The sequence below is a fragment of the Mytilus californianus genome, unplaced genomic scaffold (assembly GCF_021869535.1).
Source record: "Mytilus californianus isolate M0D057914Y unplaced genomic scaffold, xbMytCali1.0.p SCAF_1, whole genome shotgun sequence".
NCBI lineage: Eukaryota > Metazoa > Mollusca > Bivalvia > Mytilida > Mytilidae > Mytilus > Mytilus californianus.
The window spans coordinates 73,140,311-73,212,399 of record NW_026262581.1 but is presented as its reverse complement, the minus strand read 5'-3'; the positions used below and the strand labels follow the sequence as shown (position 1 = coordinate 73,212,399).

General features: G+C 32.4%; 1 protein-coding gene and 1 pseudogene across 1 annotated transcript; both read left to right on the top strand.

Annotated features, from left to right (window-relative positions):
• Positions 1 to 43,055: 43,055 nt before the first annotated feature.
• On the top strand, positions 43,056 to 52,104 carry LOC127737912 (NXPE family member 1-like; annotated as a pseudogene).
• Positions 52,105 to 62,587: 10,483 nt separating this feature from the next.
• On the top strand, positions 62,588 to 68,389 carry LOC127737902 (uncharacterized). The gene is made up of 6 exons (XM_052248873.1): positions 62,588 to 62,592; positions 63,142 to 63,271; positions 63,805 to 63,960; positions 65,520 to 65,642; positions 66,200 to 66,520; positions 68,060 to 68,389. The coding sequence occupies exons 1-6, from the start codon at positions 62,588 to 62,590 to the stop codon at positions 68,387 to 68,389; spliced, it is 1,065 nt and encodes a 354-aa protein (XP_052104833.1).
• Positions 68,390 to 72,089: the final 3,700 nt, after the last annotated feature.

The following is a 72,089-nucleotide window of genomic DNA, read 5'->3' as shown; positions in this document are numbered from 1 at the left end:
AATCAGTATGAAGAAACCTATGATTGGACGCCAATAGTAGCTTTGAGTAAACCAGAATTAGCTTCTCATCAATTATTTAGAAAATTGATGTGGAAAGACCTTCAATTGTTCTTTGAACAATTGGTTTTTAATTGTAGCTAGATTTTGTTTTGCTTTCTGTTTTATCTAAACTTAAATTGTCATTTATATAGGACAAAAAAAAGATAATTTCATTTTTGCCTTTCCTTAGTTAGAGGAGTTTGTTATTTCATAAGAGGGAAAATAGTTTTATTACTTTACAAGGATTTCATATTCATATTACCTGCCCAAAAGCTGACTGTCAAAGTTAATAAAAGATTATTGTACAATAAACCAGTGGTGAGAGGAAATTTTAAAAGATTACTATTAGAAAAGCAATTATGACCAGTCAAAAGAGAAATAATTTTTTTCACAACATAACATTTTGTGTTTGGAACATAGGTGGGCTTATTTCAAAGCACCATAATAAAATAATAGATCCCCTTGTTCTTCAAGAGATAAGAAAATATGATGTTATACTATTAACTGAGACCCATGTAGGTTTATATAACACTACAGTCAATATTGAGGGTTTTAACTTTTACCCTGTTTGTAGACCACAATCAGCTAACTCTAGATACTATGGGGGCTTAGGTATTTTGATCAGATATGAAGTTCGCAAGGGCATCAAGATTTTGATAAATACATGTAAAGATTATCAATGGTTGCAATTTGATAAACATTATTTTAATCTAAGTACAGATATATTCCCATGTTTGGCATATATTATACCAGCTACTTAATTTTATGCTGATCAATCAGAAGATGACACACTAGAAAATATAGAAAAAGATATTATAAATTTTAGTCATCAAGGTAGTATTATATTGTGTGGGGACTTAAATGCAAGGACAGGGTCAGAGCCAGATTTTATAATAAATGATGTTAATGATACACATATACCAATGTATGATAATTATAGTTGTGATATTATTCAAGAAAAGAGATGTAGTTATGATATGAAAGTAGATTCAAGAGGTAAACAGCTTCTGGACTTGTGTATTGCGTCCAAATTACGTATTTTAAATAGGAGAATGTGGGGCGATTCTTATGGTAAATACACTTGTATAAAAGCAGTAGGTAGTAGTGTAGTTGACTATGTTATCATGTCGGAAGACTTGATTGAAGATACTTTATTTTTTCATGTTGCTGATTTTTTATCAACTCTGTCAGACTGTCACTGTAAACTGACATTTGGCTTGTTAGCTTGTTACTCACATAAAGCTAAGGAGCAAGACAATACTATTTTATTTCCAGGAAAATATATATGGTCAGAAACCTCTACACAAAAACTTCAAGATACTTTAATCCAGCCAATTATTAGAAACAGTATTAAAAAATATTTAGACACAAAATGTAATCTTTCAGAAGACTATATTGAAAAGGCAGCTAATGAATGTTTTGATAAAATAGATAATGCTGCCAGTAAATATTTAATATTCCGTAAAACCAAGAGAAAAGTTGTACGTAAATACAAAAACAAAAAATGGTTTGACAAAGACCTGGTACAAAAACGTAAAAGCCTTATTTCTAAAGGTGAGCTATTATCAAAATTCCCCTGGGACCCAATTATAAAAGGGTCTTTTTATAAATGTTATAGGGAGTATAATAAGCTACGTAAATATAAACAACGGAAACTTAAACAAAACATTCTTGACAGTCTAGATAATCTAAGGGATAATAATCCAAAGAGTTATTGGAATCTCATCAAAGAATTAAAAGAAGACAATTTGGATGGTCCAGAACATTCTATTCAAACTAACGTCTGGTTTTCATATTTTCAATCTTTAAATCTCAACTCTGACAAATTTAAAGACAGATTAGAGGAAATTACCAAGAAAGTAAAAAATTTAGAAAAAAATCCAATTTTTTGTGAACTGGATTACAAAATAACCCTAAAAGAAATTTTGGATGCTACAAATAAACTAAAGAATAATAAAGCTGCAGGACTAGATGGTATCCCAAACGAGATACTGAAATCAGGGGGTAGTATATTTGCACCTGTTTTGCAGAAACTTTTTAACTTGATATTCTGCTCTGGAACATACCCTCGCAAATGGTCATTATCTTATTTATGTTCAATTTTTAAAGCAGGGAGTCCTAGTAAACCTGAAAATTACAGAGGCATAGAAATTAATTCATGCATTGGAAAATTATTTAACAGTATTCTTAATAAAAAACTTGATGGAGAGTTGTCTCATTGGCACTCAAGACACATCTTCTTATATCTATTGACATTCACCTTGATAAAAATAATATAATTCATCCATGTCAGGTTGGTTTTTCAAAAAAGAGTAGAACATGTGACCATATGTTTGTTTTAAAAACCATATTAGATAAATATACTAACAGAAAAGGGGAAAAAATTTATGATTGCTTTGTGGACTTTAAAAAGGTTTTTCATAGGGTCATACACTGTGGTATTAGATACAAATTATCGGCTCTAACTCAAAATATGGACAATTTTATGTTAAGGGGGTCTTGAAATCTTTTGACAGCTTCCGAAGTGCTAATTTTTAACCTTTTTCAGCTGGATCAAATCACTACTTTACTTTAAAATTCATGATCCAATTTTTTTTACAGTGTAATTTCATCCCCCTACTTGCTATTTGAGGCATAAAACATGAAGAAATACATTTGGAAGAGGTATAAAAAAAAATTGGCAAGTAACACACTGTCCAAACTAGGGACTAAAATCAAAGGACGATAACTGTGTACTCGGACCAAATTCTAAATTTACGCGTAGAATACTTTCAACAAAAAATAATACTGACACATTCTTTCTAGACAGAAGCACTGCTTTGCTATTGTATTCAAGTGAAAATGTATAAATAGACATGACCCGGCCTTTCCCTGTAGGTCTATAAACTTTTTGTGTCGATGTTTAGATAGTAGTGAATGACACATCCTTGGATATTTGTATTTATGTGAACAATGTCAGAATAAAAATCAAATGTTGTTTTCTTGAAATTATATAAGACTTGGTTTTTCTTAAATTTGATATGTTATTCATGAAATTATGTTTAATTGAGAAATTACTCAATTTGAAAAAAAAACCAACCATTCGAAAATTAATCACAGAGACATGTAGGTTGTTTTTAAATTGATGTGAACTTAACTTTCTGATAATTATTATATTTAAATATAGATTATACCAATGCATCGAGTACGACATGTCTCCTCTCGAGACGTTTCTATTTTCAAATCTGTATGCGAGGTTTGTCGAGTGTTTTAAATAATCATACTTATCTTTCAAGAGTGGAGAAATGTCGTACGTATCGCATGATCTAGATGCTGTGGTGCTCTGATAATGTAAATATCATTGACATATTTAAGCAAAATTTGTTTCTTAGAAATTGATCCAATATTCACCCATTTTGGTGCGATTCATATCTCTCTATATATATGTAGGACTCTAAAGTGCGATGGGGACGCTAAAACGCGATGGTCGCGCTAAAGTGCAATGGCCTACGCTAAAGTGCGATGGTTTGATAAGCTAAAGTGCGATGGTTTGTGCTATTTAATGGAACACGCTAAAGTCCGATGCCGCGATACGCTAAAGTGCGTTTGCAACGTTAAATAGCATTATGACGCTACAAACCGTGTGTACAAACAAAAATATGCCGGTAAACAAGAATGTTTGTACAGATGAAGGTTTTTGAAAAAAAGGAAAACAAATGATCCCAATCCGGAATATTTTTGGTCGGTGCTAGAAGAGTTTGTATGCGGAGGAGTTATTTCCCAAAAAATCATCCACAGTAACAGGAATGCAAACCTTTGATCCCGCTGTGTCGGCGAGGACAACATGTTTCTGTCAGGATACTGAAAAAAATACTTCTCACAAACATAGAAACTGACGATAGTAAGGGGAAGGTGTATACCGTAAAATAGAGCGAAAACGGCAAAATACACCAAATGTCAAAGAATTTAATTCGTCCAAATTTAATTTAGAAACTCCTTCTATGTTTTTAATCCCATGTCATTTACTTGCATGAAATAAAAGCTACATTTAACCTTTCAAATTCAATTATTTTATAAAACATTTTTTTACAATATGGTTCTTCATGTCTGTAAAAAGGAGGATACTCGTTAACAAGACAGTAACACAACGACCAGAGGTGTAGTATCATAGTTTATTATACTTCACGTTAAAATGCCATATTTTGTTTGGCTAATACGAAGGTGTTAATTTACTCTATTACCCTTCATGGAGACGCTTGATCAAGTGTGTTTTTTATTAAATACGACTCTATCCTATGGTAAATACTCTATAACCCTTCACGGAGACGCTTGATCAAGTGTGCGCTTTATTAAATATATCCTGGTTCCCGGTACTACGTTCCAGGTATTAGCTGATAGCCATACGCTGTCACGAGGTCCCGGTACGGGGTTATTTTTAAAATTTCAAAATGGACCGGAAGTCGGCATCTGGGAGTCCGCCTCAGGTAAACAAAAGCTCTAAATTTTGGACTTAGAAGACAGAAAATAAGAAAATGACTTTGCACATTTCTGCAAAAAAGTATTTCCTTTAATTTAAGGTATTAAGTAATAGTAAAAGTTCAATGATAAGTTAATATTGATATTAAAAGACCTCCGAACAAAAAGGGATGTTCAGATCCCCGAGCCCGAAGTGCGAGGGGATTTGAACAGCCCTTTTTGTGAGGAGGTCTTTTAATGTCAATATTAACTTAATCATTGAACTTTTACTGACTTACAAACCGTCAAAAACATAAGAAAAGTACACAAAAAGCACTTGCAGAAACCTAATTCCCCTGAATTGGACGAGTCTAAAGATGTTCAACTTAATTGATAGTTAAACAGTACTCAGACTGATATGTACAATTAACAGTTACAAAATTGCAATGGAAACGGACCGATTAAATGGCAGTACATCATTTAATTATGTATTTATTATAAATTTGTTAGCATTGAAATAACACCAAATGATAGTTTTACAAACTTAGGGGGTAAATTCATATTTTTGAATCCAACTTTTCGAAATAATGATTTCTTATTTAATAAATGAGGCAATCAAAACCCTATACAGACCTCATTTATAACTGACCAATGAATATTCTGCACAACAACGTCTTGTTATATATAATTGATGTTTTTAATCTGTCAGTAATCATGAAATAGATTCGTAAAGACCAGATCTTAGAAAACAGTAAGTAAATTCTTCCGACAATTAACCTTTAAACTGCTTGTTTCAGAACTTCTAATCGAACAGACCTAGATGTATAAGGCCCTGCACAATATTCATCCGGTAAATGTTCATTTTGTGTTTGATTCTGTAATTTAATTAGTGTTGTCTGTTCAGTCCAATTAATTAATAGATCTTAGTTTTTTTGGTTTTTTTTATTAAATAAAAACTATGCATGCAAACTTCAATGAATAAAATCGTATTAAAAAACCTAATTGTAACACATATAGCATCAACTAGGTTTCACTGGTCAGATCAAAACGTGTTGAGTTGAGATATTTTCCCAAGATCAATGTATTATATGAAAACAAACTCTTTTATTCTAGTCATCTGTTATTCCCTTTTCTTGTCTAAATGAAGCAAAAACACCTGAAAAAATTGTACATTTCTTAGTTTGATCCTTATCATATTGTATAAATCGTATTAAAACATTAGATAAGAAGCATAGTAAAAAAGTATTTAAAACTTTTTTATAAGCAGTCAGTAATGTAATAAATTAAAGAAAAAAAAAACCCAAAAACCCATAAAAATTTCAATGGAAATTGTACATTATAGCATTTTACAAGATCTTGTCTTTGTGTGCTAAGTACATGGAACAATTTATGAAGTTGACTGGTTTTTGTTTGCTTTACGTCCAGTGGCAAATATTTCATGCATGTTCATCACTATAACAAATAGATTTAAATACAATGGGTAGGTCGTGCAATAGGAGGTCAACAGTGAGGTTGGACGTGAAACTTTAAAATGCCACTGGAAAATGAGGGTATATTGAATAAGGACAAAAATTTAGACTTGCAACAGCTGGCCACATTCGGACCACTCAAATAATTGGTGCAAGAGTTTTTATTTTGCCGAGAGTGTTGATCCATGAAATCTTCTCTGAAGTCGATCATCGATGTTTACGTGTAGTTTGATATATCATTTCACGCATCCAATTTAGGTTAGATACTTTTAGCTCGCTTTAGTAACTGTGAGAATTCAGAAGATGTGGTATGAGTGTGTAACTGTTTTATTTATTGTACTTGATTGTTTTGGTATGATATTCTGTACTATCGCTCTCCTGGTTGGTCTCGTGTGAGGGTGTTCGCCTCGAGAGCGGGAAGTCGTTTGTCCGAATCCCGACAAGGGCCAAACAAAGACGTTAAAATAGGTATTTGCTATTTCAACGCTAAACACCTGGCATCATAGAGTAAGAGCACAGACTGGTCGGCTCAAAGTCGGAAATGTGTCCGGGTCGGGTGACTTTTCTTACTGCGAACTAATATCTTGTAAAATTACACGTTAAAAAAAAACGACTCAGCGTGTCAGTCTAGTAAAAAGCGGGGTTAATACTCATATCATATTTACATGTTATCGTACTGAATATTCATTTCATTTGCCGCTGGTCGTCATCCATTATCATCATTCATTTACTTTCATATTATACAGTGAAGTGTTTTACTTCTACTGGTTTATAGTACAACTTTTTTTACATTTTCACCGATCAAAATTAAAATTGGGCAGGTGAAATTTTACAACCAAACACTTCTTGTGATTGTTTGCATATCCTTGACGGTATTTAATATTAAAATTAAAATCAAATGTGCCTTTTGGGATATATAATATTTGACGGTAAATATTATTGAATTAACTCCGTATAACTATTATTTAGTCATGGGGCGGCTTTGAGCTTTTTATTATGTATACGCATCTTTCTATAAAAACTGAATGTTGAATCTTAATGTTTTGATCTGTCTGTGTCTTTGGGTTGCTGTCGCATTAATGTATACCTTTATATCCTTTTATTCAAAACACAAAATGATTCACTTGGGTATAGAGATATTGACATGTCTGGACCTCTACCGTCCCATAGTATACTCTTGCCTTGGGTGCGTTCGTTTGGCTTTTCGGATATATAAATGCGCAGCTTTGTCTGATCGAAATAGGAATGTATTTCCGATGACTGGTTTAGTAGGAAATTTCACGCTATCTATACGTGAAAAACAGTAGAGGGAAATACGATCTACGCACGAGTTGAATGATTGAAATGTGTAAACAACAAGAAAGATCGGCTAAATCTTTTCAAATAAGTCGCATGGCTGATTTTAACACATTTTTTGCCACTTTTGCCAGGACAATTGTAGATGAAAAAATTTAACAAAACCGATTAGCAAGACAATAACTAAAAAAAAAATGAAACGCTCAAAATAAGTTGAATCCTTATATAAATTAATGTCAACATTTTTTTTATCCATTTTTGCTTTTATGTCAACTATTATACCAGTCTGAGATATAAATGAACATTAAACAGCAAATGTTGTCACCTAGACGAGACAGTCGTCATTGTACGCTTCAATATAAGAGTTATTGCCACTCAATGAAGATTGTTTTTCTGTTCTAATCCCCTCTCCTATTAGTTTTGCTGGAAAGGATACAATGTAACCCCTGATGTGTACTACGACAACGTTTTTTAATGTTAAAAAAAAAGATTAAATGCAAAGAGAAAAATGATGGAAGAAATGCTAAGATTTACGCTTAAAAATGCAAATGTAAATAAAATTGAAATATATAAAATTAGGAAAACTGTTAGAGACAATTATCAACTGAAGACAAATAATTATACATCACTAAATGAAGCTGATAAATTAATTGTTCCATTAATGTCCAGTGGCAAATATGTCATGCATATTCACGACGAGTGGATCAACCTGAAGCAAATGATTACAATTTTAGAGTGGCACTTTTTACAATAAGGCAGAGCGTTCGATTTAGGTAAAACGTATGCCGTAATAGAATACAGTTGAACCATGGTCGAAGTCGTAAGTTAAGCTATTAGCCCTCCTTCCCTTTTTTTCTTCCACGGTAGACGAATGTCATAAACAAAACGTCATGAATTTACAATCAATAACGGCCACTATAAGTAAATGAGATACATGTATATGAACTTTTTTGTAAATAAATTCCTATTGCAGCCAACATCTCCCGGTTCGAGACAGGTTAGTATTTCCACTAAAATACCGTTTGATTATTGACCGGAGATATTAAAGCAACCAAAAGCACGTTGAATCAAAAACAATCTAAAATTGTAAATTATGGTATTTTACTGGGTGTTTTCCCGATCCTTATTCGGACCCCCTGATTTTAAGAGGGCGTATCTAATTAGTCATGCCCGATTAACTTTTAGTAAATTGAACCTCAACTGGGACCGGAAGTCGGCATCTTGGAGTCCGCCTCAGGTAAACAAAAGCTCTAAATTTTGGACTTAGAAGACAGAAAATAAGAAAATAAGAAAATGACTTTGCACATTTCTGCAAAAAAGTATTTCCTTTAATTTAAGGTATTAAGTAATAGTAAAAGTTCAATGATAAGTTAATATTGATATTAAAAGAACTCCGAACAAAAAGGAATGTTCAGATCCCCGAGCCCGAAGTGCGAGGGGATTTGAACAGCCCTTTTTGTGAGGAGGTCTTTTAATGTCAATATTAACTTAATCATTGAACTTTTACTGACTTACAAACCGTCAAAAACATAAGAAAAGTACACAAAAAGCACTTGCAGAAACCTAATTCCCCTGAATTGGACGAGTCTAAAGATGTTCAACTTAATTGATAGTTAAACAGTACTCAGACTGATATGTACAATTAACAGTTACAAAATTGCAATGGAAACGGACCGATTAAATGGCAGTACATCATTTAATTATGTATTTATTATAAATTTGTTAGCATTAAAATAACACCAAATGATAGTTTTACAAACTCAGGGGGTAAATTCATATTTTTGAATCCAACTTTTCGAAATAATGATTTCTTATTTAATAAATGAGGCAATCAAAACCCTATACAGACCTCATTTATAACTGACCAATGAATATTCTGCACAACAACGTCTTGTTATATATAATTGATGTTTTCAATCTGTCAGTAATCATGAAATAGATTCGTAAAGACCAGATCTTAGAAAACAGTAAGTAAATTCTTCCGACAATTAACCTTTAAACTGCTTGTTTCAGAACTTCTAATCGAACAGACCTAGATGTATAAGGCCCTGCACAATATTCATCCGGTAAATGTTCATTTTGTGTTTGATTCTGTAATTTTCCAACACTACGTAACATGCGAATGCAAAATAATTAGTGTTGTCTGTTCAGTCCAATTAATTAATAGATCTTAGTTTTTTTGGTTTTTTTTATTAAATAAAAACTATGCATGCAAACTTCAATGAATAAAATCGTATTAAAAAACCTAATTGTAACACATATAGCATCAACTAGGTTTCACTGGTCAGATCAAAACGTGTTGAGTTGAGATATTTTCCCAAGTTCAATGTATTATATGAAAACAAACTCTTTTATTCTAGTCGTCTGTTATTCCCTTTTCTTGTCTAAATGAAGCAAAAACACCTGAAAAAATTGTACATTTCTTAGTTTGATCCTTATCATATTGTATAAATCGTATTAAAACATTAGATAAGAAGCATAATAAAAAAATATTTAAAACTTTTTTATAAGCAGTCAGTAATGTAATAAATTGAAGAAAAAAAAAACCCAAAAACCCATAAAAATTTCAATGGAAATTGTACATTATAGCATTTTACAAGATCTTGTCTTTGTGTGCTAAGTACATGGAACAATTTATGAAGTTGACTGGTTTTTGTTTGCTTTACGTCCAGTGGCAAATATTTCATGCATGTTCATCACTATAACAAATAGATTTAAATACAATGGGTAGGTCGTGCAATAGGAGGTCAACAGTGAGGTTGGACGTGAAACTTTAAAATGCCACTGGAAAATGAGGGTATATTGAATAAGGACAAAAATTTAGACTTGCAACAGCTGGCCACATTCGGACCACTCAAATAATTGGTGCAAGAGTTTTTATTTTGCCGAGAGTGTTGATCCATGAAATCTTCTCTGAAGTCGATCATCGATGTTTACGTGTAGTTTGATATATCATTTCACGCATCCAATTTAGGTTAGATACTTTTAGCTCGCTTTAGTAACTGTGAGAATTCAGAAGATGTGGTATGAGTGTGTAACTGTTTTATTTATTGTACTTGATTGTTTTGGTATGATATTCTGTACTATCGCTCTCCTGGTTGGTCTCGTGTGAGGGTGTTCGCCTCGAGAGCGGGAAGTCGTTTGTCCGAATCCCGACAAGGGCCAAACAAAGACGTTAAAATAGGTATTTGCTATTTCAACGCTAAACACCTGGCATCATAGAGTAAGAGCACAGACTGGTCGGCTCAAAGTCGGAAATGTGTCCGGGTCGGGTGACTTTTCTTACTGCGAACTAATATCTTGTAAAATTACACGTTAAAAAAAAACGACTCAGCGTGTCAGTCTAGTAAAAAGCGGGGTTAATACTCATATCATATTTACATGTTATCGTACTGAATATTCATTTCATTTGCCGCTGGTCGTCATCCATTATCATCATTCATTTACTTTCATATTATACAGTGAAGTGTTTTACTTCTACTGGTTTATAGTACAACTTTTTTTACATTTTCACCGATCAAAATTAAAATTGGGCAGGTGAAATTTTACAACCAAACACTTCTTGTGATTGTTTGCATATCCTTGACGGTATTTAATATTAAATCAAATGTGCCTTTTGGGATATATAATATTTGACGGTAAATATTATTGAATTAACTCCGTATAACTATTATTTAGTCATGGGGCGGCTTTGAGCTTTTTATTATGTATACGCATCTTTCTATAAAAACTGAATGTTGAATCTTAATGTTTTGATCTGTCTGTGTCTTTGGGTTGCTGTCGCATTAATGTATACCTTTATATCCTTTTATTCAAAACACAAAATGATTCACTTGGGTATAGAGATATTGACATGTCTGGACCTCTACCGTCCCATAGTATACCCTTGCCTTGGGTGCGTTCGTTTGGCTTTTCGGATATATAAATGCGCAGCTTTGTCTGATCGAAATAGGAATGTATTTCCGATGACTGGTTTAGTAGGAAATTTCACGCTATCTATACGTGAAAAACAGTAGAGGGAAATACGATCTACGCACGAGTTGAATGATTGAAATGTGTAAACAACAAGAAAGATCGGCTAAATCTTTTCAAATAAGTCGCATGGCTGATTTTAACACATTTTTTGCCACTTTTGCCATGACAATTGTAGAAAAAAATTTAACAAAACCGATTAGCAAGACAATAACTAAAAAAAAAAAATGAAGCGCTCAAAATAAGTTGAATCCTTATATAAATTAATGTCAACATTTTTTTTATCCATTTTTGCTTTTATGTCAACTATTATACCAGTCTGAGATATAAATGAACTTTAAACAGCAAATATTGTCACCTAGACGAGACAGTCCTCATTGTACGCTTCAATATAAGAGTTATTGCCACTCAATGAAGATTGTTTTTCTGTTCTAATCCCCTCTCCTATTAGTTTTGCTGGAAAGGATACTATGTAACCCCTGATGTGTACTACGACAACGTTTTTTAATGTTAAAAAAAAAGATTAAATGCAAAGAGAAAAATGATGGAAGAAATGCTAAGATTTACGCTTAAAAATGCAAATGTAAATAAAATTGAAATATATAAAATTAGGAAAACTGTTAGAGACAATTATCAACTGAAGACAAATAATTATACATCACTAAATGAAGCTGATAAATTAATTGTTCCATTAATGTCCAGTGGCAAATATATCATGCATATTCACGACGAGTGGATCAACCTGAAGCAAATGATTACAATTTTAGAGTGGCACTTTTTACAATAAGGCAGAGCGTTCGATTTAGGTAAAACGTATGCCGTAATAGAATACAGTTGAACCATGGTCGAAGTCGTAAGTTAAGCTATTAGCCCTCCTTCCCTTTTTTTCTTCCACGGTAGACGAATGTCAAAAACAAAACGTCATGAATTTACAATCAATAACGGCCACTATAAGTAAATGAGATACATGTATATGAACTTTTTTGTAAATAAATTCCTATTGCAGCCAACATCTCCCGGTTCGAGACAGGTTAGTATTTCCACTAAAATACCGTTTGATTATTGAACGGAGATATTAAAGCAACCAAAAGCACGTTGAATCAAAAAAAATCTAAAATTGTAAATTATGGTATTTTACTGGGTGTTTTCCCGATCCTTATTCGGACCCCCTGATTTTAAGAGGGCGTATCTAATTAGTCATGCCCGATTAACTTTTAGTAAATTGAACCTCAACTTTTCACCTGAAAATTTACTATGGGTGTAGACAAACTGGTGCATACATAAAACTGAAAGATTTAAGGCATGACATGCCCATATAGGAAAAAGTTGTATATCAGTTAGGTTAAATAATGTAAAAAAAAATTGACATTTGATGTGCATTTTATTCCCCAATATGCAGAAAAATACAAAATAAACAAACACACGAGTTTCATTTGATATGGTCCACTCTATATCATGTTATATGTTCCCAGATAAGTGTGTTTGCAGTCTTCATAAATGAGTTAAATGCAAATGTAGTGAACGGTTAATATTTTATTTTTATCTGATCCCCAATTATTTTGAATGATGAAAACAAATTCATCTGGTCATCTGATGCCATTGAGATCCTTCAGCAGCTGCTTACAGAACTATTTAAAACAAAACAAGAACTGATTAATAATATTCAATAATACAATAATAATAATGATAATAATATTATAATTCAGAACACCGGGGTTCATGACTAATTTGGATTAGGTTGAAGTGTGTTACTTACAAAATTTTGACAATTTTATCATTACATTATTATCCATGAATTATATTTTACTACATTCAATTTGTATTAAACCTTTAATATAACAAACCTTAAGAATTTGTCTTGACTGAAAAAACACCCTTTCTGGACCCTTCCAAGGTACATGTATATATAGACCCTTGACATGTGTCTATTGTTGAAGACTGCATGCTGACCACTAGATGTCTTTTGGTTGTTTGTGGCATGGGGCTGCTGTCTCATTGACATGATTGATGTACATGTATTCATTTTTGTCGAGCCTGCGACTTTTGTCGCAAAAGCGAGACATAGCGATCCTACATTCCGTTGGCGGCGTCGGCGTCCACAAATATTCACTCTGTGGTTAAAGTTTTTTAAATTTTAATAACTTTCTTAAACTATCCTGCATTTCAACCAAACTTGGACAGAAGCTTTTTTATGATCACAAGATAGTATCCAGAAGTAAATTTTGTAAAAAAAAATCCTGTTTATCTGTATTTTACTCATCATGACTCATAAATGGACTTAGTTTTTCTGCCAGTTAACTTTACATTCACTCTGTGGTTAAAGTTTTTCAAATTTTAATAACTTTCTTAAACTATCCTGGATTTGTACCACACTTAGACAGAAGCTTGTTTATGATCAAAAGCTAGTATCTAGAAGGAAATTTTGTAAAAATTTATTTCCTGTTTTTCCGTATATTACTTATAAATGGACTTTTTAAAACATTTATTAGATTCATAAACCTTCTTAGATTTTTACTAATAATAATTTAAACAAAGAATTAAACTTCATGTAGAGTAACCAGAAGCTTTCTAGTTTTACAACCCAATTATTACTTAAGCAACCTCGTTAAAGTCTAGATGTCAGCAGTGTATTTCAAATCCGGTGTGGATCCAGGATAGTAAAAGCCGGATCTAGCAAACCAACATTTATCATTGTTTATAGTAATACAATGAAAGACTATGCATTTACCATATATGGAGCTTCTTAAAAGGGGCGTGACTCCTCACCCACAAAAAAATATGCTTCGGCAAATTTAAATCTATTTATGTAGCTGCACGGTTGAGCTTATGTAATACAATCCAAGTTATATACATCTCAATAACTGAAAATTAACTTATATTTTCCACTAAAATACGGTATATTTGTAAGAATATAATTCTTAATGAACACATTTATATATTTTTTTATACTTTATTTGTTTGGTTGTTTGTTCTAGGAGCAAATTTTTGTTCATTTAAAAATATAGGACAACAGAGTTGGTGTACGTGGGTTCGATTCCAACCCTAGGCATTCATTTATATCAGCTGGTGCAAAGCGGGCAGTTTAGCTTAGTGGCCCCACACTGACTCTGTTGTAAAAAAAAAACAGGCAACCAGGTCTCGCTATTTTTCTTATCGAGGACAACAAAACCATGGTATAACTGTGAAAATTATATATATCAAAGATAGCTATGGTATAATTTTAGGTTAGTGAGGTTTATACTCGGGTTGCATTCCCATAGGTTCCATTATACAGCTATAGGAAGTTATGATCATGATGATAACCCATGTAAATGCAATTGACTTTTGATAGGTATATATATACATGATATACAAGGCATGTTACTTGGAAGTATGTGGGCTAAGTCCAGTGAAATTGAAGCTGCTGCCACATTATTTGGATGCAATATAAATATTTGGCTCCCACAGGCCCCTGTATATTTTATGCATCAGTTTTAATCTGATCAAAACCTTTTCAATGATATACTTTTATCAGGTGCACATTTCAACCATTTAGATAAATCAACACCTATGGCTATACCAACTTTTCCACTGCAAATTAATTTTCATGGCCAAAAGAAAAAACACTTACATGAACTTGACGTAAAAAAACACAAACAGAAGATAATCATGAAATAAGAATACATTTATACTACTGAACAGTGTCCTCCCCACACAATTCAAATAGCATCCCAGAGAATAGCAAAATCTTTATATCATCAACTAAACAATCCTATTTATGGTTCCTTGGGCTTAGATGAAAATGAAAAACCTGATCTAACAATATTTCAAAACATGCTCACTATAAATTCAAACTCTTCTATTAACAATCAGTATGATGTTCTTGCTGGTCAAATACATATATGAGATGCAGGATACAATATGAATACCCAACTAATTTAGAGAGATTAAATAATTATTTAACCAACAGGAAGCATTGTTTCACTTTGCAATACAAAATTAAAAAAACAGCTACAACTTTTAAATATTAATGAAAAAGACATCCCAAATCCTCCACCTCTTCATGAAAATCAACAATTTAATAAAGTTATGGATTGTAATCATAGTTTTTAAAGTGAAAAATGTCTTGAAGTTATTGTTTTAAATTATGTAACATTTGCAAAGAAAGAAAAATTGATATGAAAATGGCACAAGATAATGAATGTAAGCATCATTTAGATAAATCACCAATAAAATTATTTTCAGCAGAAAACAATATGGACCCTTATGTACAGCTATTTACAAGAACCAGGCAGAGTGTGATATATGATGCCTGGTAGAAGCAGTAAATGAATAATGCTCAAAAATTAAATTTGAGTGGGAAAATATGAGTGGTTGCAATGGTAACAGACACTCTATTTTTTGGTAGTTAAGCGTGGTAAAATCTTTTAAAAATCAGCTAAATCACTACAATTCAGAGCCTGATTATGAATAGAATCAAACTTTTTTCATAAATTTTCATATATACTATTGATATAACTTGGTTTAAGCTTCATTTAAGTTAAAATTGCATGTCAACCAAATTTGTAAAAAAAAATTAAAAATTTAACAAAAAATGCATATTTTCAACTTTTCTGAACTGTGGATTTTATGTGAAATTATCAAATTTTGTTGTGTGTTTTTCAGAAAAGTGCAAATGTGTACAGCATAGTTAGCATTGTAGTAATTAAGTTTGAATACTTCTTTACCGATTTAAATAGAAAAATGCATAGGACTCTCTTTAATTTTATCACCATAGCAACCCATTTTTTCCTTGGAAACGAAGTTATTATGTGAAGAATATTGCAGTTTCAGAACTAAAATGTCCTTAATTGCTTCATAACCGATTAGAAAATACATAAAAGCATATGTTAACTTTATAAAAAACATTGTTAAGTGTTACTGACCTCAATAGTTACCATGGAAACAAATATAATCCATAGCAACATCCATTTAAAAGATGTATAAATGGAAATTTATGTAAAAAAATACATTTATAGAGAGTGTTTGTTTTCGAATTGGAATATGACTGCATGCTTTGCTTCACTCACAGTGTTGTCTGTTCTTTTTCAGAAGGTTCAACAAATGTAATATACATGTATAATGTCACATTAGGGTTGGAGGGTTGGGGGAAAAGGGGGGAGGGTATGTTTAATTTTTTAATTTTTCATACATGTAGATCCTTGAAAAGATAATTGCTGTAACGTTTGGTCGGATTTTGTTCAGAGTTCTTCATCTGATAAACAATTTATGAAAGTTTAACAAATGAAGAACTTCATGGGATTGCAATAGCCCAACCTGGCTTATAGTAAGGCAAGATAAATATTGTCCTTTACCATTTGTAAGAATATTCTTAATTTCTCAGGGCACACACAAGCCTGAGATGTTATCCCACCAGAAAAAATCACAAACTTGACCTGTATCATAATAATAAGCTTAAAAACAAAAAATAGAATCATTTGGTCAAAGCATTTCCAAACTGAAACTGAAGTGTGATGGACGGACGGATAGACGGACAGACCAATTGAACATATATTAAGTCAGTGGGGACTTAAAAAAATGAATAGTCAATTGGAGATCTTTGATATAAGAAGTCCAGTAATTGAATTCTGTTAATATGTAGCTATTAACATATCATTAATAACTCGTGTTGTACTACTATTCCGCAATTGGATTTCTGAATTGAGATAGACGAATAGATGCATCTGCTAAGTTGGAATTGTGCTAATCCCGGTAAAAAATTATGCTATTAACGGCAAAAATATATCAAAACAAAGTGATTGTACAAAATAATTGTATAAATTATGCATCATTCTTAACTATGCACCGTACTACATATATCTCATAATTTCATGATTACGGTAACATTAGATCTTTTTTAGCGGGGGAGGAGGGGATTTAGCTGAAGCACAAATTTAATCCCTCTTAAATCCCCCTCCTCTACTTTTTGATAGTAAACATGTAATAAACAGCGAACATGAGCGCATGATACGCCCGTCGCATTTTCAAAGAATAAAGTTCAATTACTTCTCTATATCATATCAGAAATTTATAAAAATCGAAAGGGAGCTTACGTCATAAGATATAAACAATTCATCAAAGTTTCATGAGAACTGCTGAAAGCATTTTTGGGCCATTGTCCGAATTCTGGAAAAAAAAACCTTTTCTAATGAATAAAACCCCATAACTCGGAAACGTAAAACCTAAAATTTATAAAAATTGAAATGAGGCTTACGTCAATAGATATAAACTATTCACCAAAGTTCCATTAGACCTGCTGAAAGCATTTTTGAGTTCTTGTCTGAAAACTGGAAAATCCCCCATTTTTAATGAATAAAACCCCGTAACTTGGAAACGTTAAATCTAAAATTTATAAATTTGGAAAGGGAGCTCATGTCAATAAATATAAACAATTCACCAAAATATCTTGCAAATTGGTGAAAGCATTTTTGAGTTATTGTCCGAAAACTTGAAAATCCCCCTTTTTTAATGAAAAAAATACCATAATTTGGCAACGTAAAATCTAAATTCATAAAAAACGAAAGGGAGCTCATGTCAATAGATATAAACAATTCCCCAAAGTTTTATGCAAATTGGTTAAAGCGTTTTTGAGTTGTCCGACATGTTGACGACGGACGGACAGACGTACAACGGTATACCATAATACATTTTTTAGGTTGAATCTGCAAAAAAATCGTTTTGCTACTCTCAACGATTTTTTTAACCTTTTAATGAATTACGCCCCCTATTTCCTCGGACCGTACGTGTTTCCGTCTCTGTAACCTTTATAAAAGACTGTGAATTAATCTTGAGATTTGGAATCAAACCATTAAGCTGAGAAGGTATGCATAAATACAAGATTAACAGTTAATTCGAAGACAAATTACAAACATGGTCTTATTTCTTAACTGCAACACTAGAAACAGCGCAGTACATACCAGAGACATTAAGTCTCTGTACATACCAATCTTATTTTGATTTGTAATTGTCAATGCTTTCTAGTCCCATTAAGCTGTAATCGTTCATGAAAACAAGACTTCAGTGTCCCATGTGAAATAAGGAATAAATTTCAAATGTCCCCCGCGTTGCACATATTTTATCTATCCAAGGTACAAGGGCAATAACTAAAATAAACACTTTTTATGCTCGCGCCGCAATGAGGGGGGTAAGTTTTACCCTTGTCAGTCTGTATGTTATAACGTCCCAAAGTTGGTTTCCATTTTCTAACTTTAGTTTGCCTCAACCAAATGTTATGAAACATATACACAATGCTTATTACCACAAAACAGAGATCAAGTTTGAATTTTGGTGGCGTCACTTTAACCGTTCCCGAGTTATGTCCGTTTTGCTTTAATTTGCTTTGTTTGATACTTTAGAAATGTTTAAAACCGAGAACCAGATCAGTTTAGAACTGTATAGTTTGCCTAAAATAACCTGGTTACTGAAGAAATTTCTGAAAGTGACCATTTGATCTTAGGAGAACCCTTCTGGAGCCCTTTCTTTTCCTCAAATACATACCATATAATATGTTCGACTTTTCATGTTCTACTTTATTTTTTAAACTAACGCAGCAAAAGCAAATATCTCATCTTTTCTCCTATAATGTCAATTACTGTCCCATTTTGTCAATCACTCTGTATCACTTTCCAATCTTTAATTCCCATGTACCCCCAATTTTTTTTCTACTGTATCAATTTTTGAAGACATGTCCATCTAAACGAAGTCTGATTAATCTGCAACTAATCCGCCGCCCCTGTTTTGACACACACTTGGATATGATCTTCATTAAATTCGATCCCGAAATAGTCACTAAATAGGAATAAATATTCAACAAGTCGTAATAAATTCCATTGAGCACAAAAACTACCTGGTAATCCAAATCAGATTTCATTTATTTGGATATTCAAAAATGCATTTCTTTTTTGGCAGAAATAAATAAAATAGTTATTATCTGGTTTGACTTTGAAGCACTTATTTAAGATTTACACTGTACACAAAATGAAATATTTTTTGTCCTAGTTTAAGGAATGAGAAACACTTTCTATTTCATATTTTGACACTAAAATCATCAAAATTTGTATTTAGTCTCGCTACACTCGGTGATAATTTTTTTTTAATTTTATGGAATTACACCCCTTTCAAAATCCAGGATCCGCCCCTAAAGGTAAGAGTACTTTTGAACTGTGCAGTATATCTGAGGTAGTTAATGCACACCTTAGATGTGCATTATCCAGATTGTAGCACAATAAGAACAAAGAGATTTTACCTATGTTATGTGTTAAGTGTTCTTAAAAACACCATGACTTTATATGTTTTCTTTTGGTCTGTCCGTCCATCTGTCTATCCTTGTCACTTCAGTTTCAGTTTGAGATGTTTCTATTTTTGGTTTGTAAGCTTATATTTACAAGTGGTAAAGGACGTTATATTGCCAGAGCACTACTTTCAATAATAATATGGACCTTGACAAAATTAAGCTAGAATGGGCTATTCCAAACCCCATGAAGTCCATCATCTGTTTGTAACTTTTCACGAATAATTATTGTTTACCAGATTGAAAACTCTGAACAAAACCTGACCAAATGTTGTAGCAAAAGTAAAATAAAATTCAGCGGGTATTTTAATTTCCCGTTAAGGTCCGAGTTTTGACAACAATATTTTTCATAATTTCTTTTTGAACATTATTTATATATAGAATTAATTTTTTCGTTTCACAAAATCTAGAGTTGAAGGAAATCCATTGAAAAATAAAACAGTGATTGAAGTTTGAATAAGTATGATAGTAGAAGCTCAGGTCCGTTCAGGTCTTCTTCTTCTTCTTTAGTTTTTCAGTAGTCCTTCATTGATCTGAAGATTATTTACTGTTTTGCGCAGTGTGGCCTATATATTTCATTTCTCTGTTCAGGTCCTAGTTTTGGCATCAAACAATTGTTTTTTATTTAAAACATTTTTTTTTTATATTCTTATTTGTTCCTGTTTATCTTTTAAATTATAATATTTAAATGACATCTCCGAGAGATTGATATCGGAATTCATCCTGTGAAGGGGCGTTTCCAGGGACGCCATTATTCAAAAGTTCGCCAAATGACGGCGTTTGGTTTAAGAAATACCTCCGATTTTGAAGAACGTTGTAAACAAGTTCAAGGTTACGTAAAGTCCGTCCCGGTCGTTATATTGGTATATGTGTAACATACTGAATAGGTTGGTCCCCTCCGTAAAATATTCAGTATGCCTTCGGAATATACAAATATTAACGGTCGGTATGAGCTAATGATGACCTTGAACTTGAACGTTTCGGTTCCTGGTTTGTTAACGTCGATAAACGGTACCAGTTAAAAATGTCGTCTGCGTCTGTAGACGACGTTTCTGTGATTTTAAATAGAATGAACTCAGTAATGACAACTAAATATTTATTTTTAAAAGATAAACAAACCTCAGCAATAGCAGAATGCCAAAAGAAGAAGGATGTACTTGTAGTTTTGCCAACAGGATACGGCAAAACCGTTATTATACAGGCAAATGCCGATACTCTCATATGCTGTCAAACTTTTAGTTTATTAATTCTTAAATAAGTAAACAATCCGAATATTTTTTGTTCAAGTTCTATCATTTTAATTTTCAATAGGGAATCGACATGTTCTAATAATAAATATTTCACAATTGATAGCTTCAACGCTCAGAAGTTTTTTTAATTGATTTCTTTTTTTTTTTCATTCATTGACATTGTTTTATGACAGCAATATGTCAGAAGACAACGGTATTAATAGTATTAAGAGTTTTGTTATTTGTGTGTTCAGTTAAATACTGAAAAAATCTTATCCCCAAATTGACCATGAGTGTTATTTTATCTTTCAAGATTTGAGTGCATTCTTACATGAAAACTTGTGTTTACAGGCTCTTCCATTTCTGACAGTTGAAAATGCTTGTGTTGTCATTATTAATGGACTCACAAGCATAATTCAAGAACAAAAAACAAGATTTGGAGACAAAGCCATTGTAATTGACGACGAAATAATTAAATATTTAGAGGACCTACCAACTCCAAAATGTAAAAACCAACAGGTATTGAAAAAATAATGTTCAATTTTTCAAAAAATGTATTATTGTTTTCATGTTTAAGTTGTGTTTAGCCTAGTGTCATTGTAAAAACTTTCAAAGGTAAAAGAAATAAAGAAGTAAGGTTTTCATTGCCTGCATGAAGTTAATGTAATTATTACAGTAGATTGCACATTTGGCATTTTCAGTTATTTGATATACATGATTGGGGACTGGGTATTAAGCTAACATTGACCTTGGTGAATGTTACACCCAGAAGATGTCCTGATACTCTTGGCATTGACAATAACTGTTCATGCAAATATGTGCTTTGAACTGTTGCATTAACTGTTGTTGCAATGATAATCACAGATTGATGATTTGGAGGAAAATGAAAAATTTGTTTAATTGACAAGTGATGGTAGTCACAGCCTTTTTCATTCTGTTGGTTTTTAATTCTTTAACTTAACTTTAGAAGTGATAATAAATTCTTGAAAAATTTCCACTGTTCTAAAACTTTTCTGAGATTTTTAGAGTGTCAGACATACAGAATGTAGAGTAATGTTATAATATATATACATAATAACATTCATATACAATTTTGATTGAAAGTCTTTAAAAACAATCCTGTCTCATTGACGCTCCTATAAAATCTTCTTATTTATATTGTCTGCTCTACCATATTGGGCAGTAATGCCTGTGAACAGATAAGTTACAGACACGATCAGGCTATTTTTAGTTTGTGAACATATTGATTGTTGAAGTTATCTGTAATGCATGAACAACTTGTTAAACTTAAAAAATAGCTTTTCAGAATGAAATTGATTACCTATGGGTCATATTGGGTTTCCTTCAATCTTTATATCATAAATCTCACCATTCTTTTCTATTCTGTTTTTTCATGTGTTGCCCACTTATAGTTAACTTTGCTCATTGCTGAATACCAAATGGTGACATATAGTTGCTTTCAACAATGCCATTTAATTGATGATTGATAGTTTCTCATCTGCAACCATACCACATTTCCTTATTGTTATACATAAAATATTTTTGGGGAAAATTGCACATACTTTGGCATGTTCATATCTTACTATTGTCAAGAATTTCAATAACGGCCGGGTACCAGTCTACATAATCTCATAAACATGTTTAACCCCGCCGCATTTTTGCGCCTGTCCCAAGTCAGGAGCCTCTAGCCTTTGTTAGTCTTGTATTATTTTTAATTTTAGTTTCTTGTGTACAATTTGGAGTTTAGTATGGCGTTCATTATCACTGAACTAGTATATATATTTGTTTAGGGGCCAGCTGAAGGACGCCTCCGGGTGCGGGAATTTCTCGCTGCATTGAAGACCTGTTGGTGACCTTCTGCTGTTGTCTGTTCTATGGTCGGGTTGTTGTCTCTTTGACACATTCCCCATTTCCATTCTCAATTTTAATTTTACATACTGAATATTGCGATCGGGAACCAGTCTATATTAAATACGACTCTATCCTATGGCAAATACTCTATTACCCTTCACGGAGACGCTTGATCAAGTGTGCGCTTTATTGAATATGGATGGTTGTTATGTACAAGACGTCATAGTTTATTACTTTGAATTTGAAATTTAATCGACAGTAATAACAGAACATTCAGTATAATAAATTAAATAACACATATCTGAGAGGGTGATAGAGCAGATTGTTACCCCTCGAAAAGACATTGTCAACCTTGGCTTCGCCTCAGTTGACAATGTTTTCTCGGGGTAACAATCTGCTCTATCACCCTCTCAGCTATGTGTTATTTATATAATGATTGCCAATGAGACAAGTCTCTATCCAAGACTAAATGTCATTAATGTAATTGTCGAGCCTGCGACTTTTGTCGCAGAAAGCTCGACATAGGGATAGGGATCCGGCGGCGGCGGCTACGGCGGCGGCGGCGTTAGCTAACTTCTTAAAAGCTTTATATTTTAGAAGGTGGAAGAGCTGGATGCTTCATACTTTGTATATGGATGCCTCATGTTACGAAGTTTCAGTCAGTCACATGTCCAATGTCCTTGACCTCATTTTCATGGTTCAGTGACTACTTGAAAAAAAAGTTAAGATTTTTTGTAATGTTAAATTCTCTCTTATTATAAGTAATAGGATAACTATATTTAGTATGTGCGTACCTAACAAGGTCCTGATGACCGTCATACAGATTTCATTTGACCTCGACCTCATTTCATGGATCAGTGAACAAGGTTAAGTTTTCGTGGTCAAGTCCATATCTCATATACTATAAGTAATAGGTCTCGTATATTCGGTGTATGGAAGGACTGTAAGGTGTACATGTCCAACTGGCAGGTGTCATCTGACTTTGACCTCATTTTCATGGTTCAGTGGTTATAGTTAAGTTTTTGTGTTTTGGTCTGTTTTTCTTATACTGTATGCAATAGGTCTACTATATTTGGTGTATGGAATGATTGTAAGGTGTACATGTCTAGCTGGCAGGTGTCATCTGACCTTGACCTCATTTTCATGGTTCAGTGGTTATAGTTAAGTTTTTGTGTTTTGGTCTGTTTTTCCTGTATTGTATGCAATAGGTCTACTATATTTGGTGTATGGAATGATTGTAAGGTGTACATGTCTAGCTGGCAGGTGTCATCTGACCTTGACCTCATTTTCATGGTTCAGTGGTCAAAGTTAAGTTTTTGTGTTTTGGTCTGTTTTTCTAATACTATATGCAATAGTTCAGCTATATTTGGTGTATGAAAATATTTTATGATCTAAATGTCAGTCACGCAGGTTTTATGTGACCTTGACCTCATTTTCAAGGTTCATTGCTTAGTGTTAAGTTTTTGTGTTTTGGTCTGTTTTTCTTAAACTATAAGCAATAGGTCAGCTAAATTTGTAGTATGGAAGAATTGTTAGCTGTACATGCCTGCCTAGCATGGTTCATCTGACCTTGACCTCATTTTCATGGTTCATTGGTCAATGTTTAGTTTACTTGGTTAATGTTAAGTTTATGTGACAGTTGTAATAAAGCTTTATATTTAGGACTATCAACATAATATCAATGATTAGTAAAGAAGGCGAGACATTTCAGCGTGTGCACTCTTGTTAACTATAGGTTACCGTATGGGTAACCCCGCAGATAGTATTCTATAAAGACCAAAGGGTATCAAAACGAGAAAAATAAATTACTGATTTATATACAAAACAATAAACAAAGAAACCAAATGAGAAGATGCAGTGTAACGGGTAATTGTCAATAAAACAACTATCCACCAAAGACCAAATGTCGCTAATGTATGCACCAATAACATTATTACCTCCAACGTGGAGCCTTGGCTTACGTCGCATGGCAAGCTATATAGGACCACGAAATGAATAGTGTAAAATAATTCAAAAGAGAACGACAACGGCATGATTTATAAACAATACAATAGACAAAAAATTAATATGAACACAGCGAAAAACAAAAACGATTGCCTGAACCCCATTCCCGTTACACCACCGCAGTTTAGAGTGTTCAACCAACGCACTTTAGCGTGTCATATACCATCGTATTTTAGCGTGTCATACCATCGCACTTTAGCGTGTCATCTGATCGCACTTAAAAATACAAACAACCATCGCACTTTAGCGTCTGACACCATCGCACTTTAGCGTAGACCATCGCACTTTAGCGTGACCATCGCACTTTAGAGTACCATCGCACTTTAGAGTCCTACATATATATACAAACAGATTGTGCTTTACTATTTGAAGTCATTAGGCTTGATCAGTCGACTTTTTTTATGAAGCCACAAAAATGAAAAAAACTCTCATGATCAAAAGTTAGAAAAATGTATAAAATTTTGGGAACGTAACAACCAAATTCAACTTTCCGAAGTTTCAACTACATATTTAGGTCTGGAAATTTACAACGAATTCAAATGTAATATGATCATTCGAATCATGCCAATACCGAAGTACTAGAACACAACAAGTTGAAAAAGCAACTTTCGAGCAGAACTATATGTGAGTGTTCGGTGATGGAGATTATAAAATGCGATCAGTCAAATTAATGAAGTCAAGGGATATTTAGATAGGCGGATTTAGGATGGGGTCCAAGGGGGTGGGCATCCCTCTCCCCTTTTATGGAGCTACATTTATGGTTAATGTCCCACTCTAAATTTTGTCTTGTATCGTGACCCGCCTCCCCATTTATTCAAAATTCAGGATCCGCATCTGATTTAAAAATAAAACGGAATATTTTTCATTTACTATACGGATATCATTCGTCGGGAAAGAATCAAGATTTTATTTGAACTTTCAGACACAGATAAGGTCATAATTAATAGCAATACATAAACATGACGAAGTAAATATGTAGTATCAATAATATACATATAACATGACGAAATAACAATGATATATAAATATATATTTCAACATGTTAAAACATATTGGCAAATACAGAAAGTCGTGTATACAGTTGTACATTACATATTGAAAAAGACCTTCCAATTTTTGTTTGTAGTAGTAACTTTTCCCTTAAATCAGCAGTATTTGATTCGTACATTTAAATAACAAATGAAATTCATCACCAATATTACTCCTACACAAAGTAAATAGTTTATTATTTCTCGGAATATTTTTATATCTTTGTGTTTCGATAGGGAGACGAAATTTGTACACCTGAAATATGTGATCCAATTTTAAAGCCTGATATATTCACAAAGTTTTAGAAGGTATTTTTCTAACGTATTTTTTTTTAAATATCGAATAAAAATGTTCTCGTGATGAATTTTTAATATAACTATAGACCAATGTTGTACAAACTGTCCAAAGGTATTTGTGTTAAGTAAATTTTATCATAGTAGCCCGTTTAGTGGAGTGATCAAGCCAACACATTTTCAACTTAATGGACCACCCTAACTGCAGGCTGAATCATGAATTTTCATTTAGGGAAATGTTTATACTTCAAATTTTGCCTGGTCGTAGTATCGTAAAATGGTGCAAATTTGTAAAATTTGAGGTCAAAGTTCGGAAGTTGAGTTTTTTTATTAGTGTAAAAAAAATCACAAGGGCTTATAAAAAGTCAGGAAATAATATCTGAATTGTGAAATAGGCATGACACTACTCCTTTGACGAAAGAATAAACAAAAGCAGCTCACTTTCGAGTCAATTTGAAAAAAAAATGTAATCACCAAATGCGCATTTTTAGGGAAATTTCAATTGATATTTTGTACATTACATGTACATTTAAAGATATATTTCTGGTTTTCACACGGTTTCTTAAGAAAGAATCGAAGTTTATTTTGTTTTTGTTTAATTATATACCGGTTGCAAGCGGCAAATATTTCACTAAGTAACCGAATAAAATGGTTTAAATGAAGTACTAATAGGTAAACATATATGTTTCTATTGTGAACATTGATATTGTATGGGCAGGAGTTTTACATCAGCAGCATACTATAGACCTCTCAGAAAGAGTTGCAGCAAGGGTCATTTAAATGCAAAGTGCACAACATTTTCAGAAAACTGGCCTTACTTCTCATTGTTTTTCCCTGGGTTTAACATTAAACATAGTCAAAGATGTAACCACCATCCATGAGTTCTACTGTGATATATGTATACGAAATAATTTTCCCATATTTCTGACTTTACATAATTTGTTAAGATATCGTTTTCATCGTCGTTTTCTTCAGAATTTGCTTCGTGAGGAAGATGATTCCTACATCCCTCAGACCATCCACACGATCAAATACTTGGACAAGCTGAACTCTGTGTGTTGCGTACACAACTTTTATTTTAAGCTCTTTACCCTTGCATGTAAAAACAAGGTCTTGATCTTGAAGGAAATATGATGGCATAGGTCTCACGCAGAAAATCGGTATGTGTTCTTAATTCTTCAGGCAAATGTGTGATCTTTATAAAGAAATCGTCAATGTCTTTAGTGCTTTTAGACAAGACAAAACATGAACTTCGACAGTCAAGGAACGCCGTCCATACTTTTGGTTCAATGCTTTTTATACAGTTTATGTTTCTCTATCAATTTAAAAAATGCTTTAAATAAAGGAGCCATGAGTGCATCATAGGGCAGTATTAATTCTGGGACACCACGATTAAACTGTTTGCAAATAAGAATACGCCTAATGTATTTCGCGCATAAACTTTAGTTAACACATATGTCATTTAGCCTAGCTGAAGTTAATAACTTACTAATTGTTGCTTTAAAAGAAAGACGAAAGCCCATGATATTCTCATATTATTATAAACGTCTGCCGTAGGAAATATTTCTTATTGGGCATCAGCATGCAATTGCTGGTCAAACGTTTGCACAGCATTTTGCTGAACATATCCAAACATTATTTCATACGGGTATATATAATAAACTGTTGCTATGTTTGGTGTATATGACTGAAGCATAAGGTAGAAACGTATATACAAATTTGAATTCTAATAGACTTTTGTAAAAGCTGGTCCGAATTGGGGAAAATTTTGTCAGTGTTTTCTGCAGAAATAGGTACTAGTATTGGATCTAAGTTTTGTTTGAAATAAGTTGGATAAATATCCAAGACTTGTCCGAAGTATCGATTTTTTCCTTAAAACTAAACCGAATCTCTACATAAGCATAGGAAAAACAAGGTCAATAAGTTTTTTTTAGCTTGTCCATTGGTAATAATGTCATAAGTTTGTTATTAGAATTATCAAACGTCAAAGATCTGTCTTGTTCAAGCTAAATTTTAAAGGGACTTATGATAGCGTTTGAAGTGTCTGTTTTCTACTGAAAGACAGCCATAAGTTTGGAGTGAAAAGTATTTCTATCATCAATTGCCTCAGCATTGAAGTCAATACAATAAGCTCCCGCTTATATTATACGAACACCTTCTTCAAGTGCAGCAGAACCATAAGGTAAATATGACATGTTTGGATTTTGCCTATTTCCTTATTTTCTAAGCTAGTGAGATATTTTCATACTTCCGAGTATCATGCACGAAAGCCATGGGAATTTAGATTGACATATATATTATTTTTATCCAAACTCATGGTGTAGTTGTAATGCCAGTTTTAGATGAAATGGTATAAAAAGAATAGTTGTTTAATGTAACTACACATTCTGCTATTGCTAAGACTTTAGACATCTTGTCATCGGGAAGTTTAGAAATTACTGTAAAGACCCTCACCATTGTAAGCTTAAGCATCAACTATCCACAGCAAGAACTTCGTATGTAAGCAAGGAGTGTTGTATGGAATATGAAATAGATATTTCAGATGTTGTTGGGTAAGTCCCATTTGTTGTTTCTAAGGACTACATTTTAGTAGGAACTATTGAAGCTCCTGCATGTAATGTTTTGTCTTCTTTGCTAGTTAGTGTCTTAATTTCAGTTTCAATTTCTGTCAGCATTTATGCATATTTTACATGGTTAGCTGCTTGAAAGGCTTCCGAAATCAGTGAAATACTGAACCCAAAAGGAGAAGGTCCAGTAAGGGCTAGTTTTGGCCTAAAATTCGAAGTACATCTGAAGAAATATTTTTGACATTTTTTAAACGCTTTAGTGTCTACTTCATTCCATTCAATTAGTTTATGTAGAATATTTGAAGTGATTTGGTCATTTAAAACGCTCAAATTCAAGCTTAAATATGAAAAATCTATCAAATATGCCATAAAACGTCACTTTTCAGATGGTTTTGGTCTAGCATGAAAGTGGCCGCATTAGTGTTCAGTTTCAACCTTTATATATGTTATGTATTATCATCAAATACAACATATTTTTAAATATAAAGACTGAACACAAATGCGGCCACTTCTATTTTAGACAAAAACCGTCTTAAAATTAGCACAAATGCTAAAAATGTGAAGATTTCAGTAATTTTGCATGAATTTATGGTGCTAGTACCTGATGCATGTGCATTGTGTTGTCGAAAACTGCTCATATTTATGGAACATAAGTATTCTACTTTCCAATGAATAGCTAAAAGTTTACATTTCAACAAATTTGTAAAAATGCTATATTTTGGGGTCAAAAAGGGGTCTTACCGGGCCTACTGCTTTGATTCTCCCAGCCTTTTTTGTCTCCGTATTACTATTGATTTTGCATAATGTTTTTAAAACTTGCACTATAGTTTGGCGGAATCGTACTCTGTTTTCAATTCATGAAGTAGGAAGCAGCAGTATTGATCAGTATTTTACAAAACGAAAAGACATGACAAAGGTTTTTGTGCACCATCATGAAGCATATGTTATTGAAACTTGTTATCGTCCAGGTTGTTTCTTCAAAAGAATGACCTATCGTTCTAAAAGAAAATAACTTCAAATAAGTATATAACAATAGATTAAAAATGAATGAAAACATTAGATTAAAAACGAATGAGGTGTTTAAACAACTTTTAAACTTTTAAGGGGTAAAAAAATTATTCTCATTCTTGGTTATAAAATTTAATCAATTAAAAGAATTTGAACTGGGAATAGTATACTAGCCAATATATATATTATGGGTATATTATGTCTCAGGTTTGAATCTATTCGGTGTTAATTAATTTGACAGCTAATGTCCTATTAATGCCATAAAAATAACATCAGTGGCGTAAGTGATAAATTATTAAAACGGTAATTGGCGCAAATTGATTTCGGCCCCATATTAGAAATATCCCGCGGTCTATAAACTAGACAAGTTCACTGTTAATTCAGTCTGATAACTCTGTAAAGCCACATGGGAAATTCAAGTTCAACGACTTGCTCCAGATGCCATGGGAGTAATACATTTTCATTCATAAAGTGGACATATAGAGGTACCTCGATTTATCACTAGCTACTCGTTATAAGATACAGTAGGTATGTACATCAATTCATTATTTTCTTATTTAGTTGTGCCAACTATATAAGTAGACTCAATGCAGTGGTAAAATTTTATTCAATTGTTCTATTTGGATAATGTCTTTATGTTTCATATTGTCATTTCAATTAATGATTTGGAATATATTTATTATTTCTCTGATTAATTGAAATAGAACTATATTTTCATTTTCTTAATATATTATATATTTTTTATACTACTACAAGTGACAACTCTACTACAGATCCATCCTTTGGATCACCAGTAAAGGTGATACACGGCTGAAAACACATATTATATTCATAATTACTATAAATATTTTATTAATATCAGCACAACAATTGTTCTTCCCTCGCCGGGATTCGAACACATGCTAATGAGATATCGAAACAACAGCGCTCTATACCACTCGGCCACCTAGACTGAACACAATTATTTCTGTATATACGTAATTTGATATATGTATATACGGAATTGTTTCTGTATAAAGTTAGTATAAACATAATTCGATTTACGTATATCATGTATATATGTAAATCGAATTATGGTTATACGTAAATAAGTATTTTTGACCTAAATTCTGCGCCATACTCGTAGAATGGGTCAGACGCTGGCAGATAACATTCCATCCAGCAAAATGTTTGATCCTTAGGGTGACCAGAAAACGCAACCCTGTTGTTCACAACTATAATATGATGGGGCATTACCTGGAAACTGCACAGCACTACCCATACCTCGGTTTAGAACTGTCAGAGGAAATGAATTGGGACCACCATATTTCCAAAGCAACACCAAAAGCTAACCGAACACTTGGATTTTTAAGTAGGAATTTAAACAAGTGTCCACAAGATATAAAACAGAGAGCGCATACAAAACATTAGTTCGACCTCACCTTGAGTATGCATCTGCAGTATGGAACTAATACAAAAAGTGCCACATTAACCAAATCGAAATGGTTCAAAGAAGAGCTGCCCGATTTGTAACAACAACTTATTCTCGGGAATCAGGAACTGTTACCAACATCCTACAGACACTTGGCTGGCCAACCCTAGCAACACGCAGAAAAGGAACCAGGTTCATACTCCTGTATAAGACCTTACATGGAGAAGCATCAGTCATCATTCCAGATTACAACAAGAGACATCCAGACAGTATCACAGGGACAGGTTTTCCAGAGTCAGCACTTCAACAGATGCCTATAAATACAGCTTTATCCCTAGAACAATTGTTGACTGGAACCAACTTCCTGAAGGTGCCATCCAAGCCCCCACAACCGACGCCTTCCGGGTCTGTGTGTGGGAGTTCCTGACGTAACTATGGATACCTGATTATAACCCTGTACAGTTGTTGCAAACATCACATAATTTTATTTGTTTTCTTTCCTGTAAATACACGATAGTTTTTGTTTATTTTTAACATGGCGTGTACTGGTTGACACACGCGCACAGTATATCTGAGTAATTTCGACTGCAGATAAACCACATAAAAGTAGAAGTAGAAGTAGAAGATATTAAGACTACAATTTACTTCATTTTTGCATGATAAGTTTGGGTGACATCTGTAACACAATTGCCTTGCTTTTCGACAGACATACATATTTTGTTAACATCTGTTCTTTCCAGAACATTCACATTTTAAAAAACCTTGACCATCACAAATGGAAGACAGTTTAACTGCTTGTCACTGAAAAGGTCACTGCATCTTTAGAAGTTTGACATTTTTTATGTTTGTGATTAATGCGAAAACGCTGGAAAGAGGTTAATTTCTCAATCACCTGCAATTTTACTTTTTCCATATTTCGGTAATTTGAAAGACTTGTAGGTGTTCTGGTTATTGTATGGATTTTTTTCAGCAGATATTTAATTTATTTACTTTGGTTGTATGTGCATATACTTGTGTTGCCTGGAATAAGTATCGTTATTTTATTTTGTTATTTTGTATTATGTCTCATTCATAGAGTCTATATCGGAAAGTTGATGGAAATTGAACAAAAAAAAATTCAAATTATATATTTCAACTTTAACAGATATCCATAAATACAATGTATATAATGAATGAATGTGTTTCTCTTTCAAGAATACTTTTTGTTTTATTGTGTAGTTTCCTTTTTTTTCAATTTTGAGAAAAAAACCTACCCTGGGAATGGAGATCTAGAAGGTATGGTAGTGTCCACTTTTGAAATGCTGAATTTTAGTGGCAATTTGTTATTCAACAGATTAAACGGGGGAAATTTAAAGAACAAGTAGTTCAAGTACCCCAAAATGATGCTAGTATACTAGTACCTGTGCTAAAAAAATGTCAAGAAACTTTTCTGTGATTTTCCTTTGTCATATCTTAATGTTAAAGTAATTTGTGGTAACGAAATTCCTGACTTAATAATTTACCAGTAATACATAGATTGCGTTCATTGAAATCAAAAACGTCACTACAAACGCGGGCATAGCGAATGTGTTGTGAAATATAAACACCGTAAGATGGTGCCAAAGGAACATCACCATCCAAAAAAGGAAAATTAACAATAGGGAATGAAAAATCGTCCATTTTATCGTACATTTTAGTGTAGAAATTATCGTGTAAAACTGAAATAGCTAAATCTGGAAAGGACAAGTATTACCGTTTATATTTGATTTATTTAAAGTAATCTCCTTTGGGGAAATGACAAAACTGCCAGACGACTTCTGATAGGAGTTATAGCCCTTAAATGTCAAATTTTATCAATTGTTTTCATTTTTGTCTATTATTTAGAAAACCATAATAGATAAAGAGAAATTTTCTTATGAAAAATGATTAACAAGACAATATCTTCAAATAAGTCAACAAGGCTGAAATCATCAGACGACTCCTTATTAGAGTTATTGCTCTTTAATGACGGTTTTTCATCTTCTTATTTTTTTTTTGCGTTTTTGCCTTAAATCTCAAAACAGCGAAAATGATCACCAAGTCAAGATCTACAAATGAATCAAAGTAGCTCGAAATCGTCAGTTGACTCCTTATTGAAGTTATTTCCCTTTACATTATAATGACGATTTTTTTCTTCATTTTTTTCTTTTATTTTCAAAACAATAACAGGTAGATAAAAACTTTAAATAGCAAACCACTACCAGCAAGACAAGATCTACAAATATGTCAACATGGTTGAAATTGCCTGTTAACTCTTCATTGCTGATTATTATCAAAAACATGGCTATTGAAGAAGATGCAGATGAGCAACACTGGGCCTCTAGATTAAAATAGTTAACAACCATTAGAAAATAATTCTTAAAAATAATATCTCGTCATATTCTGTCAGATGTTTTGCTTATTACTTTTTCACCAATTGCCACACAACACAATCAGAAAATTCAAGTCTATTAAGATTTATTTGTATGCTGCTCATCCTTTACTTTGTTATTTATATTTTTTCCTAAGTTAATCATCTGCGTTTATATTATTGTGATCTAATCTATAATTTTTCTGGTAAATTCCATTTCCGTAATTGTTAATGCCATTCATTTATAAGGTATGTTACATTTTTTTTTCAGTTTGAAATGCAGATGGAAAACTACAAAGGGAGGTAAGCTAAACAATCTTTCCTAAATAGTAATAATACTTGAATGTCACGCATTATGAAGTTCTAGAGGGGACTCTAAATTCTGTATTCATAATTTTTAAGGCCATTACCTCTGTTATTATTTTTTGTCCATTATTCTCTTTCCTTTATATTTTTAAGGCAACCCATTTGTCTCTATTCATTATTATTTCCCCATTATTCTCTATTGGCTAAAACTTATCCAAAACTCCATTATATATCGTTTATCTCCGAACAGTCATGCAAATGAAAGGAAAAGTAAAGACTAAATGGATCACAACGGAGTCTAACTTTTAAAAAAAAGAAGGTATTAACAAAAATACCAAACTCCGAATTTAATTCAAATAGAGGAAAGTCCATAAAAGATTAGAGTGCGCATACGTCGGGCGCCTTAGACGAACTTCAATTTGCTCCTGATATTTTCTGAGTTTAAAGGCTTTAAGTTACAAAGATACCATCTTTTTGACACGAAAAACATTTGATAACTATATAGTAGTGAACTAATTCTAAATGTAGAAAACAAAACTCTTTAAATACCTTTCTTGCATATCAGCTGTGAGTACTCGTGAAAACTTGTCACGTACACCACTTCCGGTTAATAAAAAGGTAAACATTCAACAAATCGCATACTAACTTGCTTTAGTTCTGCTTTACTTTTCATGTACTAATATTGCTCATTTGTCAAGTTCATTGTCCTCGTGGGTAGCAACACGAGTCCAGTATAACAAATCATTATTTACTAACGCTTATATTCAATTATTGTCTCACTATCTATGTTCGAGCACATCATATTAATAAACAGTTATAAACAGTTTACCAATAAAATGTCTTTATTTAGTACAGTACTCACACTGATTACGATCTATTGTGTGTGTCATGAAGTAGATCAACAGTTTGTGTCATTGCATAATGGCAAAACTACAGGAAGGTCACCCTTTATCAAATCTTACCCAAAAGACAGTGAAGATCATCATGCTTTGTTATTTGCTCCAAAAATTACCATTACAGAGAACAAATTTGTATCCATGTATTTTTGGTTATATCATTCATGCAAAATACATTGCTGCAATAAAGCATTACACGCAACTTTGAAAAACCACCACATGCTGCTAAAAATTTTATTAAGCGGCCAAATTGAACTCAACCCAGGCCCTAGAATGCCACGCTGGCCATGTGGTTCATGTGGAAAAAATGTCACTTGGAAATGTAAAGCTTTAGAGTGCGACTCTTGTAAAACTTGGTATCACGTAGACTGTCAAGGAGGTATGCAAACTACAATGTATAACATAATGGACAACAGTAACCTGTCCTGGAATTGTATTAAATGTGGACTACCAAACTTTAGCAGTTCATTTTTTAACCATACTGACCTATCATCATCTGTCACAAACAATTCTTTTTCGTTGTTAAGTGACATTGGTAGTCCTGGACAGCCACATGCTTGTTCATCACCAATATCACAAAAGGACACCAGAAAACAAAACAAAAAAGGTACAAATACCCAAAATAAGTTACTCAGACCTTTAAAAATAGTAAATATTAACTTCCAGTCTATTAAGAACAAAAAACCAGAAGTAGATATTCTGATCGATACCACACAGCCTGATATAATAATAGGTACTGAAACCTGGTTAGATCCTAAAACATCATCTTATGAATATTTTTCAAAAGATCAATACACGGTATTTAGAAAAGATAGACCACCAAATAAAAAAGGCCAATGTCATGGAGGCGTACTCATAGCTATATCAAATAATTTTTTATGTACAGAAATCAAAGAACTAGACACAGGATGTGAAATGATATGGGTAGAACTTTTAATATCAAATGCACGTAAATGTTATATATGTGCTTATTATCGACCTCAGTCAGATGATGATACATCTTTAGATTTGCTAAATGAATCAATAAGTAGAATAAACGCCAGCTCAAAGTCAGCCATAATTATTGGTGGGGACTTTAATTTAGGGAACATCAATTGGGAAACAACAAGTGTCATCCCTGGAAAAACAAATCAAAAACAACATCAGCAATTTTTAGACATAATAAATGACTATTCTTTAGCACAAGTTGTAAACATACCAACTCGAAATGATAAAATATTAGATCTTGTGTTAACAAATTATCCAGCCATCATTGAAAAAACTGAAACCATACCACCATTAGGAGAGGCAGACCATGATATTGTATATATAGAATGTTTATTATCATTAAAAAGATGCCAAACCAAGCCACGTAAAATCTATAAATATAAAAATGCAAACTGGCAAAAAATAAAAGAGGATATAGATCAAACATATCAAAAGATCATGCATAAAAAGGATAGTGAAGATACAAATACACTTTGGCTAATATTTAAAAACTCATTACAAAACACTATCTCTGAGAACATACCACAGAAAATGATGAGAAACAGCAAAAATCTACCTTGGATAACAGACAGTCTTAGAAGACAAACGAAAAAGTACAAGAAAAAATATCAAAAGTACAAATTGAAAGGCAAAGGGAAACAAGACCAACTCAAAAAATTAAAACATGAAATACAAAAACAACAAAGAACATCTTATTGGAATTATATTGAAAATATGATATGTGGTATACCAGTTGATGACAACCCTACTACTATATCAAAGAGCTTCCCCAAAAATCTGTTCAGTTATATAAAAACACAAAAGTCTGAAAGCTCTAACATACCACCACTCCGAAAAGAGGGCTCACTTACATCTGATTCAAAAGCAAAAGCTAATATTTTAAATGAGCAGTTCAAAAAAGCATTCACACCTGTAACAGATGATCCAATACCAGATAAGGGCGTCAGTAAACATCCACAGATGCCTGATATTAAAATACAAAAACAGGGCATAGAAAAACTTCTAAATAACATCAATATCAACAAAGCAGCTGGGCCTGATCTCATCCATGGAAAAATTTTAAAAGAGTGTAAGACATCTATCACTCCCATCTTGTCAATCATATTCCAAACATCACTGAACTCTGGAAAGATCCCAGATGACTGGCGTCACGCAAGTGTATGTCCAGCATTCAAAAAAGGCGACAAACACGACCCTATAAACTATCGCCCCATATCATTGACTTGCATCTGCTGCAAACTATTAGAACATGTTGTAGCTAGTAATATAATGAAACATCTGGAAAAAAATAAAATTCTATATGACTTACAACATGGTTTTCGATCATCTCGCTCCTGTGAAACTCAGCTAATATCATTTATTCAAGATCTTGCAAATTCAAATAATAAAAACATTCAAACAGACATCATAATAATGGATTTTGCAAAAGCATTTGATAAAGTTTCACACCACCATCTCATGTATAAAATCGGTTTCTACGGTATAAATTGCAATGCATTACATTGGATTCAAGATTTTTTAACAAACAGAACACAAACAGTAGTCCTTGAAGGTGAAACATCAAATAAAATTCCTGTAACATCTGGGGTACCTCAAGGCACAGTGCTTGGTCCAATTTTATTCTTAATATTTATAAATGATTTGGCAGAATATATTGAACATAGTACATTAAGATTGTTCGCAGATGACAGTATCATTTATAGGGAAATTAAAAAACCAGATGACACATATAAATTACAGTCTGACTTGGAAGCGGCCGGCAGATGGGAGCAGGACTGGCTCATGCATTTTCACCCTGATAAGTGCAACATTCTCAGTGTAACTCAAAAACGCAAACCTTTAGACTTCACTTATAAATTACACAATCACTCTCTAGAAAAAGTTGACTCTACAAAATATTTAGGCCTAACTCTTCAATCAAATTTAAAATGGGACAAACATATCAATAACATGACATCAAAAGCAAATCAGTCTCTTGGATTTATTCGTAGAAACCTTAAAATAGCCTCACCTAAAGTTAAAGCACATGCATTTAAAGCTCTTGTCCGACCAAAACTAGAGTACTGCTCAACTATTTGGGATCCACATCAAAAACAGCAAATTTCACAAATTGAAAAAGTTCAGAGAAGAGCAGCGCGCTTCTCATGCAACCGCTTCCATAACACCAGCTCAGTTACTGAAATGATGACAGACTTAAATTGGTACCCACTTGAAATTAGGCGTTTACGATACAGACTTGTCTTCTTCTACAAAATTATACATGAAATTGTTGCAGTCCCTACATTTAACCTTTTGATCCCACTAGACAATAGAACTAGACATAGCAATCCACACTCATTTAGGCAAATACAAACATCTAAAGACAGTTATAAATATTCATTTTATCCACGAACAGTTATAGATTGGAATCTTCTGCCACAACAAATAGTATCATGCAGTACAGTACAGGGATTCAAGAGTATGATCTCAGAATCTGCTCTCATCCCCATTTTCTATCCCTAACTATTTTGTTATCAAATGTATATAGTTTTATCTAAATGAAATTTTACAAATGCACATACATTATTTTGATTTTTTGATTTTGTTTCTTTTTATTTTTCTTGCTACAGTGTAAATTATAAAATGTTATAGTCGACGCCCGGCGAATAATCTTCAATAATTGAAGGATCGCTAGAAACTTAAAGAAGAAGAAGAAATCTGATAAAATCAAACGCTCTACTATATCAACCAGTAGAACGAAACAGTTGTCATATTCCTGACATTGGTACAGGCACTGTCCGAAGAAAATGGTAAATTAAACTTGGTTTTATAGCTAGATAAAGTTAGGCATTAAAATAATTACCAAAACTAGAAGGCCTGCTTCATATTTGGATCTTTATCTCAATATAGACATAGATGGGCGACGTCAAACTAGCATACGGATTTCTGACAAACGTGACGATAACAACTTTACCATTGTCAACTTCCCAATTTTAAGAAGTAACATTTCGTCTAGCCCATCGTTTGGCGTTTTAAATAGAAAGTACCAACAGAGGTAGATGTTTTGTCAATATATCTTCATTACACAATAATTAATTGAATGTTCAACTATAAGACTTTTACAATGTTCCCGTTGTATTTTTCTTTTTTCTTTTCGAAAACTAGATTTAATAAAAATAACTTTTTTTAAAAGACGTTTTTATCTTTATTTTACGATAGTCCATTTTTGTTTCCAATTTACGGAAGTTGGACAGACTGTTTCACTGTCAATGCATACTGCATGCAGGGAGCACACTTTGTCGTTCGTAAGAGACTGTTTCCCTGCCAATGCATACCGTATGCAGGGAGCATACTTTGTCATTCGTAAGATGTCCAAAATTTTTCTACTATAACACTGTCACCTATTTTTAGCATGATTTTTTGTTATCTACAGTACTGCGTGATGTACGAAGTGAAAATAATTGTCACAATAATCCCGCGGAAGACACCATGCTTGTGCCACTTGATCTGATAGGTCTCAAATATTGTCTTTTCTCAAGTTGTTTCCCTTTGCAAAACATCTGAAATTGGAAATAGATACGGTAAATGATTTTTTTTTTATATTAAATGATCAACGATGTGATACATTTATGAGGCCACCTTTTGTGATGTAAAAACACAATTCCGAGGAAAAAATCTGATAATTTGATTTAGTTAACATAATAGTGACGAAAAAAAAAAGAATTCAGTTGATTTCTAAAACTCAATTGAGGATGTTAGCCTAGCAGTTCGCGTCGTATTGTTGTTTTTACCGAGCAAAACAAAAAAAAAATGCTTTTGCAAAAATAATAAACCATTTAGTCTTTTTTGAATGCAAATGTGTATCTAAAGTTTAACCTCAATTTACATCTTTATTTTAAAGTTATAGATCTGCACAATCTACATAAATATATTTGGGTCGAAATATTATTTCCGAATTCTTATCGTCTCTCCACAGATCAAGTTTATGGAATTCAATAATGTATTTTTGTTTTAGATTCAGCACGACATTCAAATTAAATAAGAAACTTGTGCTATGGTCATTGATATTTGCTGTTCCAATACTTCACCTTGCAACGAAAAAATTGTTTGGGTACGTATAATAATTGTTGAACTCTAAAATATTTATTCTTATCGTCAAGCGCCCCTTTTGATGCTAATTTTCGGCTGCCCGTCATGTAATATCATGCAAATACATATAGCTAAAATGCTATTTAAGTACTTCGTATTTTACAATCTTTCCACAATTTTTTAAAACAAAAATAATGCATGCAACCCCACTTTTCCTTTACAATATGCTCAGTACCCGCAAGTTTCTCAAAACTTGATTTTACTGTGAAATTTGAAGACTTTTCCGGACAAAAATATTTAACTGACTATTATTCACACTATACTGGTATGGTTATCAAATCCTTTTTTAACGGTAATTTTCCTATGGCGCCGCCTAACGGTATTTATATATCACAACTCGTTCTCTATGCCCGTGTCTGTAGTGACCTATTGGATTTTAATCGGCGTAATCTATGTATTACTGACCAGACTCAAGCTAGCGAACAATAAGCCAGCGAACAATAAGGTGTATCAAGCTAGCGAACAATAAGCCAGCGAACAATAAGAAATACGCGCCAAACTGATCTTGCCTAAAAACCGAAGACTTGCATTAACATGAAACGTTCTTTGAAATCTGATGACAATCATTTCCAGAAGAAGACGAAAAGCTATACATTTTCAAAAAGACTATTAATTGAAAACTGTTTATTTATTTATTTATTTATTTATTTATATATTCAAGACAACATAATTGTAACAGTTCTTAACTACACAGGACATCTCTTGTAGGATTTTCAAATGCCTTTTAGGTTCTCCTCTCCCTGTTTTGATTACCTTTGAGTAGAAACGGTTTGTCTTTATAATCATGATAATAGTGAATAAATAAAAATATTAGACCATACTTAACTAGTGTAAAGATAAAATTAAATCCACATGCTTATATTCTTTTTAAAAGAAAACAAAATACCGATTTTGGAACGTAAAGAACAGAATTTTGCAGTCAGAATTATAAGTTGAAATAAAAGCTAATAAATATCCACAGTTTTCGTTAGGATTGATTGAAAACTGGCAATTTATTTATTACATTTCAATAGGAAATGTGTTTTATGTGACAATGACACATGTGACACGATATCTGAATGGATATAAAGATTTTAGCTACTTTAACAGACAAAATTTTCAAATCAAAGCTTTTCAAGGAGGCATATTTAAAAAAAAACTGGGGAACAGACGGAAAAACCGAAACCAGAAGAACAATTTCTTTACACTGATTTAAATTAACAAGAAGAGGATGCAATCACAACAATACAAACTATTTCATTTTAACATTGGAATTATAATCGGGGAAACGGTCCAAAGTTGGGGTAGGGTGAACCAACCCCCTCCCTTCTTTAATTCATAAAAAAGTCCCTACGGCAAAGCTTTTGTCCACACTAGGTACAAATGATAGGCAATTGCCTAAGGTTGCCTGGACCCAAAGACCCAGGTCGGTAAAATTACGGAACTTTTTTAATTGAGGTCCAAAGTTGGGGTAGGGTGACCCAACTCCCTCCCTTCTTTAATTCATAAAAAGTCCCTACGGCAAAGCTTTTGTCCACACTAGGTACAAATGATAGGCAATTGCCTAAGGTTGCCTGGACCCAAAGACCCAGGTGGGTAAAGTTACGGAACTTTTTTAATTGAGGTCCAAAGTTGGGGTAGGGTGACCCAACCCCCTCCCTTCTTTAATTCATAAAAAAGTCCCTACGGCAAAGCTTTTGTCCACACTAGGTACAAATGATAGGCAATTGCCTAAGGTTGCCTGGACCCAAAGACCCAGGTGGGTAAAGTTACGGAACTTTACCCACCTGGGTCTTTGGGTCCAGGCAACCTTAGGCAATTGTTTATTATTCGTACATTTTGTACCTAGTGTGGACAAAAGCTTTGCCGTAGGGACTTTTTTATGAATGTAAAGTAGAAGATTTATTTGTATCGTTACATGTACACTAGTTTAGTGTGAACTATTGTTATTAATTGTTTCATTATTATAAAAACAACAAACCCATCTCTAATCAGAGAGCACCAAAAAGAGAAAGGATTACCTAATAGGAATTTTAGATGTCCGGTTAAAAAAAAGTTGTATTAGATACACGAATAACTAATTAACTTTCTCTGTGTTAAAATGGAAATGCATTTCGTTCTCCTACTGGAAATTATTGTCATTAGAATTAAAAGGACGTTTTGGGTTATTGCAAGTCTTCGGTTTTTAGGCATGATCATGTTGGCGCGTTTTCTTATTGTTCGCTGGCTTATTGTTCGCTAGCTTGATGCATCTTATTGTTCGCTGGCTTAGTGTTCGCTAGCTTGAGTCTGGTGTATTACTGGTAAATTATGAAGTCAGGGATTTAGTTACCACAATTTACCTAAAAAACCTTTACTGAATTCTTCCATAGCTACAAAGATTTTGTTTGCAAGTTTGGTTGTACATGAAGAAAACTTATTTCCATCGGAATAGCACAATAAATTTTACGAGAATATTGTTTATCGAGTCGAGCCCGGAAATTTAGATACGATCCGGGAAAAATATCAATCCTTCAAATACAATTATTCTAAAATGTTACAAATTCAACACAGATGTTTGAATATTGTTGTTATTGGTATAAATATTGATTGATTTTGTTATTAGTAAATTAATGCCATACTAAATATTATTGGTATTTACATATGCACATTCACGGTACTACAATCTGTCAATACGTATATTTTTGGCATTGCACAAGGTCATGGTTTATTTTTAAATTAATACCGTCTTAAACTAAATCCATTGGATGTTGGATGTGTACTGATTGATATGTTAATCTTAGACACATGTTTTTCACGGAGTTGTTATTGGCTTTGAACTATAGCTGTCAGTAACTGCGAGTACTCTCAGATCTTTACTTAAAGTCTATTTTGTTGTGGGATGTAGAGATACGCTGCCACATCCGGTCTGTGTTTTCGCTTGATGTTTTCTGCTTTGTATCGATCTGATGAGTTAAGCCCTTTCAACTGATTTTATAGATTGTTCTTATGTTTTACTGTTACACCACTGTCCCATGTTATGGTGCGGGTTTGGTGCCAGCAAACTAGTTAAACCCCGCCACATTCTGTATGTGCCTGTCCCAAGTCAGGAGCCTGTAGTTCGGTGGCTGTAGTTGGTTCATATCTGTCATATTTGTTTTTCGCCAATTGTTTTGTTATAATAAGGCTGTTTGTTTTCTCAATTGAATTGTTTCATATTTTTCATGTCGGGGCCTTTTATAGCCGACTATACGGTATGGGTTATTCTCATTGTTGAAGGCCGTACGGTTGTCTATAGTTGCTAACATCCACTTCATTTGAATTTTGGTGGATATTTGTCTCATTGGCAATCATACCACATCTCCTTATTTTTATATTACACATCTAAAACGGACCCGAGTTTGTGCTTCTTTTTTTTTTATAAATTTTCATAAGAAACTGTACAAAATGTGAAAAGGGTCAACTTATTTACACATTTGTATTGATTGAGAGCAACTTTTTCATGCATATTGAGGAGGAACACAATGTAATAGTAAATGCAGTAGCTAGGTTTTGCAAAGTCAGTTGGGCAGGGGGATGTCAACAGCCACTGGAAAAAGAGTGTGTTTGATAGGGGCACAATTTTACGCGCAACATACTTCGTACAGATTCCTCAACAAGTTTTTGTCGCATTTTAGCACGAAGAGAGCGTGGCACTCTCCCAACGTAAGCCATCGGATTAAATGTTCATTTTCCGATCGGACATGGCTGCGTATTTATTCATCCCGAACATGTACAGCCAGACCGACTATCCTTTTTATCATGGGTTTACTGTCGGATGGAATACCTATTTCTACAAACTGTGGATAAATAAAGGGTAGCCTAGCGGAATCTGGCGAGGTTTGCCGATTGATTCAAAAGTGAGAGAAGAGGTAGGACAAAAGAAAACTTTGATCTTTTAAATATGTATTTGTTACTCTCTCTGTATATATTTACATATTGTTTGATTATTGTAGATGTCAGATTTTGTGTTTTGGATACAAATATGAAACTGAAACGTTTATGGCAACTGACTTCAAGTATTATAAAAGATACATGAAGTATAACAACCTAGATTTCGGTAAATCTCTTGTTTATTTGCCAAAATCTACAGTGGAAGTAATAAACAATAAATCAGTTACGTTTACTACTGGTGATATTATAACCCTTAAAATAATCCTCCATAATGAAAGGGGTGACGTTTTAACTGATGGTGGTGATTTTATAAAAATTTGGATGTCTGAGAAAGGCGCAGGTTCAGTGGGATATGTAGTGGATTATGGCAATGGTACATATATTGGAGTGATAAAGGCATTATGGAGCGGATCTCCGCACATCAAACTTTTATTGTCATTTCCGAAAGAATCAATTGGACTATTTGTTAACTACATATATAGGAATGGAATGTTACGGACTTTAAAAGGAGTTTTTAAGAATGCCCGTGGAGAAACTGCTAAAGGTATCTGTGGGATTCACAAACTAGCAAAACACGGCATATGTGACTTTACATCAATGAATTATGGAATGCGATGGTTTTGTTCATTACCAGATACACCCGGGTTTACTTGTTCTGACTGGTATGCCCCAATTGGAGATATGACCGTATCTACATTTACAAAAACACAGAAGCATTTCTTGAGGTAATAAATTTTTATATTAAATGAATTTCGGCATTTGAGGGAATATTTTCGTTAATAAATGGTTGATTTTCTTTTTATTACACAGCAATATTGTATTTATTATGTTTTGACGCTGTTAATTTGAGTGTCACCTGAAAGGAACCAGCGAAAGAGTGCTACGGCATTAAAGTTATTTAGCAGCTATGGCTGTTTTTAAAAAAAAAATCAATTTCAGTTTAAATGAACTTACAAGTCAGGATTTAAATTATAGTTATCGTAAGAATTTATGTAAGACCTTCGTGAAGATATTCTATGTATTTGAAGAGTCAAGGAGACAGCTAGCCAACCATGATAAAAAAAATTAGTTACCTCTAACTTGTTTTTAAACGTAGTTCACATTGCTTCTATTTTTTTTTTTTTATTTGCTTGCACCAATAGTTTCTCCTGTAAAACAACCATATTTTATAGTCTCATGAACGTAAACTATGTTTAATAGGAAAATTAATAAGTTGGAGATTTCTTAATCACAAATTACATTATATCTTCACTTAAGATTTTTTTCAAAGATACAAAGAGATGGTTGGAAATTTGGCTGTACACGAAGAATCATTATAACAAAGGGAAATTCACATCCTAATTTTGACAGTTATGTTGTTTATAGAAAACGTATGTTTAGAAACTAATTATCAAATTAATTAACACGGTTCATCGGTACTAACATTGATTTTGTTTTGATTTAATTAATCATAACTGAATAATGTTTTACTATACTGAGAAGAAAACGTATGGTCATATATATAACCTGTCGATATTTATACTGTGGCAATGCATAGTCATGCTTTTCACAAACTAGTCATGACGTCTTTATGATTGATATCTTAGTCTCAGAAGCATATTAGCTTCTAACCAGTTTATTGTCTCACAAAACAGATTCAAAGAAAGAAAGTCTTTGCATTTCAATATGTGTGACGTCAGGTGAAGTTGCTGAGTTTCAGAAAATTCTATTGTGGGGATAATTTGACATTCAAAAGGACATAAAGAATGCATTTGCAAATTAACAGGAGGAATCTTTATGCATGTAATATGAGTTATGCAAATGCAAAAACAATCTGTACAATCTAAACTCATTTTTACCATGCAATTCTTGTTCTTTTAATATTAAAGATATTTTAGAGATGCATTATGTGCGTGATTTGATTGAAAAGATGTGTTCATATACGTGAAGCCTTTTGTGATTTGCTCTTGGTGACGGTTTGAATTACATTTTTATATGGTCGTTTTTCAAACATTATTTCAAAAATGTTTTTTATACTTGCAGTTCTACCAGATATAAAATGATAAAGGAAATTAAAGTTGATATACTTGGTGGTAAGTTATCAAAGTAACAGGCAACATCTCATTCACAAAAATGGGTTTCTTAAAACTTACTCAAACCGGAACTCGATGTTGGCATTATTTGAATGATTTATTTTTACTAAAAATGAATCATACTAAAATTGAATTGATCATTAAGTTATTTAAGGTGGCTGGGGTGTCTTCCTCCAGCTTGGATTTTGAAGTAGCAGATAACAATTGGTCTAGATCTTTAATGAAATGTGCAATTTTGAGAGTAGTATGTAATTCATGTTTAAGACTTTTCGTGTAAATATAGAAAATTATGTGTTTTATCGTATTTACGGCTGTATTTTCTAAAAAAACACAATGTTTTTGTTTGATTCATTTTTTTCAACTTTGCCACATAAGGGGAGATAACTCAGATAAAGTAATTTTTATAATAGAAAGTGTTGTGAATTTACCTATTTTGATATGTAGCAAGAAAACAAGTCCGGTGACCCCATTTTTTCTTTTTCTTATTTAAAAGCATGCTATAAGAGCTATCTTCTTACATTTTATCTTAAAATTCTATGGTGTAGTTTTCTTTTTATCACACAAAATTGGATTTTCCATGCATAATCTATACAAAATCTGACAATTTTGCACAACCTGTAGCGTGAAAAAAGACCCGTGACCCATACTTTTTATTATATTTTGGAAAAAGCATGATAAAAACTACATTTTGACAAATTATAAAAAAAATTCTATTGATTTTAATTGACACCTTAGGTAAATTTTAGGATACAAGTGCTTTAAGATATTAGTGTAAGATTGTCATAGCTGTGTTGTTTAGTTTTTATGCCCCTATCTCCAATTTCTATTCGTTTGACTTCCCAAACTTTTTTGTCTCGAGCATACCTGGTGGTAAAAAGAAGATACCAAAGTGACAATCAATATTCGTCAGTCGGATACAAACCGTTATTACCATAGCAAATATGGAGAGTTCACAATTACAAAGCTGAAATCATCTCTTTCATTGTAACTATTCGTGATCTAATTCATGAACTAAATCAGGTATGTTCTCTGAAATCCGTATCAAAAATATATCAGTCAATGAGGTGTGAGGTTTTACAGTTCATCCTTGATGCTTTATAATACGGCATGGTACGAATAAAATCAAAGTACTGAAGTACTGAACATCGGATGACCGCAGGTTCTTGTGTATGGTCAAAAGCACATGTCACAGAAACAGATCACATCTCTATACCTGAAACTGAGGTTAATTTACAGAGATTTTTTTTTCTGATACAAGTTCCTGCTTGGATGATGAATAAATGACAGGAAATTCAACCTCACCGTAATAACTATTATATTGTAGTGATACAAATCAGTATACCTTAGACTATTATACTAATATAATAATAGTTCCAGAGAATACACTGGTTTGTTGTTATATATTATATTAATAATACGGTTGCATGTATATATAATTTTCATCTATTTGTATATCATTCTATTCTACTATTATTATAGTGCAGTGCAAGTGCATGGTGGACACTCTTCTGTAAAAAAAATCAAAGCCTTAAAGGCTGTAAAAGCAATTGCTGCCATGTTAATGCTTTGTGGACTTTTGTTTTTCATCCATATATATAAGAATTAAACCTGACAGGACAGGAGTGTTGACTAGTGAGAAGCAAGACGGTTTTAACTTTATATCAATAAAAGACTTTAGCAGGAAATCATTTTAAATATGTTTTATATTTCACAAGGAGACAACAAGTTTACCAGGCTAAAGTTGGGGTTAATTATACATGTGCTGAAACATATAACTAAAAAAAAATCAATATGGATTGTCCCCTTGTAGTGTTTGTAACTGGGCAATAATTTCCTTTATTGATTTAATTTTAACAATTTTCATAATTAATTTAAATTAACCATTCAGTTAAAACATTTCAACTTTCCAGACGCAAATGTTGAAAAACGGGCAAGAAATAAAATATCTTACAAGACATAAACATGTAAAAAATAAATATATATTTCAGCTTACTAAAAATATTTTCATAATGTTACTTTGACATCATTTCTTAAAACTAAGTCCTAAACATAATTGCTCAGTTGATATGTGTCATCCTCATGCGATACGAGATAACTATAATTCTGATGCAATCCCGAAAAGGGGGGTCATCACAAACAAACATGACATTAAATTGTCATTATACGAACTAGAACAAACAGCTCTATGTTGCTTTGATATTTATCAATTTTCAGGAAACATGTGAAATAAATTTCAGGTCCATTTCATTATAGTGCCTAACAAGATTGTGTGAGGTAGACGAAATTGACCTTTAAACGATCGTATTGTCTTTTGATGTCCAAAAATAGGCAGATCGGACATATAAGGACTTTATCTAATGACTACATAAATTTGGGATTTATTATTATTATAATATTCTAATGAAACTAAAAATTGTATTTTTTTGTTAGGATAAACAACAATTTTACCTGGCGTAGCCGTGCATAAAATGTTTTTCTGCGAAATATGGCGTATTTAATGGAATAGAACGTTAATACAGTAAACTTTCTCTTTTTTCTCCGCAATAGGCTATCAAAAATAATTTATCTAATGTGTATGTGGAAAATTATGTGAAAAGATAAAAAGTGGCAATTGTTACCTTTCATACCTTAAGTTTCATTCATATGCCGCTATTATTGTTGTTGTTACCAATTATGTAAATCAATTGTATCTGATGTTATGCCCTTTATGGGCCCTGTAATTTGGAAAATACAAAAAAAAAAATCTATTCATTGATAAAACGTAATATGGACTGGTCCAGTGTCCAGTTTGCAGGTCATTTAATTTACTGTACACATTCATGCACGCTCTGATTTAATCGATATACTCGTACGAAAAAGCATGAACAGTTTGAAGGTAATCTAATAATAACTTAATCCAATCAAATTGCATAAGATTCAATAACAATGTCCAGTCCACATCATAATGAGTAATAGGGGTAAACTTGGTAGGGAGAAAATGACAGATATTTCAAGTTAATATTTATGCAATAACGAATTAAAATTTGTCAACCAAAAGTTTTGCTACAATTTCAAAAACATGTCGTTCTGTATGGGTATAGTTTTCGGATCTTTCATTAGCGTATTAAAGGCTATAAAAAGTTTGGGCTTCAAAAGTTCACACAATTATTGACTTTATACAGAAAATTCGTCCTTGTAAAACATTTAATAGTTCATAATTGATACGCGATTTTAAGGTAAAATTATTTCTTAAAACACTGCAAAAAATTTCATTCATATTGATAAAGTGGTATCGTCATAAAGTGCGTTGAAATGAACAGTGGTATAGCAAACATCGAATTTCCTCACAAAATGTTATCACACACTATAGTAAGGGGAGTCAGTTAAGTTTGTTTATTTTTAGATTACAGGTAATCATTTGACATTACGTATACAACCTGTGTGACCTGTGTAGTGATTTTGATTTTACGATAAATTCATGAATGAATGAACGATAATTTTATGAATGAACATGAGCACCTGACCTCTTTCTTAAACACCAATTAAACATATAACACCGTATTTAAAAGGAGATAATTCAGTCAAATTTTCAGTACTAAATCAACAACTGAAATGATTCCATTTTTTGATGAAACATCGTACGAACGGAAAACGGAATCGCAGGTATAAAAATGCACTTTTTTCCCTTGTAATATGACCGCGGATCTATAATTTTTATAGATCGGTTGAAATCCCAAAACTAATTTGCATAATGGAAATTTAGGCGATAGCAATACATCGGAATGACCTGAAGGTCATCCTCTGTAAAAAAATCATATGAGTACGATACCGTTATGCCTAAATAATATATTTTGTGAACATAAAAAATCGGAAATTGTACAACAGGCGATCAAAATTTTCAAACAGAGGTGCGCATTAGACATACCAAAATACAAGGTAGGGAGAAGTTCATTGGCAGTAAACAAAATAAGACAAAGTGCAAAAAACATAAGCTACCGACCATCTTGGTGGACAGATCACCTTGCCTCATAGATCCATCCCCTGCTAGGTAATTAATAAGGCATAATAACATAATCATAAGTGAGACTTTATTTTCAAAAGTAAACATGGTAAACCTAATTGCTGATCAAAATTGAATACGTTTTTGATAAATTATTATCTTTATGAGAAATATAACAAGTCGACGACCCTGTTACTTGCAAATACACCAATGACAATAATGACAACATGTTGCTTATTTACTTTAAGGAAATACTTTACAGCATTTTCATCAATCTTATCATTTGAAACCGGTTTCAATCTGTTCTAAATAGATATGAGAAGATGTGGTATGAGTGCCTATGAGACAACTCTCCATACAAGTCACAATTTGTAAAAAGTAAACCATTACGGCCTTCAACATGGAGCCATGGCTCATACCGAACAGCAAGCTATAAAGGGCCCCAAAATGACTAGTGTAAAACCATTCAAACAGGAAAACCAACAGTCTAATCTATATAAAAAACGAGAAATGCTTATGAACCACATCAACAAACGACAACCACTGAACAACAGGTACCTGACTTAGGACAGGTGCAAACAAATGCAGCGGGTTTAAATGTTTTAACAGGCGCCTACTTTATACAAAACCTGAATGTAACATCACAACATAGAAAGACACACTATACAATATCAATTGAAATGGTTCAATCAAAAGACATATTAACAAAAACAATTAAATATACATTGAACGAATGAATTTGATCTATGACACAATGCAAATACAATATTAATAAAAAAAAAAAGGGGGGGGGGGGGGGTGATGTAAAACAATATTAGAAAGACAACTATAACCTTGGACAGAATGACGTTTAATAAAATAACGTACTCAGGTAAATATAATAATTTTGTTGTAAGGCGTACATGGAGTACGGAAATATTTTTTTTACAAAATAAATAAATTTGTTGTTCATAGTTCGAGAACAGAAGTGAAAATTTATCGTCATACTAAATACTTATCTTAGTAAATGTATAAATTTTTCAATGATCAACATTTAGGTGTGAAAATCATGTCGGATGTGTTGGCAAATTGACCAATATGGCTGCCAATACTAGACTCAACCACCAACTGGAACTTTTAAAAAAAGATGTGATTTTAGCAAGATGGACCTTGACATTTAATCTGTTGACTCCAAAATCAATAGGAATCTTCTCCTTCCCTATATCTTTCATCTGTATAAGTTCATTCCAAAAGGGCAACTCAATTAACCATTTCAAAACTACTTTCCCTAAAAAATATTTTTTGAAACAGTTACCATGACCTTTGACCTTAAAAATCAATAGACTTTTTCCCTTTACTATATATTCAATCTGTATAAGTTTCATGTCAATCAAGCAAATGCAACTCAGGTTATCATCCTGGTATCATTTTTGCAGTTTCCGAGTGACCGTGTCCTTTGATCTATTGACCAAAAATCGATTGATTCTTTTCTTTCCATATATCTCCCATCTGTATAAGTCTCAGTACAATCGAACCAGATATACTCAAGTTATCATCAATTAGAAAATAATATTTTGGACACATGGACGATGGACGGACAGGAGGACAAAAAAGTTTTCGTGGAGCTTTAAATAGAATGTTCACACACAAAAATTAAATCAAATGTACAATCCTTTAAACCCTTTCAAAAGCAATTGATCATATTCATACCAATGGCAAGCTTATAACATGTCTGTTTAATATGATTATTGATGCATATTTTGGGTACACTTTTGTTTTTTTTATTTTTTTGCAGATAAAACCATAGTTCAACCAGAGTACTCGTGTAGTCTAATAAATCCTTCAGTCACATGGAACATATCGTCCCCAGTTGGATATTTTTATAATAAAACATGGCATAATCTCTTATGCCAAAATAAAGTTGAACCAAGTTATAACAGGTATATAGCCTGTCTTAGAAACCGGGAGATTTATATGGTTGGTGATTCTACAGTGCGACAATGGCTTACATCAATTGCTGAGGTTTTAAATCTTGCACTCTCGGTTAAACGGACATCACTTGCTCTAAAAGGTTATCATCAACCAATCAAAGCTTTCAGTAAAAATAAGGGAGACAACATAACTGTTACATGGGCTGCGCATGAGTTCCCATTTTTCACCTATTCACCTAATGCGACAATACATCATTTTAAACCTGCAAGCTTTCATCTCAACGTAATACGTTCTAAAAATCCGATCGTAGTGCTGCATTTGTATATACATATGGGTTTTGCTCCATTGTCAGTTTATGAAGAACATGTAATGAACGCCAAAGACGCTATAGTTAAATTCTTGGATCGTGTGCCTGGCGCAAAAATATTCATTAAAGGGCCACATAACTTCGAACGTGGTAATGAAGGTGTTCCATATGATTTTGTGAGATATTTGCAGGATAAAATGATATTCCAAATTTTCGACAATATTAAACATAAGGTTGTGTATTTAAACGAATGGGATATCACAGTTGCATCAGAAAATAAAGATATATGCATCCGTCTAATGATTTACGAAATCCAATGATACATGAATTTCTGTCTTATATTTGTTAATATTTTCTACTTACAGACTATCCTTCTATATGCTATTAGATAACTTATAATAATAAAACAGTTTTATTTTATGGATATACGTCAAATTGTTAATATTCTTTTACTGTGTAGGATCAACGCTAATGAGAGAGCAATTAAATACAGAACGTGTCATAAATTCACTGTACTACTTAATAAAATACACCAGCATGTTAAAAGAAAATGATCCTGTTTTAATATCCCCCAAACAAAAACAAGAATGTATGCCCGTTCATTGTTATATCTCAATATCAAGTGAACTCTTGAGAAACCTTATAATATAATTATAAATAGTTCAAATCATAATGAATATGCGTATTTCGTTTCAATTTGTTGTGACCTTAAATTTATGGTAAATTGAACAAAAAATGTAAGTTTATAAAAGAAAGGACGAATGGATGGCCAGACGGCGATGCAAACCGGATTTACTGACTGAATACATACAAATCCCTTCTATCATTGACGGAGTTTAAAACAAGAGAGAGCAGACAACAGTAAAAGACCAAATTGGCCAAATGTAATATTAGTATTGATAACAATATACTGAATAACTGAGTTTTACTGTGTGTATTACTGTGTGTTTGTTTTTTCTACATTGGCTAGAGGTATAGGGGGAGGGTTGAGATCTCACAAAACATGTTTAACCCCGACGCATTTTTGCGCCTGTCCCAAGTCAGGAGCCAATGCCTTTGTTAGTCTTGTATGATTGTTAATTTTGGTTCATTTATATGTTTTGGAGTTTAGTATGACGTCCATTATCACTGTACTAGTTCACATTTTTGTTTAGGGACAAGCTGAAGCACGCCTCCGGGTGCGGGATTTTTTCGCTGTGTTGAAGACCCATTGGTGACATTCGGCTGTGTTATGCTCTTTTGTCGGGTTGTTATCTCTTTGATCCATTTTCAATTTTACCAATATCTCAACATTAGACAGAACTGAAAACAAACATTTTGTTGAACGATGAAAAAAGAAACCTGACATAGTGATATCTAATACTACCGAAATATTTTGTTCCACAAGAATGGCATGTTTTGGCAACTTATACAAAAGCCTACTACATATTAAAGAAAATATGGTATGATTGCCAATGAGACAACTCTCCACAAGAGACCAAATGACAAAGAAATTAACAACTATAGGTCACCGTACGGCCTTCAACAATGAGCATAGTCCATACCGCATAGTTAGCTATAAAAGACCCCGAAATGACAAATGTAAAACAATTCAAACTAGAAAACTAACGGGTTATTTATGTACAAAATAATGAACGAAAAACAAATATGTAACACAGCAACAAACTACAACCACTGAATTACAGGCTCCTGACTTGGGACAGACACATACACAGTCGAGGCAAATAGGAAATACCATAATATTATGAAATCATAATTTTATTAAAATATAGGAACCAAGTTGAGTTGTCTTTCTTAGACGCTTATTGTCAAATCGGACATGGGAGATAACAACTTTTCTCTTAAACGTAGTTGAAAGGGAGACAACTTTTTATTATAATAAGTTAAAATTTAAAACAGAAAATGGTATAACAGACTTTCATTTTCCTATGTTGTTTACGTTTCTTCATTTTTGAATTCGTTCATGTCTTTTGAAATACAAATGTAATGTATTGATAGTTTAATCTTTGGGAAATGCATGTTTTTAAATGTTAAATCTCGATGTCCCATATGCATAAACTATATCCATTATATGTTTTGATGTATAATCCGTTGACCCTATTGTTGAAATTTTGGTGTAACAGAACAAACCGTTTGTGTTTAATACATTGATTATTATCACCAAAGAAGAATAGAGTGTTTTCATTGTTGTTGCGGTTTTTTTTTTTGTCGAAAAATATATAAATTAACTTCTTCCTTTTTTTCTTATCTGAGAAAATACTACTACGCTATTTTTGAAATATTGTATTGGGTTATTTTATCTTTATTTGAATGTTGAGTCTGGGAACAGTATATCTAAGTGTCAATATATATGTTCCTGGTTGAGTGTAGCATTTGATTGTTGATTAATATTTGCATATGTCTTTATATTGAAAATAGGCTTTCTCGTCGTCCTTCCAGTTTTAGATTATAACGAACATATATAATAATTTGATACCAAGATGTATAATGTTTCTGTTTAGTTTATAGCTAGTTCTAAACAAAAAAAAATCCTCAGTCTCAATATTTGTCACTGGACATTGACAAATAAATAACAATCAATCACAGAAACAATTTGTCTTTAAATATTTTAGTGACTTTAGGAAGAACATATAGAAGCCGAATGCCTATGCTGAACTTTAAAATTGAAAATTAAACAGAGAATAGTTTTTTCTACAACCGATATTCAATGTTTAGAAGTTATATAACATGTTTAATAGCATGTCGGAAAAATCGAGAAATCCACATTTAAGAATGTTTTTGAAAGCGTTTTGCATTGCAAACTCAAATATCTAAACAAATTGAGTGCGAGAAATAAGCAATTATGTGTATACCTAAATGAATATGGTTCATGAATATTCCATCCTTTAATTTGGACGTGTGCTAAATCATTTTATGCAGAAAGGTTTATAATCTAAAAGCAGTAATTTTAAAAACAATAATATGTAAATACGTTACAAAATTTAAAAGTCTCTAATACTTCCTTTTTTTCAACAGATGAGTTTTCTAGGAGGGGATGGTTTCAAACCCCTTGACTACGGGTATTAATATACACAAGGAGTAGATAAATCAAACTTGACAAAATATATTTTTTAAAGACGGGTGTAGTGCACACGAAAGAATCAATATATTTGTTACTATTTTATCAGTCTACGACATATCAAATAATGCATGTGTTGGTCAATAACGAATTTATGTACAGTTAGTTACGATACTGTTGTCAGGTCATTAAAGGTGGCATATTTTGGAATTAATATTGATTCACTCATAGGGTCTTTGCATCGGAAATAAACACATTTATTCTAAAACCATTTGTTGGCATGATACAGGTTGTGTTCTTCTCAAATATTTTATGATGGTATGATACTAAACTACTAACGGGAGGGATTGTGCTTGATTTTCATGTGATAAAGACATAATCTTTCAATCATTTTAATTGAGGTCTGGAGCTGGCATGTCAGTAACTGATAGTAGTCCTTTGTTGATTTATGTATCATTGTCATTTTGCTTAGTTTCTTTTGTTACCGACTCGGACTTTTTCTACACTGAGTTTTACTGTGCGTATTGCTGTGTGTTTGTTTATTCAACATTGGCTAAAGGCACAGGGGGAATTGAGATCTCACAAAACATGTTTAACCCCGTCGCATTTTTGCGCCAGTCCCAAGTCAGGAGCCTCTGGGCTTTGTTAGTATTGTATGTTTTTTTTTATCTTGGTTCATTTATATGTTTCGGAGTCTAGTGTGACGTCAATTTTCACTGAACTACAGACGCTAGTACACGTGTTTGTTTAGGGGCCAACTGAAGCCCGCCATTTAGGTGCGGATTTTTCTCGCTGTGTTGAAGACCCATTGGTTGCCTTATGCTGTTTTCTACTCTTTGGTCGGGTTGTTGTCTCTTTGACACATTTCCCATTTCCATTCTCAATTTTATATATTCTTTGGTCGGGTTGTTGTCTCCTTAACACATTTCCCATTTCCATTCTCAATTTTATATATTCTGTAAACAAATTATAGACCGCAAATTATACAAAATCACAGAAAAATATTTTTTTAAAAACACTGTAAAATCTGTTTGAAAATCTAACGGCGGGAGATTAAAGATCGAATTCCTCACAAAAACCATGGAAGTATTATATTGACAATATAATACTTCCATGCAAAAACTGATAACTATGACAATCATTAATCGAATTACATTCTGTCAATAGCCTGTGTACAATACAGCCTGAACATTTCTATGCGATTGATGCGGATCTCATATTACAACATCGACAATCTACACAGTTGAAAAATTATTCCTTGCATCATAGCAAATTACTGATTTCCAAATGGTAGACATTGACTATCTGATAAAGAAAATAAATCCACTAAACGCTTAAAAAACAAAATAAATTTTAAGGCATTAAAAGAATTGGGAGTTTTTTCTTGTTTTTGTATTCACAAATGATTCTGTGACAGCAAAATGTCCATACTATTTCATCATCATAGTATAGAGAAAATCTTAGAAGTTTACGTATAACATTTGTAGAATTATGGGTTGAAGTCAAATTAATTGGAACAAAGACTATTCCTTGCTTTTTTTTTTTTTTCTTTTTTTTTTTACATTCTATTCTTTTTTAATAGCACATGTTAATGAACATTTGGCAAATAACCTTTTGGGGAAAATCTGTACGCAGCACATATTGATTGGATACAATTTGTTCACCACGGTTACAGTTAAATTACAAGATATTTGTACATTTAAATGCTTATTTTGTGCATATTACTACATGCATTTGTCACATATTTATATTTGAAATAAAAATTGTAAAATCATTTTATACTTAGGGTTAAGTTAAAGCATGATAAAACTGAAAAAATGTTGACTCAAATCAGTTACAACAACTCAAAACACAGAATAAGGAAGGTCAGGATGTCTCTTCAAGGCAATCCTACCTCAGGTGATCACGTACTGATGACTTCTGATCAGACATAATACATTATCTTTATCAAATTGATATTTTAAGGTACTTACAATAACAGAGCTAATCATGTAATGTGTAAAATGCATCATCAAAAATCAAAAAACCTCGATTACGGGTAGAGCATGGCATCATTTGTATCTGATACTATGGTAACGGGTTTGTTTAATTAAAATGATTTTTCATCGCCGTTACATATTTTATTCTCATTCATTTTAATTTAAGATAGAGATTTTAATAACTCGCAGTCATTTAAGATTGAAAAAAAAAACAATATTAAAAAAGTATTCCAACAAGAAGAAAATTAACGACGACTGCGTATGAACAAGGGACCCATATCTTATTCGTTCTTCATATGCATTTTTGCGGTTAGACAAAACAAAAATGAGTATAAATTTGAAGGAATTAAATACATTAACCTTTGCAGAAATAGTCACATGATATTAATCATATTACAATTTATAGACGGGACTATCTATAATTGACCTAGAAAACATAGGCGCATCCATTGACCTCTCACGTGACCGATCCGCCAATACAACCGTGAAAAATAACGCACGTGTATTGATCAAAACATTATCGATTTTCTGTTTACATTTGTATTTCCTTCATTTTCTTATTTACTTCACTATGGATACTGCCGAAAGTTATAAAAAAAAAAGGTGGAGGCATTTCTTGTGCAGTTAATATTTGTCCAAATATTTGTAGAAATTTCAGATGTGCAAAAAAAAATCTATAAATAAAATATGTGAACTATAAACACTGTGCGGGACAAATTTGCCATTCCAGAATTGGCAAATCTGACTTTGTCGGTTTACAAGATATCAAAAAAATAATTGGTTTCAAACCCCTTGACTACGGGTATTAATATACACAAGGAGTAGATAAATCAAACTTGACAAAATATATTTTTTAAAGACGGGTGTAGTGCACAAGAAAGAATCAATATATTTGTTACTATTTTATCAGTCTACGACATATCAAATAATGCATGTGTTGGTCAATAACGAATTTATGTACAGTTAGTTACGATACTGTTGTCAGGTCATTAAAGGTGGCATATTTTGGAATTAATATTGATTCACTCATAGGGTCTTTGCATTGGAAATAAACACATTTATTCTAAAACCATTTGTTGGCATGATAAAGGTTGTGTTCTTCTCAAATATTTTATGATGGTATGATACTAAACTACTAACGGGAGGGATTGTGCTTGATTTTCATGTGATGAAGACATAATCTTTCAATCATTTTAATTGAGGTCTGGAGCTGGCATGTCAGTAACTGATAGTAGTCCTTTGTTGATTTATGTATCATTGTCATTTTGCTTAGTTTCTTTTGTTACCTATTCTGACATCGGACTCGGACTTTTTCTACACTGAGTTTTACTGTGCGTATTGCTGTGTGTTTGTTTATTCAACATTGGCTAGAGGTACAGGGGGGATTGAGATCTCACAAAACATGTTTAACCCCGCCGCATTTTTGCGCCAGTCCCAAGTCAGGAGCCTCTGGGCTTTGTTAGTATTGTATGTTTTTTTTATCTTGGTTCATTTATATGTTTCGGAGTCTAGTGTGACGTCAATTTTCACTGAACTACAGACGCTAGTACACGTGTTTGTTTAGGGGCCAACTGAAGCCCGCCTCTAGGTGCGGATTTTTCTCGCTGTGTTGAAGACCCATTGGTGGCCTTATGCTGTTTTCTGCTCTTTGGTCGGGTTGTTGTCTCTTTGACACATTTCCCATTTCCATTCTCAATTTTATATATTCTTTGGTCGGGTTGTTGTCTCCTTAACACATTTCCCATTTCCATTCTCAATTTTATATATTCTGTAAACAAATTATAGACCGCAAATTATACAAAATCACAGAAAAATATTTTTTTAAAAACACTGTAAAATCTGTTTGAAAATCTAACAGCGGGAGATTAAAGATCGAATTCCTCACAAAAACCATGGAAGTATTATATTGACAATATAATACTTCCATGCAAAAACTGATAACTATGACAATCATTAATCGAATTACATTCTGTCAATAGCCTGTGTACAATATAGCCTGAACATTTCTATGCGATTGATGCGGATCTCATATTACAACATCGACAATCTACACAGTTGAAAAATTATTCTTTGCATCATAGCAAATTACTGATTTCCAAATGGTAGACATTGACTATCTGATAAAGAAAATAAATCCACTAAACGCTTAAAAAACAAAATAAATTTTAAGGCATTAAAAGAATTGGGAGTTTTTTCTTGTTTTTGTATTCACAAATGATTCTGTGACAGCAAAATGTCCATACTATTTCATCATCATAGTATAGAGAAAATCTTAGAAGTTTACGTATAACATTTGTAGAATTATGGGTTGAAGTCAAATTAATTGGAACAAAGACTATTCCTTTCTTTTTGTTTTTTTTTTTTTTTTACATTCTATTCTTTTTTAATAGCACATGTTAATGAACATTTGGCAAATAACCTTTTGGGGAAAATCTGTACGCAGCACATATTGATTGGATACAATTTGTTCACCACGGTTCCAGTTAAATTACAAGATATTTGTACATTTAAATGCTTATTTTGTGCATATTACTACATGCATTTGTCACATATTTATATTTGAAATAAAAATTGTAAAATCATTTTATACTTAGGGTTAAGTTAAAGCAAGATAAAACTGAAAAAATGTTGACTCAAATCAGTTACAACAATTCAAAACACAGAATAAGGAAGGTCAGGATGTCTCTTCAAGGCAATCCTACCTCAGGTGATCACGTACTGATGACTTCTGATCAGACATAATACATTATCTTTATCAAATGGATATTTTAAGGTACTTACAATAACAGAGCTAATCATGTAATGTGTAAAATTCATCATCAAAAATCAAAAAACCTCGATTACGGGTAGAGCATGGCATCATTTGTATCTGATACTATGGTAACGGGTTTGTTTAATTAAAATGATTTTTCATCGCCGTTACATATTTTATTCTCATTCATTTTAATTTAAGATAGAGATTTTAATAACTCGCAGTCATTTAAGATTGAAAAAAAAAACAATATTAAAAAAGTATTCCAACAAGAAGAAAATTAACGACGACTGCGTATGAACAAGGGACCCATATCTTATTCGTTCTTCATATGCATTTTTGCGGTTAGACAAAACAAAAATGAGTATAAATTTGAAGGAATTAAATACATTAACCTTTGCAGAAATAGTCACATGATATTAATCATATTACAATTTATAGACGGGACTATCTATAATTGACCTAGAAAACATAGGCGCATCCATTGACCTCTCACGTGACCGATCCGCCAATACAACCGTGAAAAATAACGCACGTGTGTTGATCAAAACATTATCGATTTTCTGTTTACATTTGTATTTCCTTCATTTTCTTATTTACTTCACTATGGATACTGCCGAAAGTTATAAAAAAAAAGGTGGAGGCATTTCTTGTGCAGTTAATATTTGTCCAAATAATTGTAGAAATTTCAGATGTGCAAAAAAAAATCTATAAATAAAATATGTGAACTATAAACACTGTGCGGGACAAATTTGCCATTCCAGAATTGGCAAATCTGACTTTGTCGGTTTACAAGATATCAAAAAAATGATTTTGCCCAGCGATAGATTATTAAAAAAATTAAAAAATTCCATATGTCCCAACCTGTCAATGTTGTCACTGCAGCTGATTAAAAGTACATTTCCCATTGGAAAATTTAAAGTTCCCATGGGAAGTTTAGAGTTCCCATGGGAAAAGATTAATACAAAAAGTTCCCATGGGAACCATTTTTCTTCCCATGGGAACCATTTTTCTTCCCATGGGAACAATTTTTCTTCCCATAGGAACAATTTTTCCTATGGAAACAATTTGTTTCTTCCTATGAAAACAATTTTTCTTCCCATGGGAACATATAATATTACAATATGAACATTAATCTCCATTTGAATTTTCTTTCCAGAAAAAATTACAATTTGTTGCAAATACTGGATTTATGTTAAATTATTAAAGTATGCAGGTTCTTTGCAAGAACTCAGTATGGTTTTGTGTAGAATGGACTCATTCGGAACATGCATGAAATATTTGCCACTAAACAACACTCACTCGAGTTCTATTGAGAGTTGCACCTTCCATGAAACTCTTATTATCCAGTAAAATATGATACAATGAGAAGTAAGTTTAAAAATTAAGTTGTGTGTCTGTGTGTGTTTTGTGATTGACAAACATTTCCTGTGTAATATTTATTTTGTTTGCACTTTTACAGTCTTTTATTCCAATATAAATCACTTGTTCATTTTATGGATCTATTTCTTCAAATCAGAGATTGCAGAGGGCTTGATAATTGCATAAAGAAAAATGTTAATACTGAGGAACAATGATATATTTATGTCGCCCAATATGAGAAACAGCTGCGACAATATTTTTCTACTTTTTCAACTTTCTGTTGATAAAAAAGAAAATCAAAACCAAATACTTCCACGTAGCAAAATTTATTACATAAAATGTAATTCATTTGTTATACAATTATATAGTTACACATTAGTTTTCAAAATTATATTGTCCATCTCTCTAACTAATTACAGAAATGGTCAAATGTTTTAAAAAAACTTTCATTTCTACTTGGATTTTATAACATCTTGGTGTCTCGTCTACTGAAAACTTTCTTCCACCCATCAAAATACTTTACACAATAACCTGAAAAGGAGAACGCTTCAAATAATATATGTTATAATTTAAGGAATTAAGTTAAAGAAAACAGAGTTACTGTTTAAACTAAAATATTTATAAATTCTCTAATATTCAATAATTTATTATATTGTTTTAAATTTATGTATAATGTTTAATAGCAGATCTTGGGAGCAATTTTTTTTTCATTCATCTCGTAAGGAGATTTAGGAGGATTTGAAGCTTTGCATATTATACTGAATATTTTATTTAGTTGAAAAAGCTACGATGGATTATTATGTCTAATTTTCATATTTTGTTGTCTCATTGAGGCATGAACCACCTATGCTTTTATTCTCTTAATGCAAATCAGCCATTTAAATGACAAAAGTTCAACTTTTGCATCAGTTAAATTTTAAATTATCTTTGTGTTTGGTTGATGTTTTGTTTTTGTCAATGAAAACTTATCATTTTTTCTCTTGCTGATGATGACAGCATTGTAAAAACTGCCATCTGACCATCTTGTAGAAATTTTTGTGCCAACTGCAAGTTCATCCTATAAAAAAATCAAAGCATTCAATTTCAAGACATTTTCATTTGTTTTTGGCCATACTCAGAGGATAAAATTACCTTCTTATCAGACTGGCTTAAAAAGCATGATAAAAACAGAATAAATGACTAGATTCACTCTTTAAAAATATTTAAAAAGCAAAAGAGATGAAATGGTGTATCTGGTAGTTCAAAACCCATAGATTTCTGCCTTTCACAATTATTAAACAATTACAAAGTCATCAAATATGACATAGTATTATTGTTAAGTAAAATACAAGTACAACAATATCCTGTGCTTGTTTGAAGACAGTATTATCATATGTAAGTGACAATGGTGCATTTTCAGTGTAAATATTGTAAATTGCATAGTCAGCTATAAAAGGCCCCGAAATGAAAAATGTAACACAATTCAAACGAGAAAACTAACGGCCTAATTTATGTACAAAAATATGAATTTTTTCAACATCTTATAGCAATTATTTACATATTTTTTTCTGATTCTTCTAGCTGTTACCAGATTTCTATGTTTTAAATTCACCCTAATTTTAAAGGAAAATTGCCCAAAAACGAAGATCATTATTTGGCATACTTTTGCCAAACTTACTTCAATGTATTTAGATATAAGAAGATGTGGTATGAGTGCCAGTGAGACAACTCTATATCCAAGTGTCAATTTGTAAAAGTAAACAATTATAGGTCTAAGTACTGTCTTCAACTTGGAGCCTTGTCTCACACTGAACAGCAAGCTATAAAGGCCCCAACAATGACTAGTGTAAAACCATTCAAACAGGAAAACCAACGGTCTAATCTATATATAAAAACGCAGATTTATATATATTTTAATATAATTCAATTTTGGATGTAACACGTGACGTCTTCTGATTGGCTGAAAGTTTTTTAGTCTATCAGCTAACAAGACATAATTTTGTCATGTGACTGTGTCATCAATGTTTTTCATGATTTACTCGTTAAAAATTAAATATAGAATTAAGTTATAAGGGATGACTAATATTTTTCATGTCTTTTCAAAATAGCCTCAAAAATGTGGTGCACTCTTATAAATAACCCACTATGCAGGTTATTAAGTGTGCACCACATTGTTGAAAAACATTATTTGTTATAATACTTTTTGTTTATTATTATATTTTTGGTTGTTTATTATTTTACTTTTGGCAATTTCAGCCTAGCAAGACAGAACTATTACGAGCATAGAGCAAAAGCTAGATCCAGTCCTCAACACTATTTGTCATTGATTATAGACAATATGGACCAAGCAAAAACAACACTTCCAAGATTTTCATTGAATTCAAAGGTATGTCAACCAGATACAAAACAAGATATACAAAGCAGTCAAATCATACCACATCTTCTTAGTTTTATAATGAAATCTTCAGTAATTGCTCTGAATGAACAATTTGTACCATATTTTTTTTTGTGTTTTTGCCTTGTATTTTAATAACAATAATATATATACTATAAGATCTTCAATCAACATGGCCAAAATTTTATGTTTTGCTCCTGATAGGACAAGACAAGATCTACAAATTGGTCTAAAAGGAGTTATGGCAATTGAACAATGTTGAATGTTGATGATTACCTATTTTTTCACATTTCCGGTAAAAAGTATAGTTGATAGAGGAAATAAAAATGATTGAAAGTACAAGATAAACTAAACAAAAAAAATATTTCAGTCATGAACTATATTTGGGTCTGTGAAGTTGGAAACTGACCATAGTTGAAGATTTACACAAAGATCCTGGTGGGCAACACCCTCTTTTACTTGTAGTCAGATATGAAAGACACCACAATAGTTTTCTTTGACTTTAAAGTGCAATTTCTTTTCAGACTGACTCAGCCTATGCTGGAGTGCATCATCATGTTACTGGTGCATTATGCCATGGTTTTGGACTGGACTTCGGATTTACTTGGACAGACCGATTCCACCTTGATTCAAATGTCACATTGAACTGCCTACTGAAAGTTCTTCACCATGTCAAAGAGGTATGACAATTTTAAAGTAGCTGAAAACAATTATTTACTATTTTAAAAAATGTATACTTCAATATCACGACTGTTTAGTGTTTGTGATTTAAGTTGAATAATTAAACTTTTTTCTGGAATGTTATTGAATGGAATGGACCATACCATACTATACCATTTTCTATATCAAGTATTCAAGAATATTGAAAAAAACGGAATTGACCTTTTCAATAAATTAGAACACACAAAAGGGTGTGAAATGTAAAGGTCCACTAGAAAATATTGTAAACAATACTACATGTATAGCAATATTGTATGAATATTGGTGAAACTTGTCTGGAGAAGCTTTATATATAACACTATCTTACAAGTTTGATATATATTCTACTAGGGACTATACATCCATTTAATGAACCATAGATTAAAAAACATATTTCTTCACTGATGACATCACTAACTTGAAACTTTAATAACTAATAATGTTTACAGTATGATAATGATATTAAATTATGTAAAATTAATAATTTTCGAAATGATGCTGAGAGGGTTTATTTTAAAAAAAATATTAACTGCTTTTTGTCTCGAATGCAACAGAGTTGTAGAAAGCGAGACATATAGATTACAATCCAACAGCTGAGGGACGAAGAAAACCTGGATTCTTCATACCTTGTATACAGATACTTTATGTTACGAAATGTCCATCTGTCATAATATCCTTTGTCATTTTAAGATTCGGTGAATGCTTGAGAAAAATGTACTTTTTTTTTAAGTGAAACTCTCTTTTTTCAAGTAATAGGATAACTATATTTGGTATTTGGGTTTGTTTCAACGTCAAAACGTCCGTCTGGTAGGTTTCACCTGACCTCAATATAAAAATAAGAAGATATATACATATAAATATAAACAAGTCTAAATTGAAAACAACGTTCAAACCTATGAATGCTTTGGATAAAAACCGCAATTTTTATACGTGCGCATGCAAAACAAATTTCTTGGTAAAGGGGTCTAAATACAGCACAAACAACATTTTCCAAAAGACCAAATGAGTGAAAACGTATATTTTAACAAAACGCATTTGACTAGCAGGTCGAACAACTGATTTTCTTAAATCCTGCTGACTGCCATTGGCGATTGCCAAATAAACGGATCACAAGATGTAACAAAATAGATCTTTTTATTTATTTATTACCAAACAGAAAACAATAAACTTGCGGAAAAGATGGTATACCGCAAACACGAGGTGCAAAAATTTGTACACCATATCCAGATTTCGACAATTAATGTCTCTTCAGTGATGTTAGGAATCGAAACAGTATTTGGAAGGCCATATAATTTACCTGAATTTTGGATAGACTCTTGAATTTTGAAAGAGTCAAAATAGGATGAACGGATCATATAAACCCGAAGGCAAATATAATACAAGCCCAAACGAAAAAATATAAACAAGTCTAAATTGAAAACAACGTTCAAACCTACATATAAATATATATATATTAACCCATATATCATAGTCAGCTAGTATATGGTTACATTCTGTATTAATCAATGTTGTTGCTTTACAATAAAACTTTTAATTTTAGATCAACAACAATGCACTGCCACCAGTTTTGTATTTGCAAGCAGACAATTGTGGCAAAGACAACAAAAACCACTTTGTTCTGATGTTTTTAGCTGCTCTTGTGAAGGCAGAGGTATTCAAGAAGGTAAGTCTAGAACATAATATGAAATATCCCATTTTATTATCCCTTGAAAATGTATTATTTAAAATTGTTGAATTTAAAGTAAGACAGCTGCTCACAGAAACATTATGAATAGAAAGTTATAAGTGAATCACATGTTATATCAATTTGCCATATAAACATAAAATAATGAAAAAGGAAAGGACACATAAGCAGTTGCTGTAATCTTTAACACTAGAAATGCTTATCTAGATTAACCTTTATTGGGGGAGTTTGTATTTGACAGATTGAAAGCAAAAATAGCTATTATTGAAAAGAAATGAACTCATAAGCTGCATGAAAGAGCAGAGCAAAACGTTTCTAAAATTGTCTTTATTTGAAAGTTACAAACATGTCCACAATGAATAACCCAGAGGTCATACAGTTGATCATGACTGTTGCCAAATATTTTACCTACTGGTTAAAAGACAGATAGTAATGATTTTAATATTTGTGTTTGTAATGGTAGCTTATTTTGCGAGTTGTTTTTTATCTGACAAAGTACAGCTGCATCTTTTAAGCTGATGAAACTTTTGTTGTAGATTAAACTTTCTTTTTTGATGGTGGGACACACACATGAGGATGTGGATCAACTGTTCAGCAGAGTCAGCACGAAGTTATGCCAAGAGAATGCACCAACGCTTCCAGAACTTCATTCAAGAATTAGAGAAGCATCAACACCTTCACCAATTGTGAGTCACCTTGACAGCATTTTTAATTTCAAGGAACAACTCATAAATCTTAACAGATGTGACGGAATAAAATCTCTACATGTATTTAAATTTGTGAAGGATGGTCCCAGTGTGAAGATGTCGATAAAAGACTGGCCTTTGGACTACGAAGAGTACAGAACAGTGAATTTATAGAACATTCCAACCTTACAGGTATATAAATATATGCCATTAGTGACTAATTGAATTTAGTGTAAATATCATTGATGCAGAAGCCCATCAACACATTACAATTTCTGCATAAATGTAAATAATTGCTAGTGTTTTATCCAGAACTTAAAAAGTGCATGATATTTTTTTTACCAAAAGGGCACTTAGCCCATCAACTATACCAAATAGGGCACATAAATAAACTAGTAATTTACACATATGATATGATATTCAGTGTTTCTCATAAAAAAAGATATATAATTTTTTCAAAGCTAAGCTTGAACATAATATAATGATATTAGTATACTATAATAGTCCTAGAATTGAGCATCTTTGATAAATAAATTGAAACAATGCATCTACATGGAAATATATACATTAATCAAGTTGATCTAATCAAAAGTATGTTAATGCCTGTGAAATGCATACTTTTTTCTTTTTGGGATAAATTTTCTTCCATCAGCTGTGCCATTCATGCATCCGTAGTCATTATTGTAAGAATCCGAATTTTGTTCATAGCTGGTCCGTTTGCCGACTCCAATCTCTACTTCGTACAATATTACAATGGCGGACAAAGAAAAAATTATAAAAATTAACGATTTTTGGCACGCAATTTGGAAAGGAATATGACATTTTTAATGCAATAAATGGATTACATATTTACTTCAGGCAACTTTCATCACGTTCTAATGAAGTAACACGCTTATTTTGCTGAAACAAAGAAGGATTTAATGTACGCTCTCGAGTCTCACGGAAGTGATATTGTCTTCATGAAATAACATGCAACCAACTTAGTCAATGCTTGTCGCCCTTCGATCAGAAAAAAAACCAATACCGCAACCCGATCTAGATCCAGATAACGCTGAAGTGCACATGGCGTCAAATTTTTCAAAAGAAAAAGGGCATGGCATCAATTAAAAGGACGCAATGCTAAATTGCTTTAGATAAAACACTTATAACTATTTATAGACAAATATGCAACATCAACTAATCATGTGTTTATCTTTGTTCAAACACAAACATTAATTTGATCTCTATGCATATGTCAATAGACAAATTCATTTAGTCACTCTACCTTTCTATTCTATCTGTTGGTCAATTTCAAAAGCTTTCTATGGAAATCCCTATAAATAACATAAAGATTGAACAATGTTCGATGAGGTAACTTCTTCTTGTGTATTTTTCAAGACTTTCCTCTTAATGTTTTCGATCAAATAATTAAAGGTATCCATTTATAAATTGATAATAAGGAGATATGTTATGATAACAAATGAGACCTTCTATTTATAAAAAGGTATGTACAGCCTTTGTCGATGGGATATATACACAGTTTTTTAGGTACACTTTCACTTTTTTTTAACTGATTTGATTGAAATATGTTGTCTCATTTTGCAAAACATAGACTTCATCATTTTGACATATGTGTACTGTGTCTAAAAAAACATTTCATAGTTGCTGTTTTATTACAAATTCATACTCTTAATCTAAAACCTTTTTAATGAAACTGGATATTTATTTCAGGAAATTTGCACATCCTTAAACCCTGTGAGGAAAAATCCAAAGATTGACTCAATCGCAATGGTTAGGGACCTGCCAAAATGGAAGCAAGCAGGACGTTTGACTAGGGAACAGCACAACTGGTGGCAGGAATACCTTGAAGGGTTAAACACAGATTATCCAGCCCTGCCATCAGTACCATTACCAACATCTCTACCAAAATTCCAGATTCCAGCAGTACAAAGGCCATCTAGGGCACTGGATCCAAACATTTTAGATGCCATTAATAGACATATTACTCAGCTGCAGACTTCGTCAGAGGTAAGACAAGATAATTTATTTGGTGAAATTTGAAAGACCTTAATATTTTTTTGTATTAATGGTATCATTTTGTTACTGTCTTTCGGGTCCTTTTGAACAGGCTTTATACAGCTTTTTTTTATTTCCTATATTTTAACAAATTTAAGGAATAATTGCTCCTTCAGAATCTTATGGTTATGGTACCAACAGTTTAGGAATTAGGGGCCAAAAAGTAGCATTTTTGTAGTTTCCAGACAATAACTTATATGTATGGATCTCTCTGACATTGTACCACAAGGTGCCATATCACAATGGCAAGCTTGAATATAGGGTTGAAATTTGACCAAACTGTTCAGAGTTTGACCTCTGCGGTCATATCAGGCTGTGCTCAGCAAATTTATTTTGTTTTATGTTCTTTGCTTTTTTATTTCAATGTTGGATAATTTTATATAGCTATTAATTTCACCAAATATCAATCTGTGTCATGACATACATTTGAAAATAATGCATCTAGTGTATGAAATGTTTCCTAAAATATCATCTTTCCTATAAACATGACTTATTTAGCCAAGGAAGTGAGAAAAAAGTGTGTAAGTCTCCAGACTAGATTTGAATATTCATTAACTATATAAAGAGATATTTAAATATCTTTTCATAAGACAACTGTTTATCATTTTTTTGTTGGGAACAGTACTATCTAAACCTTGTTAAAACAACAAAAATATTTTCTAACCACGCATTATGTTTATTTAGTTGATAAGATAAAGGATATTTATTCAGTAAAACACTGTTATTTGTAACTGTTTTTTTTTTTTTAGATCATAATATTTCATTCATTTTATTTTGCTTAAGAAAGAAATAATTTTATATTATGTTATGTATAATTCATGCTTCTGTAGCACAGTTTTGTTTTAGTTTATTTAGTAAAGTTTGTTAGGTATACTAGGATAGATTAAATTAGGGCTATTGTATGAACTTACTAAAACCAAAAGAAAATGAAAGAATTTAAAGTTTTCTTTATCAATTAAATTGATGAGTAATCATATGATAAATGTTTATACAGTAACTATTTTTCACTTTATGATGACATCATGCTATTTCATTTGTACTCTTGTTATACTATTTTGTTGTAAAATATCAGATCATTTAAAGTAAGATTTTTCTGATAACTGTTAATACATGGCATATATCTAAGAGGTTATAAAGGTTTAATTATTGCGGTTAAAGAGAATATACTTAAGCCTTAGCAGGATGGAAAGCTGTAGGGCATAACAAATTTTCTAAACCTTATAAAACATCTCAGAAAAGTAGTAAAAACGAAGAAAAAAACTAAGATAAAAACAGAATTACCATAGGAATTGTCTTTTTCTTTTTAAGCCATGGCGTTTTCAGTTTATTTTCGATTTATGAGTTTGAATGTCCCTCTGGTATCTTTCGCCCATCTTTTATACCTTTACCCTTAATCACCCTCCCATTTGCAGCATAAATGACCAGTTCCTTAAGATAAATTTTATTTTATTAAGAGAAAATGTCACTACTTTATATTTATGAACGCTGTGACCTTTTTATGTTTTCCTAATCGAAACATAAACTTCTGTTCTCTGACAATAAAAAATGTTCAATTGTCAAGGAGACAAATGTGCTTTGAAACTCTGCATCTTTAGATTTATTTTCCCTAAATACTCAATTTTAAAATAGTCATCTATATCATAATTCAGCATCTGTCATAATTCAATAGAAACTCTTCGAAAGAATACATGAATAAAAATGTTCTTTTAACAGATATACCCCTATGAATATAGAAAGATGCGAGAACAGAAGGCTACGTATGTGATTAATAAACAATGTTGCTGTGCGAATGAATTTGTTACGTACCAACCTCAACTTATTTTTCTACTTGCTGTGTACACCACAGCAATACTAGATTAATTGTTGATGGTTTTGTGTCCAGTGGCAAATATGTCATGCATGATTAGGATACAATATCCTGAATATGTTGGTTTTACAAAGTAAGGGCCGATCAGAATGAAGGGTAAGAATTTAGGACTGACACTGGAGAACTAGGGTATGTTCGATAAGGAGAGACATTTTGTCTAACAACAGCTCTCCTGCATGTTGTTAGTGAACCCTTCAAGGGTTCTTACACGCACAAAGAGTGTAAAACAATAGACATGAAGCATCCGATTTAACGTCCAAGTTTCGATCGAACGTGGCTGCGTATTTATACATCCCACACAGTTATACGGACGTCCATCACAAGCAAAGGTTTTGATACCAGAACGTAAGACGTCCAGAAGATTTAGTTCAGAAAATAATGTAAACAAAATCGATTCCTATACAGCAAATATTAACACTTAATTGATAATTTAAGACACTACGCAATTTCAAACGCGGGCCTAATTCCGATTGAAACATTAAATGCATCTCGAAAATTGTATATATACATGTACGTGCTACAGACCTTCTAAAATTCAAACTGACCATTATTCCGTGCGTTCATCGTGTATCGTGCGTGTTGCGTGCGTGTATCGTGCGTGTATCGTGCGTGTACCAATCGTGCGCTCATCATTCATCGTTCCGTGTATTTTCCGTGTAACGTGCGTGCATCGTGTATTCTTAATCGTGTATGGTGCGTGTATCGTCCGTGTATCGTGCGTTCATCAATCATTCATTCTTAACCGTGTATCGTGCGTTCGTCAATCGTGTATAACTGTGTACATCAGATAACGTGCATTTGTCAAACGTTCATCTCTAATTGGGTAACGTTCATTCATTGCGGTTTTTATATGATAGTCGGTTATAGAGCTCATCAAAGCTTATATTTCATCTCACGGTTAAAGTGTATATATATGTTCCGACTTTAAATAAAATTTACATTCATACTTACTTTCTTGTGAACACTTAATTAACTTCATCGTACATAACGTTCATACAGATTCATGAATTTTTGTGTAAAATTTATTTATCATCTGTAAACATTTCGTGGTTATTTAGTGAATCTTGGCTGGGACTGACACATTTTAATATAATGATACATGTTCTACGTACAAACAATAACATGATGACATTTCTACGACAGAACAGTTAAAATTGGAATTTCTATTCAACTGAGCGAAATGGGCTTAAAAATATACTGTTGGCCAACTGTTATTTGTTAAAAAATATTCCGCCAATTAAAAACAACAGTGCTTTTGCAAAATTTAGATGTGGGATAGCTCCACTAAAAATAGAAACTGGAAAGTATGAAAGAAAAGAAGTCCACGAGATGACATGTGTTGTAGCTCTACTATTGAAGATGAACTTCGTGTCATTTTAGAATGTCCATTATATGTAGATTTAAGACAAATTATGATACATTAAGCTAAACATTTTAATGAAAATTTTAACCTTTAATTATCAGATAGCGAAAAATTTATATTTTTATTTAATAACGGCAATGTTGCTGCTATAGTTGCCAAAAACATCAACAATATTTCATTGAAAAGAAACGGCATTTTATTTCCCAGTTCTCAAAGAAAAAATGTTTTATTTTCATAGAGTACAGATGGACACTGTAAATTTTAAATGTAAATGAGTAAATATATTGTGTCTTAAAAGTCTCTCATTATTCTTTTTAAGATTGGTACATACAATGCAAATGTTTAAATGTTTTATGTTTATTTCTGTGATTCTCATTTTATGTTTGTATGTGGTGAGACTGTAATAAAATATTGAATCAGTATTAACATGATTAATGTTCAACTTGAGTCATTTC

What these genes read in the sequence shown, in the direction of transcription:
- LOC127737902 (XM_052248873.1), top strand. An exon ending in AGGCAGAGGTATTCAAGAAG is followed by an intron (nt 65,643 to 66,199) that starts GTAAGTCTAGAA and finishes CTTTTGTTGTAG; the next exon opens with ATTAAACTTTCTTTTTTGAT. An exon ending in AGTACAGAACAGTGAATTTA is followed by an intron (nt 66,521 to 68,059) that starts TAGAACATTCCA and finishes TATTTATTTCAG; the next exon opens with GAAATTTGCACATCCTTAAA.